The sequence below is a fragment of the Zea mays genome, chromosome 8 (assembly GCF_902167145.1).
Source record: "Zea mays cultivar B73 chromosome 8, Zm-B73-REFERENCE-NAM-5.0, whole genome shotgun sequence".
NCBI lineage: Eukaryota > Viridiplantae > Streptophyta > Magnoliopsida > Poales > Poaceae > Zea > Zea mays.
Window position 1 is genome coordinate 56,196,091 of NC_050103.1, and position 72,089 is coordinate 56,268,179.

At 50.4% G+C, this 72,089-nt stretch overlaps 1 protein-coding gene across 2 annotated transcripts; it reads right to left on the reverse strand.

The window, feature by feature from the left end:
• Window positions 1-14,426: 14,426 nt before the first annotated feature.
• On the reverse strand, window positions 14,427-45,896 carry LOC100284313 (mov34/MPN/PAD-1 family protein). 2 transcript variants are annotated; one of them, NM_001157208.2, is made up of 14 exons: window positions 45,528-45,825; window positions 45,276-45,340; window positions 45,104-45,197; window positions 44,694-44,858; window positions 44,458-44,564; window positions 43,289-43,403; window positions 43,146-43,192; window positions 42,714-43,020; window positions 29,732-29,821; window positions 29,595-29,657; window positions 25,108-25,182; window positions 22,045-22,107; window positions 15,597-15,649; window positions 14,427-14,936 (listed from the first exon to the last, which is right to left on the reverse strand). In NM_001157208.2, the coding sequence occupies exons 1-14, from the start codon at window positions 45,654-45,656 to the stop codon at window positions 14,756-14,758; spliced, it is 1,554 nt and encodes a 517-aa protein (NP_001150680.2). In that variant the 5' UTR covers window positions 45,657-45,825; the 3' UTR covers window positions 14,427-14,755. The 2 variants fall into 2 exon arrangements, with proteins under 2 accessions (NP_001150680.2, XP_020397753.1); XM_020542164.3 differs by lacking the exons at window positions 29,595-29,657; window positions 29,732-29,821 and having other exon boundaries at window positions 14,525-14,936; window positions 45,528-45,896.
• Window positions 45,897-72,089: the final 26,193 nt, after the last annotated feature.

Genomic DNA, 72,089 nt, shown 5'->3' on the forward strand with positions numbered 1-72,089 from the left:
TGCCGTCCATATCCTTCAATATGTAAGAACCGGGTCTTGACGAATATACTACCAGAAAGGGACCTTCCCACTTCAGCTGTAACTTGCCCACTGTATCTGGGTTGGCTACTCTCCGAAGCACCAAATGACCTGGCTTGATGTTTTTCAATCAAACCTTCCTATCACGCCATTTTATTGTTTTGGCCTGATACTTATTGATGTGTTCTATGGCCTGAAGTCTAGTCCCTTCTATAGTGTCTTTTGTTATTTGAGAATCAGCTTCGTCCTTCGCTGAAGTTGTTGTTCTTATTGATCATGTCTTTGCTTCTTCTGATGTTATTGCTTCATCACCGAACATGAGCTTGAAAGGTGTAAAACCTGTTGACCTTGATACAGTTGTGTTGTGGCTCCACACCACTTTAATCAACTCATCTGGCCACTTTCCTCTGGGTTGGTTGAAGATTAACTTCATTATTCCTGTCATTATAATTCCATTTGCTCTTTCTACCAACCCATTTGATTCTGGAGGCCTTACTGATGCAAAATGGACTTTTGTACCAATTCAGTCACAGAAATCTTTGAACGTTTCAGCATCAAATTGAGTTCCATTGTCCACGGTTATTGCCTTCGGCAAGCCGAAACGAAAAACAATGTTTTGCCAAAAGAATTTTTGCACTGCGGCCGAAGTTATTGTGGCTAAGGGTTTTGCTTCGATCCACTTAGAGGAATATTCCACTGCTAAGACGACATATTTCAAATTTCCTTGTGCTGGTGGATGTGGACCTAACAAATCCAAACCCCACCTTTGCAGTGGCCAAGTTGGTTGTATTAACTTGGTTAAAGACGAAGGTTGTTTCTGGTCTTTTGCACATCTTTGGCAATTTTCACATTTTTGAACCAGATTTGCTGCATCCGAAGCTGCCTTCGGCCACTAAAATCCTTGTCTGAAAACCTTCCCCAGCAAAGGCCTAGACCCAATATGAGACCCACATAAACCTGCATGTATTTCCTTCATGAGTTCTTGACCTTCGGTTCTGGATAAACACTTGAGTAGTGGAGAGCAGACTCCATGTTTATATAACTCCCCTTCTATGATCACATATGGTCTTGTTCTTGCTTCCATTCTTTTATTATACACTTCATCATCTGAAAGACAGTTACCTTGGAGGAAAGATATAATCTCAGTCCTCCAATCTTTACTATGTACAGGTGATATTGCAAGCACTGCTCTCTCCAGAAGTTCGACTGAATGTGTTTTTATTGTCTCAAAGAACACTTTCGAAGGCAAAGGGAGCCCCTGTGCCGCTGATTTAGCTACCAAATCTGCATGCTCAATTTCCCCCCTTGGAATATTTTTTATAGAAAATCCTTCGAAAGAAGCCTCCAATCTTCGGACTGCATCCAGATATTTTTCAAGCTTCGGATCCCTTGCCTTGCTGCTTTTGTCTACATGGCCAGAAATAACTTGGGAATCAGTTTTAAGGATTGCCCTTCTTATTCCCATTGCCTTTAGCTTCCGAAGCCCTAACAGAAGAGCTTCGTATTTGGCAATATTATTCGTACAAGTAAAGTCTAGCTTTACTGTGTAGCATGCCCTAACTTTAGAGGCCCCAAGAACCATCACAGAATATCATCCAGGCTTCGGTATCTTTTGTTGCTTCTTCTCCTTGAGCCCCTGGCGTCTAATCAGCAATGAAATCTGCTAATGCCTGAGATTGAATTGAGGATCTATGTATGTTGGAGGCCTTCTTCTTCACCGAAGGCCCTCTAAGCAAAAACACCTTCGGAAGGACGATATGCAAGAAGACATAACGCGAAGGTATATGCCGAAGCTACAATCCAGGGAGCTTCGGCATGACGACATGCCTTGAGACGAAGGGCAGCACCGACTTAAAGAGGGAAAGACCGTTTAGACCATGATAACTTATGTCATGTTTATAATTAGTTATTAAGGACATAAATGTAATTTTGATTGGGTTGCATCCCGTGCCTATAAATAGGTGAACAGTACCCTTGTACTGTTCACGCTGACTTGTAATCACTTGCACGTCGCTCTTGGATTCTTACCTTCTGTCAAGCCGAAGGTACAAATGCAATTTACTATTATTAATGTTTGACCATAATTAGATAATGAGAATATAAATAATCTGACGATTTAATGTGATTATTCATGTTATTTTCCATGTTTCATATGTTTCTACTTTCATTATTACATGCTAAGATAATGAAGGTATGTCCTTCATAACCTTCGTCTGAAGATCATTATATCCTAAGGGAGATAATGCTTCGAAGGACGAAGGTCTTTGACCATTAACATTTTGTGTTGCCTTGTTCTTAACTCATAGCATTTGAGAACAAGTCCCCAACATTGGTGCCCACCTCCGGTGAACTCAGTTCCACTGTTGAGCTGATGGCTTCGTTCAACAATCAAGCCGAAGCACCTTCAGTTACGAAGCTGGTGCTCCCAATCACGGGCGGTTCAAGTTCAGAGCCAGCCAACAAAAAGCAGAAGAAGGAAGCGCAGAGAAGAGTGTAGCATGTTGGGGTGCAAGGACCCTTCGTCAGATCCAAGTGGTCCCACATCCCAATCACCTTCTCCCAGGAGGATCTTTAGCTCAAAGATTATCCTCATAACGATGCTATGGTCATATCATGTGTCATCAAAGGATTTCTGGTCCACAATGTTCTGGTTGACATAGGCAGTGCAGTGGACATCATATTTGCAAAGGCTTTCAGGCAGATGCAAGAGCCAGAGGACAAAATTCATGATGCTACACACCCTCTTTGTGGCTTCGGAGGAAGACAGATTGTGGCACTTGGTAAAATCATAATGTCAGTTACCTTCGGTTATGTTCATAACACAAGGTCTGAGCAGGTTATCTTTGACATTGTTGACATGGATTACCCATACAATGCAATCATTGGTCGAGGGACACTTAATGCCTTCGAAGTCATACTTCATCCAGCATACTTATGCATGAAGATACCTTCAGAACAAGGGCTCATTGCTATACATGGAAGTCAAGAAGCTGCTAGAAGGGCTGAAGGGAGTTGGACAGATTCAAAGGCAATCCATAGCATAGATGGAGCCGAAGCTTGTCGACAATATAAGCATAAGAGAGATAAGGCTGCTTCGGCAGATCAGCCGAAGCCTATGCTCCTATGTAAAGATATAGCAGATCAAAGGGTACTGCTGGGATCTCAGCTTTCTGATGAGCAAGAAAAGACTATGCTGAGATTTTTGTTCAACAACAAAGATGTCTTTGCTTGGACAGCCAATGATCTTTATGGTGTCAACAGAGATGTCATCGAGCATTCACTTAATGTGGATCCATCTTTCAGGCCAAGGAAGCAAAGACTTCGGAAAATGTCTGATGATAAAGCTGACGGTGGTCGGAATGAAGTAAAGAGACTTCTCAGTGCTGGTGTTATCAGAGAAGTAACATATCCAGAATGGCTAGCCAACACTGTTATGGTGAAGAAGGCTAATGGCAAATGGAGAATGTGTATTGATTTCACAGATCTCAACAAAGCATGTCGAAAGGACGAGTTCCCATTACCAAGAATAGACACCCTTGTAGATGCAGCAGCTTCTTTGGAGCTCATGAGTTTACTGGACTGCTACTCAGGCTATCATCAAATTTGGATGAAGAAGGAAGATGAGCCAAAGACTAGCTTCATAACTCCTAGTGGTACTTATTGCTACCTTCGGATGCCTGAGGGGCTCAAGAATGCTAGAGGAAGCTTCAACAGAATGACAGCCAAGGTCCTTCATTCTCAAATAGGCAGGAATGTGCTGACTTATGTTGATGACATCATAGTAAAAAGCACGAAGCAAGAGAATCATATTGCTGACTTGCAAGAGACATTTGCCAATTTCAGGCAAGCTGCTCTTAAACTAAATCCAGAAAAGTGTGTTTTTGGAGTAAAGAAGGGCAAGTTCCTTGGCTGTCTGGTGTCAACGAAGGGAATCGAAGCTAACCCAAATAAGATCGAAGCTATCCTTCGGATGGAGCCGCCAAATTCAAAGAAGGGGGCTCAACGGTTGGTAGGAAGGCTGACATCGTTAAATAGATTTATATCAAAATCAGCAGAAAGGAATCTACCATTCTTTGAAATACTAAAGTCACCCGAAGTTTTCCAATGGGGCCTGGCTCAACAAAGGGTTTTCGAAGAGTTAAAGCAATACTTGATAGACTTGACAACTCTAACTCCACCTTCACCAGGGGCTCCGTTACTCCTATATGTGGCAGCCTCTCACTCTGCAGTTAGTGCGGCGCTTGTACAGGAGAAGCAAGATGGTCAAGTTAAAAGACAAGCTCTAGTATATTTCGTCTCCAAAGTTCTAAGCTTATCAAAGAAAAATTATACAGAATTGGAGGTGTTATATGTTGTGTTGATGGCCTCAAGGAAGCTTCGGCATTATTTTGAAGCATATCATATAATTGTTCCTTCATCTCAACCTCTGAAGGACATAATGAGGAATAGAGAAGCGACTAGGAGAATCAGAAAATGGGTTGCCGAGCTCAATGAATTCTCTATTGATTATGTACACAGATCCTCAATTCAGTCCCAGGCGTTAGCGGATTTCATTGCTGATTGGACGCCAGGGGCTCAGGGAGAAGAAGTAACAAAAATGTCGAAGCCTGGAAAGTCTTCTGTGATGGTTCTTGGGGAACCTTCGGCGCAGGAGTGGTTGCTGTTCTAGTAGCGCCCTCCAAAGTCAGAACATGCTATGCAGCAAGACTGGACTTTAGTTGTACAAATAACATTGCTGAGTACGAAGCCCTTCTGTTGGGGCTTCAGAAGCTAAAAGCAATGGGAATAAGAAGAGCAGTCATTAAAACTGATTCTCAGGTCATTGCTGGCCATGTAGATAAAAGCAGCAAGGCAAGGGATCCGAAGCTTGAAAAATATTTGGACACAGTCCGAAGGTTGGAGGCTTCCTTCGAAGGTTTTTCTGCAAAAAATATTCCAAGAGGGGAAAATGAACATGCAGATCTACTAGCTAAGTCAGCAGCACAGGGGCTCCCTTAACCTTCGGAAGTATTCTTTGAAACAATAAAAGCACCTTCAATCGAACTTCTGGAGAGAGCAGTGCTTGCAATATCACATGTACATAGTGAAGATTGGAGGACTGAAATCATATCTTTTCTCCAAGGTAACTGCCTTTCAGACGACGAAGTTTATAACAAAAGAATGGAAGCAAGGACAAGACCATATGTCATAATAGAAGGGGAGTTATACAAACATGGAGTTTGCTCTCCACTTCTCAAGTGTTTATCCAGAACCGAAGGTATAGAGCTAATGAAGGAAATACATGCAGGTTTGTGTGGTTCTCACATTGGGTCTAGGCCTTTGTTGGGAAAGGTTTTTAGACAAGAATTTTATTGGCCGAAGGCAACCTCAGATGCAGCAGATCTGGTTCAAAAGTGTGAAAATTGTCAAAAATGTGCAAGAGGCCAGAAACAACCTTCGCCGCTAACTCAGTTAATACAGCCAACCTGGCCATTGCAAAGATGGGGCCTAGATTTGTTGGGTCCACTCCCACCAGCACAAGGCAACTTGAAGTATGTTGTAGTGGCAGTAGAATATTTTTCCAAGTGGATTGAGGCGAAGCCCTTAGCTACAATAACTTCGGTCACGGTCCAAAAATTCTTCTAGCAAAATATTGTTTGTCGCTTCGGTGTGCCGAAGGCAATAACTATGGACAATGGTACACAATTTGATGCCGAAGCATTCAAAGATTTTTGTGACCGAATTGGTACGAAGATTCATTTTGCATCAGTTAGGCATCTAGAATCAAATGGACTGGTAGAAAGAGCAAATGGCATTATAATGACAGGAATAATGAAGCTAATCTTCAACTAGCCCAGAGGAAAGTGGCCAGACGAGTTGATTAAAGTGGTGTGGAGCCACAACACAACTGCGTCAAGGTCAACAGGATTACACCCTTCAAGCCCTTATTTAGTGACAAAGCAATAACTCCAGAAGAAGCAAAGACAGGGTCAATAAGAACAATAGCTTCGATAGAAGAAGCTGATTATCAAGTAACAAAAGATACTATAGAAGGGACCAGACTTCAGGCTATATAGCACATCAATAAATATCAGGCCAAAACAATAAAGTGTCGTGATAGAAAAGTTCGATTGAAAAACATCAAGCTAGGGCATCGGTGCTTCGGAGAGTGGCCAACCCAGATACAGTAGGCAAGTTGCAACTGAAGTGGGAAGGTCCTTTTGTGGTAGTATCTTCGTCAAGACCCGGTTCTTATAGATTGAAGGATATGGACGGCAACGACATACCCAGATCTTGGAATGCGGATGAGCTTCGACGATACTATGTGTAATCTGATGTAATCTTTTTTTATTTTTTCTATGGCACCCTTTTCCTTTCAAGAGGGGAGAAAGGTTTTTAATGGGGCCATAGCTTGTAATTTTTCATTCTTATTTAGCCCTACGAGGGCCAAATCCCCCAAAGATGTAATATGTAAAATCTGAGCCTGCACCATCGTGTGCAAAGAATAAAAACAGGGAGAAGCTCAAAAGATGTCCCCAAGGGGATGCAGAGCATGACGAAGCTGCAAAAAAGTCGTTCCTAAAGGAGCGCAGCGTAAGTTTTCTGCTCAAAAGTCGTTCCTAAGGGAATGCAGAGCCAAAAATTTGACGAAGATGCAAAAGTCATTCCTAAGGGAGCGTAGAGTAAGTTTTCTGCTCAAAAGTCGTTCCAAAGGGAATGCAGAGCCAAATACCAACGAAATATAAGATGTAGAAGTTCAAAAGTCGTTCCTAAGGGGATGCAGAACTTAAATGCCACTGAAATAGAAGGTGAAGAAGCTCAAAAGTCGTTCCTAAGGGGATGTAGAGCTTAAAAGACTCAAAAGTCGTTCCTAAGGGGATGCAGAGTCTGGGTGTGGTTTCGTGTGTATGTTCGGGACATTCATTTGCACATTACATTACATCATTCATTGCATTCATATACATTCATGTAGACATTCGTAGGATCATCATCATCATAACATGAAGCACAAACAGAAATACTTCAGCTTTGATAACAATGCTTCGATGAGCACGAAGAAGCAAGGATATGCTTCGTTGTGTACGAAAAGAAGGGAAGGTGGTTTTCGCCTTCGGCTCAAAAGATACAAGTTTCGTCCACAGCAAAGCAATTTATACATGGATGGAAAGGTAAAAATATATTACAAGGTATGGACAAATATACAAAGTAATGTTCAATTCTTGTTTACAATATTTTTTTACAAAGATAATACAAATGCCTCTGAGCTCTATGCAGGTAGGCCTAAAAATAGCTTCAGCAGCCTTTAGAATGTGCTTCGGACTATCAATCTTCGGCACCATCATCCTGCACACAACAGAGCATTATAAGATAAAAAGTAATTATAAGAGAAGGTAAGCAACAAGTATAAGTTTCATACCGGCTTAAGCAAGCTTCGGGCCTCGTCACCAGCCAAATCCCGACCACCCTTCACCCAAATCTGTGTTATAAATCTGCTCCCTATGCTCTGGGCTTCGCTGGGGATGTCAATCAAATCTGTTGGAGATAGGTTGAAGGTCGATCTATTCACAATCTTTGTGTGCGTACAGCCAGCCTTCAGAAATGTTGCAGCTGTGCCGCGAGAAGCTAGTAGGGCACAGAAGTCGTCATGCCCGGCTATCACTTCATCAAGCGCCTCGACCTCGCCTTCAATGTGTTCAAAGGTGCTTGATATGTTTTCAGCTGAAGGGGTAAATTTTTCAGCACTGGCCCCAACTAAGTTAAAAACTTTTTTCAATCGCTGTACGCAGCGGCTGCCAAAACCCAAACACATGTCTCGAAGCTCTTTCAAAGATTGCTGCAGTTTTGTATTTTTGTCAGCTTCAGCTTCGTATTTTGTCTGCAAATCTTTTCTCTCTTGTTCGAAGCTCTCTGATTTTCGGAGAAGTTCCTCGTTTAATCTAGCGTTTTCGGCTTGGGCTTCTGCAAGTGAACCCTCCATTGCCTGAAGCAGGAAATACTTCTTCTCAAGAGAAGCTTCGTAGTCTTTAATTTTGTTTTATAAAACCTCGATTATAATTTCGTTCTTTTTGTCTTCGAGGTCTTGCTGCATTTGCAGTGCTTTGCTTAGCAACATACTCTGTAGAAATAAACCTTCATCAGCAAATTTTCTTCGTCGCAAAAATAAAAAAGAAAATTTTTTCTTCATCACAAGAACTTTACCTTGAAGTTGGAATAAAACAAATTGCCGACGATATGTTGTCACCGGTAGCTGCTAATATCAGCTTCGAGCTTCGGAAAACCGACACTCTTCAATAGAGTGCCGATTATCTTTGCCCCGGTGCGGTCACGAACACATCCTAAGGCCTCTTCATCGATCCCACCAAAGAGCATGGCTCTTGGCTGGTAGCCATAGGAAATGCCATATTCCTGTAGCTCCTCCTTTTCGGCCTCAGATAGCTCTTGCCCGATCAGGTTCCGAAGGTCGAAGTCTTTTTCCTCCGAAGCAACATCGGCAATTTTCTTTCCTTTGTCAGGCACTGGGGCCATGACCTTTTCTGCAGTCGTAATGGCATACCCAATAGCAATTTATCAAATCCAGATAGTGTGCTCTCCAAGTTGGCAGCTTCGGTGGCAGCTGCAGCTTCGGTAGAAATGTTTGCTTCGGCAGTGGCCGAGGCCGATGGTGGCGTCCGTTCAATGGCTTCCATTACAGTACTGATCCTTCGCTTCTTCTGCCCATCCACCTTTTTGTAGCCGAAGGCTCTTCCTTCTTCTGTAAAAGCTTTGTCAGTTCCGGTCCCAAAGGACTTAGCAACTTGATAGGTAGAGATTCAGTCATTACCTTTAAAATTTCTGCCACTTCGGCATCAGGAGGTGTCGAAGGAGTCTCCTCTTCTACCCCGGTCACCTTCGGCTCTGGAGTTGCAGCTTTTCTTTTCTTCAAAGCTGCCACCTTTAGCTCAGGAGTGGATTTTCTCTTCTTTAAAATCTTGTCATCCTCCTTCACCATTCTGGCAGCTTGTCTATTCAGAACGCTAACAATCCTTTTCCTTTTTGCCCCTTCGGCACCTTTGCTAAGTTGCTCATAATCAGGGTATTCAAATTTTAGAGCATCCATTACCCGGTTCAACCTTCGTTTTGGCCGGGTGCCGAAGGCTGCTGTCATCAATTGGTCTTCTTTTTTGGTATAGTTTCCTAGTATTTCATTACACATAGTTTCAATCATTTCTAGCCATTATTGGCAAGGTTGCTTGAACTGTTTTTCAAAATTGAAGCGATAAGGTAATTGAACAAGTTCATATTTCTTCTTTGTTCCCTTCATCTTCGACATCCCCCAGTCACTTGACGTTGGATACGTCCGGTTGGCTAGGTATTCCTGCACCAAGTCCCTGGTGCCGATTTGTTCAGCCACTATCCTGAATTATACCTCGGCCAGCTGGCATGCTGACCCTAGCTGCATGTTGCACAGGGGCCTGGTCATTCCGAAGTTTAAGGACAGCGGGCACATGACCATCGTCATCAGTTTCCCCCTCTTCTTCTCATCAGCCTTGATGTAAAACCATTCGCCTTTCCACCCGGTTGGCCATTTGGTGCGATAACTAAGAACTGGAGCCTTTGTATCCTTGCGATACGCAAAATTGTAGCAACCAAAAATTTCATGAAGACCGTCTGCCCTGGCCTTCGTCTGGTAGTGCAACTCGTGCACTTGGCAGAATGCTTCGGCATCTGGACTCATCCCTTGGCTTCGGAGGGCCCAGATGAAGACACTAAGCCTAACAATGGCGTTAGGGGTCAGCTGATGAAGATATATTTCAAAAATTTTCAAGACTTCCCCTATCATCTCATTCAGAGGAAGTCGCAGACCTGCTCTAAAAAAGCTCTTGAAAACCACTACTTCATTATTCTTCGGTGCTGGGGTGGTCTCTTCTCCGGCAAATTGGACGAGTTCCTTTTCAGCTTCCCCAAAGTAGCCCAGCTTCATCATCATGGGCATGTCAGCTTCAGACACAGTAGATTTCTCAAAATCTAGATGGCTGGGTTTTGATGGGATCAAAATACTATAATCTTCTTCATCCTCTTCAATATCTTCCTCTTCAGCAACGGTCTGTTCAGCTTTGGTAATAGGGGTACCTTCGTCGGTCACAACTAGACCTGATTGTTTCATGACTTCGGAAATTGGTGTTGTCTCGCTGACCTCGGTCTCTTCTCCTTCACGAGTCACCCTTGCAGTCGAACGCACTCTGCCCATCTGATGGATTTTTTGCGGTTTTTATGAAGTTGATGTTTCTTTTTTGCAGTTTTGACGAAGCTCACTCTTTTAATGACGTTAACTGTAAATGATGAAGTGTTTGCTTGAGAGCGCAGTGAAAAAGCTTCGGCTATGGTTAAATTTTTTTAACAGCACAACAGTGCAATGACAATGAATGTTGTGGTAACTCTGCACCAACCCGTCTGTTTATATACTACTGCAGGTGGTAAGGTGAACCGCCAAATCGCCCACACCCACTGAACGGTGGACCACCCGACGCTTGGAGTATTTTAATCGTTTCTCGGCAACGAGCTCAGGGAAGGTGTTTTTCGGACCTTCGGCATTCCGAAGTCTTTGAGATTTTTCGCGAATCGAGCTCGTTACGAAAAACGATCTAGCACCACGAAGGGGCTAGTGTTGGGGGTCTTCTTCTTCGCTGAAGGTCCTCTAAGCAAAAGCACCTTCGACAGGATGATATGCAAGAAGACATAACGCGAAGGTATATGCCAAAGCTATAATCCAGGGAGCTTCGGCATGACGACACGCCTTGAGACGAAGGGCAGCACCGACTTAAAGAGAGAAAGGTCGTTTAGTCCATGATAACTTATGTCATGTTTATAATTAGTTATTAAGAACATAAATGTAATTTTGACCGAGTTGCATCCCGTGCCTATAAATAGGTGAATAGTACCCATGTACTGTTCACGCTGACTTGTAATCACTTACACGTCGCTCTTGGATTCTTACCTTCTGTCAAGCCAAAGGTACAAATGTAATTTACTGTTATTAATGTTTGACCATAATTAGATAATGAGAATATAAATAATCTGATGATTTAATGTGATTGTTCATGTTATTTTCCATGTTTCATATATTTCTACTTTCATTATTACATACTAAGATAATGAAGGTATGTCCTTCATAACCTTCGTCTGAAGACCATTATATCCTAAGGGAGATAATGCTTCGAAGGACGAAGGTCTTTGACCATTAACATTTTGTGTTGCCTTGTTCTTAACTCATAACATTTGAGAACAAGTCCCCAACAATGTACATAATCAATGGTGAATTCATTGAGTTCCGCAGCCCATTTTCCAATTCTTCCTGTAGATTCTCTGTTTCTCATTATATCCTTCAGAGGTTGTGATGAAGGGACTATTATATGATATGCTTGAAAGTAATGTCGAAGCTTTCTGGAGGCCATTAACACAGCATACAATACCTTCTCCAATTCTGTGTAATTTTTCTTTGATAAACTGAGTATTTTGGAGACGAAGTATACTGGTGCTTGTCTTTTTAGTTGGTCATCTTGCTTCTCCTGTACAAGTGCCGCACTGACTGCAGAATGGGAGGCAGCCACATACAGGAGTAACGGAGTTCCTGATGAAGGTGGAGTTAGAGTTTTCAAGTCTATCAGATATTGCTTTAACTCTTCGAAAGCCTTCTGTTGAGCCGGACCCCATTGAAAAACTTCGGCTGACTTTAGTATTTCAAAGAATGGTAGATTCCTCTCTGCTGATCCTGATATAAATCTATTCAGCGATGCCAGCCTTCCTGTCAATCGTTGAGCCCCCTTCTTTGAATTTGGTGGCTCCATCCGAAGGATAGCTTCGATCTTATTTGGGTTAGCTTCGATACCCTTTGTTGATACCAAACAGCCAAGAAATTTGCCCTTTATTTACTCCAAAAACATAATTTTCTGGATTTAACTTGAGACCAGCTTGCCTGAAATTGGCAAACGTTTCTTGCAAATCGGCAATATGATTTTCTTATTTCGTGCTTTTTACTATGATGTTATCAACATAAGTTAGCACATTCCTGCCTATTTGAGAGTAAAGAACATTGACTGTCATTCTGCTGAAGCTTCCTCCAGCATTTTTGAGTCCCTCAGGCATCCGAAGGTAACAATAAGTACCACTGGGAGTTATGAAGCTTGTCTTTGGCTCATCCTCTTTCTTCATCCAAATTTGGTGATAACCAGAGTAGCAGTCCAGTAATCTCATGAGTTCCGAAGAAGTTGTTGCATCTACAAGGGAGTCTATTCTTGGTAAAGGGAACTCATCCTTCGGACATGTCTTGTTGAGATCTGTGAAATCAATACACATTCTCCATTTCCTATTAGCCTTTTTCACCATAACAGTGTTAACTAGCCACTCTGAATACGTTACTTCTCTGATGACACCAGCACTGAGAAGTCTTTTTACTTCATTCCGAGCACCTTCGGCTTTATCCTCAGACATTTTCCGAAGTCTTTGCTTTCTTGGCCTGAAAGATGGATCCACATTGAGTGAATGCTCAATGACATCTCTGTTAACACCATAGAGATCGTTAGCTGTCCAAGCGAAGGCATCTTTGTTGTTGAACAAAAATCTTAGCAGTCTTCTTGTTCACCAGATAACTGAGATCCCAGCAGTACCTTTTGGTCTGTTATATCTTCACACAGGAGCATAGGCTTCGGCTGATCTGCCGAAGCAGCCTTCTCTCTTTTGTGCTTATATTGCTGACAAGTTTCGGCTCCATCTATGTTATGGATCGCCTTTGAATCTGTCCAACTCCCTTCAGCCCTCCTGGTAGCTTCTTGACTCTCATGAACAGCAATGAGCCCTTGCTCTGAAGGTATCTTCATGCATAAGTATGTTGGATGGAGTATTGCTTCGAAGGCATTAAGCGTCCCTCGGCAAATGATTGTGTTGTATGGGTATTCCATGTCAACAATGTCAAAGACAACTTGTTCAGTTCTTGTGTTGTGAATGTAACCGAAGGTAACTGACGTTATTATTTTGCCAAGTGCCACAATCTGTCTTCCTCCGAAGCCACAAAGAGGGTGTGTTGCATCATGTATCTTGTCTTCTGGTTCTTGCATCTATCTGAAAGCCTTTGCAAAAATGATGTCCGTTGCACTGTTTGTGTCAACCAGAACATTATGGACCAGGAATCCCTTGATGACACAAGATATAACCATGGCATCATTGTGAGGATAGTCTTTAAGGTGAAGATCTTCCTGGGAGAAGGTGATTGGGATGTGAGACCACTTGGATCTGTTGAAGGGTCCTTGCACCCCAACATACTGCAGTCTTCTTTGTGCTTCCTTCTTTTACTTCTTGTTAGCTGGTTCTGAGCTTGAACCGCCTGTGATTGGGAGCACCAGCTTCGTAACCGAAGGTGCTACAGCTTGGTTGTTGTACGAAGCCATCGTCATAACAGTGGAAGTGAGTTCATCGAAGGTGGGCGCCAATGTTGGTCACTTGTTCTCAGATACTTCAACAATGCTCTTTCAATTGTAGCTTCGGTATATATCTTCATATCATATCTGCTTCCACATCGTCTTGCCGAAGGTATTTTTGCTTAGAGGACCTTCGGCGAAAAAGAAGACCCCCAACAATACCATAACTAGATGTACAATATCACTACTACATATGATCGAATACTTAGATTACCTTTGGATATCATAGCATTCGAAGGTTATGTGTAAAATTTCCTTTGTGCGTACTGTCGCGTCTTCGAAGGTATTAATGTTTTGTAAGCTCTATTCTGCATTCTGTCGGCTTTACTAGATAAGGGATCCGATTAAAAAGAAGGCAAATGGATCACGCACAATTGTGTAGCATATGAAAATTAAACCGTTTGTTGTTACTTTAGTTTCCCATCGTCCTTTCGTCCCTATCTCGTTTATCTTCGGATTTTTGAAGATACAGAGAGAACCTATCCACTATCCTTTAGCTGTGTTGCCCTGTAATTATTTCTTGTAGGAACTTTAGTCCAACAAATAAGGATTTGGAGTGTGACGTGATGCCATACTAGATTGAAACACATAGACGAGCATGGAAATGAAGGTATACAAGACTGGGGGAGCATATAGATAGTGTTGAGAGACCATGTGAGGTGATTTTAAATCATGTTTGGATCTAGATGACACACTATGGTAAGTTCAAGGACCTAAAATTAAAATCTTAAGTTTTAAACTAGATGACATCCCAAGTTGGTTTATGTACCTAAAATCATAAACCGAACACAAATGACATCGTAAGACAAGTTTAATACTATATGAAAACTAAAAAGAAATATTTGTTGTACAAGTGAAAACATATTAAGATTGTATCTTAATTCAATATAATATGACATTGAAACATTATTACTAACATTAACTTATATTATTAATGTCAAGCAAATCATAAAATAAATTATAGTTTTAAAATATTATAAAATTTGTATGACTTAAATAGAGAAATAACACCCACATCCTCTGTTTTTCATGGATGATTAGTAGATTTTTTTCTTCAACTGCAACACACAAACATGTATTATAATAAAGAAAACAAAAGATAAGCAACCATTAAAGGGTCCGAGAACAAATAAGCACCATGTTGCATGTTTTGATAAATTGATTACTACAAATTAATGATCGCTTCCCTCAAGATTAAAACAAACTGCCGTTTCAAAACAAAACTTGTGTACACAGGAGTGGAACAGATGAGATATGTGCAAGTCATTGTGGGTTTTGGAATCTGCAACAGTCGTCAATATCGCTTTTCATGCTTCACGTAGGTCTGTCATCTCAAACCTGACATTTGGGTTCATGTACACATGGGAGCAATGCTCATAGATTGGTGTTCCATCTAGGGGCTCCTCATGAGGGTGGAATCCAGTTGCATCACAATCATGGATCACGCCCATGCCACATGGCTCCGTTAGATGAAATATGCCATGTTTTCTGTTCAAAGTAAAAATAAGAACATAATTATATCACAAGATTACCCAAATAGGAAAGGACATATTTGTTGCAAATGGTTTCATGTTTGGCTACAATTATGCCAAAAAAACAGGAGACTACAGAATAGATGCAGCCGAGCTTCACCTAATTTATATGGCCAAAGAGTTGAAAATTATCAGCAACGAGAGCTAATAAAAGGTGATAGATAACGACATTGGTGATTTTATAGGGCTTTTATTCAGTCAAAATCTTACAAAATTTACAGCATAAAAATACTAGGGGTGCACACAGATACGGATGGATATCACTAATATTACATTTATTTTCATATTTCTATTAGGATTCAGATTCAAATACGGATAGTATCAACTATATCGGATAGAATCCGAATGGATATTAACATCATAAATATGGCATTTGAATATGGTATTCAAGGTTGAATATCTGGACTCAGGATACTGATGGATCTTAAACTCTTCTAAACGAATTCGGACTCAGATACGGTTAGAAATATCCATACCATTGGCACCCTTAATAAATACGACAAAAAGTCCATAATGATCAGTGCTGATTAGCATTATTGACTTCTCTTCTTGGCTAGCATGCCGCCATATTACAATGACCAAAAAACTGAGGGTGCAACATCAGTGAAAATAATACCTTGTTGTATCCGTAGGAGCCATAACTATTGCAATCGCTTCCGGAAGCATAATCTGTCACCAAGACGACAAACACATGATCAAAACAAACAAAACAATAATTTCCTAAAATAATTTTGAAACATTAAAATGTAGTGCAGAAAACATTTGCAATTTACAGAAAAACAGTATAGGAGTTGAGTCCTTAGCCACGATGGATCCTAGAACATTTTACAAGTCCAAAATACACAACCTCATCCATTCGTAAGTATATACTCCCTCCGTCCCAAAATAATAGTCGTTTTTGCTCATAATTTTTATGACTATATTGAAACAGGTGAAGATGAACGTAGACACATATATAAAACACATACATCAAGTATTGTATGAACCTTTTAATTAACTAAAACGAATTTTAATTTGGGACGGAGGGAATAACATTCTAGAAAGTGTGCAGTCAAGTTCAACTTCTACCACAAGCTCAAGATAAGTTATTAGCTTTAGTCATATGGATTGGTGCATTCATGAATAGTAAGAGTATGTGAAGCATTTGTAAATACTCCTTCCGTCCTAAAATATAGTTCGTTTTAGACTAATCACACATTCATTAAATAACATATGAATACATTTTGCATGTATGTCTATGTTTATTATCATTTGAATGAATGTGGACGGAAAAAGTGGACTAGAAAGAATATGGACGCAGAGAGTATAATTTAGTAATTTTACCAAAAAGATACTATTGTTTTTCATATAAAACTAGATGTGTTGGTGAAAAATGGCACATAAAAAGGACCAATTAACAAGGAATCTCATATTGAATAAATTAAGCTCCATGGTACAAAACAAACATGACAGATGAGGCATGACTACTAGAGAAAGTCATCCTCCTGACACTAGTTTTTTTCTCGAATCCAGAGGAGAGCTGCACATCATTATATTAAGAAGATAAAGGTCCTAAAAAGGACTAAGAACATCCGCCGACGGCGGCTTAAACCTATAACACACTACCGGCTAAAATAATAACTGCATAAAGACTTGTGATCACTACTTTAAAGAGGAACCAAAGTACAAGCAGAATGAGATGGGCAATTTACTAGATATAATCTAGATATTAAGGCTATCTCCAGCAGATCCCCTATCTCATCCCCTGTCATGTGGGGCCGCACCTATGCGCGTCAACAGCAGGCCCGCGACGCCAGGAGAGTTGAGGCGCGGGCGTCCACGGTGGGCGAGAACAGCAGTGCACATAAGGAAGGAACCACTAAGGAAAGTGGCTAGATTGGTGGCTAAATTGATAGGCCTAAATGGTAGGGGGACTGGTTACCAAATAAGTAATTGCCTAATTAGTTGTTGCCTAGTTGGTCGGATTAGTTTCCAAATAAGTTAGTTACCTAATTAGTTGTTGCCTAGTTGGTCAGGCAGGTGGCCTATTCAATAAGACAGACAACGGCTACGAATTACGTAGTCGCGTTCCAGCCGCTCGAGGGCTCAACACCCTTGACAACCTGGTATCACAGTCCAAGCGATCCTCTGCCGGTCCGCTTCCACAACAGTCGCCGCCACCTCATCACCAACCCCAGCCGCCGCGCCAACCTCCCCTTCACCCTCTGTTGCATCGTGCGCTCCAGCCATGAGTAGTGCCAACGATTTCAAGGCCCTCGCTGCAGGATTCCGTCGCAGCCAATGCCCAGACCATCGCCAACCTCACAATCGATGGCACGTCCTCCCCCGGCATCAAGATCGACTCCGGCGAGCACCATAATGACCGGCCACCAAGGTTCCAGAAGCTAGACCTTCCCTGGTACGATGGTAAGACCGATCCCCTCGGTTTCATCAACCGCTGCGAATCATACTTTCATCAGCAGCGCATCATAGAGAAGGTCTGGATGGCCTCCTACAACTTGGGAGGGCGGGGCGCAGATGTGGTACATCCAGGTCCAAATGGACGAGGGTACTCCATCGTGGCGCCGGTTCAAGGAGTTGTTCAACCTGCGCTACGATCCCCCTCTCCGCGCCACACCCCTCTTCGAGCTGGCTGATTGCCGTCGCACGGGCTCCGTCGCAGACTATCAGGACCTCTTCCAGGCGCTCCTCCCCCGTGCAGGACCCCTCGAGGAGGTGCAACGGTTCCAGCTCTTCACAGGGGGTCTCCTTCCTCCGCTCAGCCTCGACGTCCAGGTCCACAACCCGCAGTCCCTCGCGGCTGCCATGAGCCTGGCGCGCCAGCTGGAGCTCCGGGAGCGTATACACAGACACCTCCCAAGGTCGTGTCCCATGGCCTACTACCAGCCCCGTCACCGCGAGTCGCCCTACCTGCTCTGTCGGTCGACAGGGCAGTCGAGCCTGCGGTCATGGCGGATGGGCGCAAGCGCCTGTCCCTGCAGGAGCAAGAGCCCCGCCGAGAGGGCCTCTTCTTCAACTGCAACGAGTGTTACACGCGGTGGCACAACCGTGTCTGTGATCTTCTACATCCAAGGCGTCGAGTTGAACCTTGCCACCGTTGGGGATGATCAGAACATGGAGACGCCGGTGTTCTCCCTGCATGTCGTCGTCGGGATGGTCGTCTGCAACACTGTACAACTGCAAGTGGTCGTCGGCGCCTCTACTTTCGTCACGCTCATCGACACGGGCTCAACTCATCTTCATTGGGGAGGCGGCTGCGTAGCGCTAGGGCCTCACCATCGAGCCGCGACCACAACTCACGACAACGATGGCCAATGGTGAGCGTGTGGCCTGCCCAGGAGTCCTATGTAAGTGGCTCGGTGTTCTGCGTCGACCAGTTCGTAATGCCCCTAGCCGAGTATGACGTCGTCCTCGGCACGCAATGGCCAATTGTCTGGGACTTCAACGCTCGGACCATGGCGGTCCAATGGGAGGGACGCGGCGTTCGATGGAGTGGCGTAGGCCCTCCATCCGCGTCGATTCTCCTTGCCGCCACAGAGGATGACGCCCTCGTCGACGGGGTGTTGAACGCCTTCACCGACATTTTCGCCGAGCCGATCGGCCTACCTCCGCGCAGGGATGCGACCACCACATCGTCCTCAAGGATGAACATGAGCGGCAGTGCGCCGCCATGATCGCGCAGCGACTCGGCGTTCTCGTCTTCAGTCATCCTCGTCAAGAAGCCGGATGGGTCATGACGCTTCTGTGTCGACTACCGCGCTTTCAACGCGCTCACGGTCAAGAACGCATTTCCAATCTCGGACGTCAACGAGCTCCATGGGGCACGCCTCTTCACCAAGCTGAACCTATGGTCAGGGTATCACCAAGTACGGATGCGGCCGGAGGACGTCCATAAAACGGCGTTCCGTACCCACGACGACCTCTACAAGTTCCTGGTGTTTCCGTTCGGGCTGTGCAACACCCTAGCAACATTATAGGCTCTGATGAACGACGTATTGCGCCCCTACCTTCGCCGGTTTGTGCTTGTCTTCTTTGACGACATTTTGATATACAACACCTCTTGGGCGGACCACCTAAGGCATCTCCGCGCCGTCCTCGACACCATGCGCCAGCACCGCCTCTTTGTGAAGAGGTCCAAGTGCTCATTTGGCGTCGACTCTGTCACCTACCTGGGCCACGTCATCTCGGCGGAGGGCGTCGCTACGGACCCTGCAAAGGTCCGGGCCATCCACGACTAGCCTAACCACAGTCAACGTGGGCCGTGCACAGATTCCTCAGCCTACTACCGCAAGTTCGTCCACAACTATGGCACCATTGCAGCACCCCTCACGGCCCTCCTGAAGGAGGGGTTTGCATGGTCCGACGAGGCGACCACCGGTTTCAGCGCCCTCAAAGGGGTTGTGACATACGCACCAGTGCTAACATTGCGGGACTTCACCAAGCCTTTCGTCGTCGGGTGCGATGCATCGACCCATGGCTTCGGGGCCGTACTCATACAGGAGGCTCATCCTATCGCCTTCTTCAGCCGACCGGTGGCGCCCCGACATCGCTCTTTAGCGGCATATGAGCAGGAACTCATCGGGCTTGTGCTTGTCGTGCGGGGAGGTCGTACCTGTGGGAGTGCTGCTTCGTCGTGAAGACGGGCCACTACAGCCTCAAGTACATCCTCGACCAGCGTCTAGCGACCATCCCTCAGCATCATTGGGTGGGCAAACTTCTCGGTTTCGACTTCTCCGTTGAATACAAGTCGGGAGCAACGAACATGGTGGCCGACGCCCTCTCGCGCCGCGACACCGAAGAGGACAGCACATGGGCTCTACAGGCGATCTCGGCGCCCCGCTTCGACTTCATCAACCGGCTTCGCCATGCCCAGGCCACTACCCCGCTCTGGCCGCCATCCACGACGAAGTCAACGTAGGCACACGCGCTACTCCATGGGCAGTGGCCAACGGCATGGTACGACAGGCGTCTGTACATCCCATTGTCCTCGCCCATTCTGCAAGAGATTGTGGCAGTTCTCCATGAAGATGGACATGAGGGTGTCCAGCGCACCCTACACTAGCTACGACGTGACTTCCATTTTCCCAACATGCGTCGTGTTGTGCAGGACTTTGTGCGGGCATGGCCCACTTGCCAACAGTACAAATCAGAGCACCTTCACCCGGCAGGTCTCCTCATGCCCCTACCAATCCTCACTGTCGTCTGGGCAGACATCGACCTCGACTTCGTTGAAGCACTTCCCCGTGTCAACGGGAAGTCGGTGATCCTCTCCGTCGTCGACCGCTTCAACAAGTACTGCCACTTCATCGCCCTTGGCCACCCGTACAACGCCGAGTCAGTGGCACAGGCCTTCGTCACCGACATTGTGCGCCTCCATGTAATGCCATAGTCCATGGTGTCCGACCACGACCCAGTGTTCACCTCGGTGTTCTGGCGTTAGCTCATGCGACTCATGGGCAATAAGCTGCACATGTCATCCGCCTTCCATCCCCAGTCGGACGTCCAGACGAAGGCGGCTAACCACGTCATCATTATGTACCTTTGCTGCTTCACCGGCGATCGTCCTCGACAATGGGCCGAATATGTGTACAACACGACATATCAGTCCTCGCTCCGGGAGCCGAGGCGCCGTTCTGGGTGGTGTACGGTCGTGATCCACCCTCCATCCGCTCGCATGAGCCTAGGGAGACAAGGGTTGATGCGGTCGCACGACATGGAGGAGCGCGAGGCCTTCCTCGCCGATGTGCGCTATCGCCTCGAGTAGGCATAGGCGGTGCAGAAACGCCACCACGACAAGCAACATAGGCCAGTGACCTACGCGGTCGGTGACTGGGCGCTCCTTCGTCTACGCCAGCGCACCCCGTCCTCGCTGCCCCAACAGACAACGGGTAAGCTGAAGCCCCGCTTCCTAGGGCCATACCGCGTCATCGAGCTCATCAACGATGTCGTCGTTCACCTGGAACTGTCCCCATAGGTCCGCATTCATGACGTATTCCACGTGGGCACCTTGAAGAAGTATGTGGGGACACCGCCATCAGCCCCACCACCCCTGCCCGACATCCATCATGGGGCGGTTGTTCCGGAGTCAGCTCAGGTCAACCACGCTCGCTTGGCGCGTGGTGTTCAACAGGTGTTGATCCATTGGCGGGGCAAATCGGCGACTTCAGCAACCTAGGAGGATCTCGACAAGTTTCACGCCACGTACCCAGATTTTTAGCTCGAGGATGAGCTGGACCTCGAGGGGGAGAGAGATGTCATGTGGGGACGCACCTATGCGTGCCAACAGTGGGCTCACGACGCTAGGAGAGCTAAGGCGTGGGCGTCCACGATGGGCGAGAACAGCAGTGCGCATAAGGAAGGCACCACTAAGGAAAGTGGCTAGATTGATGGCTAAATTGATAGGCCTTAATGGTAGGGGGTTGGTTACCAAATAAGTAATTGACTAATTAGTTGTTGCCTAGTTGGTCGGATTGGTTTCCAAATAAGTTAGTTACCTAATTAGTTGTTTCCTAGTTGGTCAGGCAAGTGGCCTATTTATAATGGAATCGTGAGACATGAGGAATAAGAAAAGTATTATCTCTAATCTCCTATCTCCCTGCTTTCTCTAAGCCTGCGGCTGAGGAACCCCTTGCCGGAGAAGACGGACAACGGCTACGAACTACGTAGTCGCGGTCCAGCCGCTCGAGGGCTCAACGCCCTTGACATCCCCTATCTTATCCCTTATTTCAAATTTCTCTATGCAAACAGTGTTATCTACAATTTCGCGTCCCCTATTTTCCACGCTCCACTGGAGACAGTCTATAATAACTGTATTGAGACGTGTGATTTCTATTGGGTTTCACTCTATCCTAACCCAACTTGTTGATATTAGGATAACTGCATTGCTATTATGTATTTAAAATTCTAAAATGTTGGTGACAAAGTTGAACAATAAACTAACATATGGAATTTTAAAAAAGAACTTAACTTCAGCTACAAAAACAGTTACAGGACAACAAAGTGCTGAGTACAATACAAAACAAGAACTGCTATAGCGGAAGTAAGAAACAAGATGAAGCGCCCACCTGATATGCGTAATGATTATGAAGATCAATGGAAGATAGGAAGCAGGTCTGTGTTGGATGTGTCTGCAAAGAATGACAGAAAAGTAGCAACGAAGTTAATAACTAGCTATAGTATTATGTTCCAATCATCCAATGACATTGATAGACAACAACAATAACAGAAGCCTTTTAGTTCCAAGCAATTTAGGGCTAAGAGTTGAAACCCAACAGAAGCAAATCAAAGTTCAGACATATGAATAGTTATTTTTCATTCGCTCATATTCAAGGCTAAATCTTTGGGTATATTCAATCGTTTCAAGTCTTCTTTTTATGCATCTTCTCATGTCAAGTTAGGTCGTCTCTGTCTCTCTTTCCACTACTATCATGACTTAGAGCAAGGTTAATAATAGTAGTTAGCTTTTCGCTATTAATGCATAACCCACTTGACTCCCTTACAAAGTTTCTTTCCTATGTCTAAGCCGGCTGTAAGTTTACAATCCACTTCTCCTCTCTTCTCTTCTCTCCTACACTCAGCATTTAGCCCGCTTGCAGCCTCTTAGTATACTTGCTCTTAGAACCTCACTACGCACTCGATCCCTTCTTGTATGGACCAGCATAATATACGCACTTTCGCAAAACTTATCTATTAAACATGATGTCTTTTTGTAGGCTAAATTATACACCATACAACATACTAGTTCTAATGTCCTATAAAACTTGTCTTTTAGCTTCTATAGTACCACCTTGTCACATAATGCTAGATGTTTGGCGCCTCTTCGTCCACCCTGTTTGATTCTATGGCTAACATCTTCGTCAATATCTCTCTATGTACCACTAATCATAAACACTGAAAGGTATCCTTCCTTAGCACTACTTAACTTTCCAAACTAATATCTCCTTCCTCATGTGTAATAGTGTCGAAATCACATCTCATGTATTTGACTTTAGTTTTACCGCTTCTAAAACCTTTGGAATTTAGAATATCTTGCCATAACTCTAGTTTACTAATTACTCTTGCTCGACTTTCATCAACTAGCACTACATCGTCCGCTAAAAGCATACACCAAGGGATATCCCCTTGTATGTCCCTTGTGACCTCATGTGTCACCAAGACAAAAAGTCATCTATGTCCCCATCTTGAACACTATTGTACATGTCCTTATCGAGTCCAACATACTTCATTGGAACCTTATATTTGTCCAAAGCCTACCACATAACATTCCTTTCCTTGGTATTTTTCATAAACCTTCTTCAAGTCAATGAAACCATGTGCGGGTCCTTCTACTCTATAATCCATATACTGCTCCATGTCTTATTAAGAAAATGAATTCCATTGTTTACATTCCAGGCATAAAACTAAATTGGTCTATATAGATCCTCGTTATTCCTCTCAAACGATGCTCGATAACTCTCTAGTATAACTTTGTAGTGTGTCTCATCAACTCAATTTCACGCTGTTAGAATATTGTTAGGGTTTCTCTGTATTTCCTTGTATACCCCTACCGTAATGGCCTTTGGCCCACCTAACTTTTCTATTTGATACACTCCCATCCTAGGACTAAGTTACAGTTTCACGATCCATAATGGTATCAAGCCAATTTTTCTTTTTCCTCTCTCCCCTCCTAGCCGCCGTCCACCATGTCCTTATTCCTAGTCGTTGGTCGCCTAGTCGCCATGGACTGCAGCAGTTCCACTCCCCCCTCTCCTCTCCCTCCCTCTCTCTTCTCCATGGAGCCCGTCACCTAGATGGCGGACGTCAGCGTACTTCCCCGACGTCCCTGTCTCCCTTCGACGAGAAGAGCGACCTGCATCTATCGCCTGCGCATCCTCCCTCCAACGCCTCTCTTGCAGCACCCCACGCGAAGGCCTCCCTTGGCAAGTCTAGCTGCGCCACCTTGACGGTCGAGGCTGTTTCCCTGGAGGTGAGTGTTGCCGCCCCTACGCGACTGCCTTCCTCGTATGCACATCTGGCACCCCTGCTGCGCCGGTAGGTTGCGCTGCCTCGACACCCACAACTCCTACTCCGACGACGGGCTCCCTCTCTCCCGGCACTGGCTCCTTCCCCCCGCGGGCACACTCCTTCCCAATGCAACCTACCCGAAATCCAACGACGCAGCCACCTCCCTACTCTAAGTCAGCGTCGTACTCCCGTCCTAAGCCCCCTTACGGGATGTGGATACGGGATGCTACTACCTAGCGAGTACCCAGAGTCCACATCCTTTTTGTTTCTTCTTCCTCTTTCAACCAGCAATGAAGTCACCACAACTCCATCCATTACAGTGATTCTTGGTTCTATTTCCATCATGCCACCTCCACCTCCACCTCCATCTCAGTCACCTCACTTGTTAAGTATATGAAGGCCCAGCTAATATACGCCCATCAGGCTCCTATATATAGACCTCATCGGCTACACTTCTACAACAGTGGCTGCAGCTGTGGCTTCTCAGTTTATACAGTGGTGTGAGAAGTGCAATAGGATTGCTGAAGCTGAAGCAGCTTTGTTGCAGCCAGCACTTCTGATCAGAGCTACAGTCATCTCCACTAAAGGAGTCATCATACTCAATGTTAGTAACAAATACATCTAAATGTATTATTTTCATGTGAACTACCCTAAACAGTTATATACATATTACAGGTCAAAGTTAAGCAAGTTTGACTACAAAAAACTTATGGAATTGACAACTCAAACTATAAAGCGCATTCGGAAAATACCTAGCACATGATTAAATACTATAGGTACAAAGATTGAGGGAAGCTAAGGTCACCATTCACTAATTACTTCAGAATCCAAAATCAATAAACAACAGTAGCCCGGTGAATGTATGGATACAAAACATTTCAATTGCACTTAAGCAGAGTAGCCATTGCTCATCGTTATGGGCAGATTGTCTTTAGGCTCCTTAAGTGAAATGAAAAGGTGTAGGATTAATGTCAACATTTTCATTCAGTAGTAATCCTTGATCCTTCTGTATATACCATTAAATACAGCAGAAAAGATAGACTGGATACTTGAAGTCCAAGGAAGCACATATAACCCTTTGACTTGATGAAAAAAAAGTAATCAAACGGAAGTGCAGGAATTACATGAATCCAACCAAGAGATAAAAGGGAGCCTTTGTCCTGAACTTCAAATATTTCTTCTTCATTCGTAGCTTGACACTGCAAAATTAATAAAAAAAAATAGTTCACGTATTTCTGAAATGCAACATTTTAGAGACTGCGGCAACACGTAAACTTATGCACAGCCACATACAATCCAGTGTTCGGCCAAATAGCCATGTAGGCTGATTAGTCAATGAGTATAATGTATACTCCTGTTGAGCACAAAAAATGACGGGAGGACGGTCCGCCGTAGCAGCGCGTATACTCCTATTGAGCACAAAAAATGACAGGCGGACGGTCCAGCCCTGAGGCCGGACGCTCTGGACCGTCCGCGTAGCGGCGCGGACGGTCCACCGTAGCAGCACGGACCGGACGCGCGTGCGGAGAATCAGTTAAGGTTCTGGATTTCTTACGGGACATGTTAGCTAAACCTGCGGGATTAACTCGAGAACCGACTTATACCGGGTCCAGACCTCCCCTTTATATAGATGAAGGGCTACGACCGATTGAACCCCCCACAATCGATCCAATCAAATCTAATTATCGTTTTTACCTTATGCATTAGGAGTAGCTCTAGTTTAGCCTCCCTCTACCTCGAATCTTCACCTCTCTTCCACTATATGTCGACTAGAGGCGTCTTGGGTGGCTACCCCCCACAATCGATCCAATCAAATCTAATTATCGTTTTTACCTTATGCATTAGGAGTAGCTCTAGTTTAGCCTCCCTCTACCTCGAATCTTCACCTCTCTTCCACTATATGTCGACTAGAGGCGTCTTGGGTGGCCTGCCGTCGCCAAGACACACCCTATGATCTCTCCTTCCTGACGGGGTCCCTCCCGGGAGGCGAGATCCAGGTCTACTGCGAAGAAGACAACCCTCTTCGCCATCGCGGACCGTCCGAGCCCCATGTACGGACCGTCTGGACGTACGCAGAGGAGTCGCTTCTGCGCCCAGGTCGCGGACCATCAAGCCCTGTGCTGCGAACCGTTTGCGCCTCCGCAGAGAGCACCGTCAGGTGGTTCATTCCAGTGTTTGGCGCCCAGATCGGCGTCAAAACACTTTTTGGCAACTCCGCTAGGGAACAGGTGTCTAGATCTACTAAAAATCAGGCCCTCAAATAGCCGGTTTTAAAGATCACACCGATATCTCCCGAGACAACATCATAAAGCCAGGTGTTGAAAATCTAACGGCCTGTTAGAATACCCGTCTAGGGTTTGGGGTCTTCCCCATGTAATTACCATCTCACCCCTTTGTAATGGGCCAGACCCAGTTACTCAAGTCTATTAATACAACACCCAACCCTGATTAGGGTTAGGGGTTCTTCCCACATGGTATCACAGAGCTAGGTTTAGTTTTCCTACCCCTCACTTCGCCCTATACGGCACAGCCCCTTCCTATTCCTTGGCTACTCTCCTGACCACAAGGGGTACCGGTGTCTGGACCTCACCTCCCACTGCATCATCATCTCTCGTCACGTCGTCTTCGACGAAGATGTGTTTCCCCTTGATCCACCCCACCCACCGATCTCGACTCCCTCCTCGAGTCTGATCCGGTTCCCCCCCCACCCCCGGCGCCCCGCCTTGCGCCATTACCTGCACCTCGTGCGGCCACGACGCCACCGCTCGTGCCCATTTCCGCGCCACGCGCGGCCCCGTCGACCCCGCCTGCGCCACGCGCGGCCCCATCGATCCTGCCTGCGCCACGCGCGGCCCCGTCGACCCCGCCTGTGCCACACGCGGCCCCGTCGACCCCGCGCTCGTCTACCACCGCCACGGCCACGCCACTATCTCGGCGCCTGCCGACTCGGGCCCGTCGACGAGCGCGGGCCGCTTCGCCGACCCCGTCGTTGTCTATCACCGCCGCGAGCCGGCCATACCCGCCGCTCTCGACGTTCCGGCGGTCCGCTCCGAGCCGTCCGTATACTACCCGGTCGCCATCCACCACGACCCCAGGCACGTCCACCCGATGGTGACTCGACGCGTCGCTGGCGTTCTTCGCCCCGTCGACCGGCTGATCCTGGCAGCTGATACGTCCAGCACTCCACCCGACGCTTCCCCGGTGCCCTCCTCCGTTCGCACTGCCCTCGCCGACCCACATTGGCGTCGTGCTATGGAGGAGTACGCGGCCCTCTTGGCCAACAACACCTGGGACCTGGTGCCGTGTCCACCAGGCACCAACGTGGTCACCGGCAAGTGGCTATTTCGCCACAAGCTGACCTCGGACGGCTCCCTCGACCGCTACAAGGCCTGTTGGGTCCTTCAGGGCTTCACCCAGCGCCCCGGAGTGGACTACGACGAGACCTTCAGCCCCGTCGTCAAGTTCGCCACTGTCCGCGCCGTCCTCTCCCTCGCCCTCTCCGGCGACTGGGCGATCCATCAGCTCGATGTCAAGAATGCCTTCCTCCATAGCACTCTGACGGAGACTATCTACTGCAGCCAGCCCACCGGCTTTGTCGACGCTAATCGTCCGGATCTGGTCTGCCGGCTGAACCGGTCCTTGTACGGCCTCAAGCAGGCGCCGCGGGTATGGTACAGTCGCTTCGCCTCCTACCTGGCCTCCATCGGCTTCGTCGAGGCCAAGTCGGACACGTCCCTGTTCATCTACCGGCGCGGCGACGACACCGTCTACCTCCTGCTCTACGTCGATGACATTGTGCTCACGGCATCCACCGCCGACCTTCTACATCGCACGATCGTCGCCCTGCAGCGGGAGTTCGCGATGAAGGACCTAGGGCCCCTACACCACTTCCTCGGCATCACCGCCGAGCACCGGCCTCAGGGTCTCTTCCTCCACCAGCGCCAGTACGCCATTGACATCTTGGAGCGGGCTGGCATGTCTGACGGCAAGCCCTGCTCCACACCTGTCGACACTCAGGCGAAGCTCTCTGAGGACGACGGGCCTCCGGTCGCCGACGCGACGTCCTACCGGAGCCTGACCGGCGCGCTCCAGTACCTCACCTTCTCCAGGCCCGACATCGCATACGTCGTCTAGCAGGTGTGCCTGCATATGCACACTCTGCGGGAGCCCCATCTCACTGCGCTCAAGCGGATTCGGAGGACATTTTATGCATCATTGTTTCTCTGCCACGGCAACCGAGAGCAAAAACACCGTCTTCTACCCTGAGTTTGACCCCTCCAGTTTTTCTGTGAAGGATCTGGCCACCAGGACCCCTCTCGCCCGATGTGACAGCGTTGGGCCCCTCTACACGCTCCGGCCTTCTTCCATCGGCGCGTCTCCACCTACCGTGTTGTCTCCACCACCACCTCCACCACTTGGCATCGTCGCCTCGGCCACCCAGGACCTGACGTCATGGCCAAGCTTTCCAGCAGTCTAGATTCTTCTTGTAGTAGGGAACATTTTGAGGGTCTTTGTCATGCTTGTCAGTTAGGCCGATATGCTCGTCTCCGATTTACTACTCGGGCTGAGCAGGCTTTTGACATGGTTCATTATGATCTCTAGACCTCCCTGTACTCAAGTCTTTCTGGATATAAATACTATTTGGTGATTTTGGATGATTTTTCCCATTTTCTTTGAACTTTTCCTCTTCGGTTGAAGTCTAACACATTCACATACGCGTCTCCCTCGACTACGGTCTCCTACTCCGACCATCCCCAACATCGGAGCTCATGGTCTACACCGATGTTGACTGGGTCGGCTGCCCCGACACGCGTCGGTCCACTTCCGGCTATGCCGTGTTCCTGGGCGCCAACCTCGTCTCCTAGGCCACCAAGCGGTAGCTCGTCGTCTACCGCTCCAGCACAGCGGCCGAGTACTGCGTTGTAGCCAATAGTGTGGCGGAGGCCTCTTGGATGCGCCAGCTCCTCCACGAGCTCCACAGTCCCCTTCAACGCGCCACCCTTGTCTACTGCGACAACATCAGCGCCGTCTACCTCTCCACCAATCTCGTGCAGCATCAGCATTCGAAGCACATGGAGATCGACCTGCACTTCGTCCGCGAGCATATCGCTGCAAGTGACGTTCGGGTTCTCAGCGTTCCCACCACGCTGCAGTTCGCCGACATCTTCACCAAGGGGTTACCGTCAAGTGTATTTTTAGACATTCGGTCCAGTCTCAACATCTGTGCAGGATAGAGTTGCGACTGCAGACGGGTGTTAGAATACCTGTTAGGGTTTGGGGTTGTCCCCGTGTAATTACCCCTCTCACCCCTTTATAATGGGCCTAGCCCAGCCACCTCAAGTCTATTAATACAACTCCCCAACCCTATTCCAGGGTTAGGGTTTCCCACAATATGCAAATCTACATCAGTTGCCACAAGACAACAGAAATGTGAAGATATTAGTATAATCAAAGTGCTCCTTGCTCTGAGTCTCACCAATATAACGGCAAACCCAAACAAGGTATTTTCAAAAGCTATAGTCAATAACAAAATAAATACAAAAAAATACTCTGGTCAGAAAATATAATGGGGCAAAGGAACAAGAGCATGTAAAAGCATAAAATAACTTACTGAATCAGATGTTGATTTCTGCTTAGGAATTATCAATGTTGTCACATAAAAGGTTCTCTTTTTCTACAACAAAACATATTGTCAATAATGCAACCAAGTATAGCATTATTTTGTTTGCTTTCAAGGGAGGCACATACCAGAGTACCAGCAAGAATTCCACAGGTTTCCAAATTCTTTGCGGTATTTAACTCAGCGAGCCTCAGGAAACACTCCATTAATGCCACTGGCTGACAAATAGGTAAAAACAAATCATCAGACACAAAAGTCTAGAATGAATCAGATAAGAGTAGAATGTACATAAGAGAACCATCGTATTCATGTACTCCCTCCATCCCTTTTTAAGTGTTGTTCTCGCATATCGAGGAGTCAAATGTATTCAACTTTAACCAAACATATACAAGAGATTACTAATATTTATGGTGTGTAATAAGTATCATTAGATTAATCATTGAATATACTTTTATAATAAACTTATTTGGGGATTGCTACTCGATGCGCGGTAATGGTGTGAGAGCGCACATTGCGGTAGGCTACAAGTCAACCCTAACGGTCGCTCCCCGCGTGGGCGACTCGAGCAGACCAAACCCTTGTCGTCGCCGCCTAGCTCCCCCTGCATTCTCTCCGTCTCGCCGCTGCCAGAGGGGTTGGCTGGGACGCCCGCGCGAGCCCCCAGACGGCGGTGGCAAGGCATCCGCCCAGTTGGCGTTGCAAGCGTCCAAATCCACGCAAGAACTCATGGTCGGGTTGTGGTCATGGTGACCATGGCAGAACCGTGCGCCCACGTGGGCATCGTAGGTGGAGGCACGGTGACGATGGTGATGCCTGCTCGCGGAGCCTCGGCTGTTGGCGGTCCGGACAGATCCGCGTTGTGGCCGGCCGTTGCGGCCCTCTTGCGCGGATCTAGGACAGTTGCTCCTGGAGGCTTAGGGAGGAGCTGCAGGGACCGCACACTGGTTGTTGGGTTGCCGGCGGGGGGTGCGGCGGCCACTGGCCCTCGCTGGCTGACGGCCAGCCCCACGAGTAGTAACAGCACAGCGAAAAACTTCTGGTGGCAGGGGTGAGACCCTCGCGGTGGTTGCGCTCGTCGGCGGTCACAGTGGTGTGCGAGGTGGAGGGCGTAGCGCGCCACATGGGGGTGGTGTTGTGGCTTCGGCTTGGAGCCTTGGACTTGCACTGCTTTGTCTTGTCGTTGCTGTCGTGGTGGCACGACTGATGGCAGCCTGCTTTGCTATTGTTGGCGACGTGGTGGTTGTGCGGCTATCGGCGGCCAAGCGGTGGTTCCCTAGTGACGGCATGGTGGCGTGACCTGTTGGACCAGGCTACCTCTTCGTGGCGTGAAAGCAAGGGTCGAGGCTATGGAACATGCTGGTGGTGGGCGGTGGTAACCATTCGACGGGCTTCTCATCAAAGGGTACAATCAGTGCCCCACCGGAGTGGCTCCACAGCCGTGTGCATTGGGATGGGTGGCTGTGGCGAAAGCCTTGCCCGCTCTCTGAGCCGGTGATGACGATACCGTGGGGCGCCATTTACTTCTTTGGAAGCGTCTATCGACCTGTCTCTTTGCATAGCGTGCTATCTTCCGGGGTGTAAACCCTGACCTTCGGGTCAGGCAACAGCGACGCCATACGTCGCACCATTCCTTGGAGGCGTCGCTTTGGAGGATCGCGCCGGTCGACTTGCTTGGTTATGAGTGTTGCAGCGAAGTCGGAGCTGCTATGTTGTTGAGGTGCGATTTGGCTCGGCAACGATGACGCCCATTGAACTCTTCCGGGTGTTGTTGGTTTTGTTTGTAGGAGTTGGTTTGTGGTCTAGTGTAGGAAGTCGAAGCTACTTAGCCTCGGCGCTAAGCTCGACAACAATGACTTGAGCTGGGCTATAGGGACCGTCGACGAGTTGGTTCGAGTGTTGGCCGACGCGTCTTGATGTCCCAATCCAACCGCTCGATGTTGCTTAGGCCTTTGGCGCTCCGGGTGTCTGCTTGCTCCCGGTGCTCGGCTGTCATGTGCGGACGCACATATGCCAGGCACGGACGCGCCCGCGACGTGTGTCGTGCGGCTGAGCGCTGGGTAGGCGCCGCTGGGATTAGATTACGAAGTTGTTTTGGAAATCTCTAGAATCAAGGAGAGTTGTTTAGATTAGGAAGTTGTTTTGGAAATCCCTAGAATCAAGGAAAGTTGTTTTGGAAATCCCTAGAATCAAGGAGAGTTGTTTTGGAAATCCCTAGAATCAAGGAGAGCCTTCTCCACATCGGTTGGGTCATTGTCTATATATGCTTGTAATCACTTTATAATCAATTAAGCAAGAATTATATCCTTAATCTCTCTCTGTTAAGCCTGCGGTTGAGGGGAATAACCTCACCAGAGAGGACGGCCGATGGCTACGAGCTGCGTAGCCGCGGTCCGGCTAGTCGGGGGCTCGACGCCCTTGACAACCTGTTATCACGATCACATCCAGGGGCGGACCCAGCGGGTGGTCCATATGGGCCACGGCACACCCTAAAATCATATAACGCCCCGTTTGGATCACTGGAATTGAATTCCATTCTAATAATAGTAATTTAGACATATATCAATTAAGCTAATTCACTTTTATATGAAATATATTTGTATACTATTATTAGCAAGATGTCCTAGATATTTATGTGCTATATTTTTACTATAGAGGAGTAGAACGAAGAGTGTCATATAAGTTATAAATTAGAAACAAATTCTAATGATGCATAAAATCATTTCCTATCCTCCACCCTATGAATTTGAGATAAGCTTATATCTGAACTTTGGAAAGTGGTGGAATGCCAAATTCCAAACTAAATAAGTTACTTTATTGAGTGAATTCCCATTCCTTTAAAATGAAGGGATCCAAACGCCCCGTAAGGGTAGTTAGCATAGTGGTGTAAGTACTACCATTTGAACTTGGCAAACAAGGATCGAGTCTTGATGATCTCTATTTTGTGTTTATTTTTTTGATATTTTTTCTAGCACACCCTAAGCTTAGTAGCTGGGCCCGCTCCACCCATTCTTCCACAGACGCCGCCCACCACCCTAGCCCTCCACCATCGCCGCAGTCCTCCACCGCTTGCACGCCGCAGCCATGAGCGATCCAATCATCGTCGATGTGATGGAGATGTTGAAATCCATCACCACGGAGATGAAAACCATGAAGGCCGACATGAAGGCTATGAAGGAGAAGTCGGCCTCGTCGGCGGACAGTGGCGCCGGCGGTCGCCCAGAGGGGCCGCGCGATCTTGATCGCCCCCCAAAATTCCAAGAATTGGATTTTCCCCGCTACGACGGCAAGACCAATCCAATGCTCTTCATCAACAAGTGTGAATCCTATTTTCGCCAACAGCGCACCTTGGCGGAGGAGTGCGTGTGGATGGCCTCGTACAATTTGGAGGTCATCGCGCAACTTTAGTACATCCAAATCCAGAAGGACGAGAGTACGCCGCCGTGGGGTCGATTCAATGAGCTCCTGAACTTGCGGTTTGGGCCTCCCCTCCACTCGGCACCGTTGTTCGAGCTCGCCGAGTCCTAGCGTACAGGGACCGTGGAGTACTCCAATCGCTTACAGGCCCTCCTGCCTCGCGTGGGTCGTCTTGATGAGGCTCAGTGCGTCCTGCCGCCGCTCAGCCACACTGTCCGCATCCACAACCCGGAGACGCTCACGGCCGCCATGAACCTGGCATGCAAGTGGAGTTGATGGAGATCGACCGCCCGGTGCAGCCTCCCCCTCAAGCGCCCCAGCGCGACCACCTTCCCGTTCCCGTGCCCCGGTCAGCGCTCCAAGCGCCCCAACAGCCGCTGGCGCTCCCTGCCCCTCCGGTGGCCGGTCAGCACGGTTGCGGCGAGGGCAACCAGAGGCGCCTCACCCCGAACGAGATGGCGAAACGGTGCCGCCTGGGCCTCTGTTTTAATTGCAATGAAAAATATACCCGTGGCCATAACAGGTTTTGCCGGCGCATCTTCTTCCTTGAAGGCATGGAGATCAAGGACGTCGCGGACGCCGCTGGCAACACGGAGCACGACGCCGAGGCGCCCTGTTTTTCCCTGCAGGCCGTGGCTGGGGTTCCCATGGCGGGCACCATGCAGATCACCGTGGCACTAGGCGCAGCGTCCCTCGTCGCCCTACTCGACTCCGGCAGCACGCACAACTTCATCTCGGAGGAGGCGATGCGGCGCTCCGGTCTACCCCTCCGCCAACGCCCCTGCCTCACAGCCTTGGTCGCCAATGGCAAGCGGGTCACCTGCGTCGGCATCATCCGCGACACGCCCCTTCTCATCGACAACGATTCGTTCCCGACAGACCTCTACGTCATGCCACTGGCGGGTAGGACGTCGTCTTCGGCACCCGGTGGCTCGGCGAGTTGGGGCCCATTGTTTGGGACCTCCGCCACCGACGCATGTCCTTCCAGCGCCAGGGGCGCCCCGTCTCCTGGACCGGCGTAGCCAGCCCCTCCGTGCCGGCCCTGGGCGCAACAACAGAGGTTGGTCCCCTCTTGGAGGCACTGCTGCTTTCGTTTGGGGGGCTCTTCGCGGACCACGTCGGTCTGCCCCCCAAGCATGTGCACGACCACCGCATTATTCTCAAGCCCGACGGCCAGTCGGTCGCCGTCCACCCTTACCGGTACCCCGCGGCGCACAAGGACAAGCTGGAGCAGTAGTGTGCCGCCATGATTGATCAAGGGATCGTCCGCCTCAGCGACTCGCCGTTCTCGCCGCATGTCCTCCTCGTCAAGAAGCCCGATGGTTCATGGCGCTGAACACGCTCACCGTCAAGGATGCTTTCCCGATCCCGGTGGTCGACGAGCTCCTCGATGAGCTCCATGGCGCCAAGACCAAGCTGGACCTCCGATCCGGGTACCAACAGGTGTGCATGTACCCGAAGGACGTGCACAAGACGGCGTTCCGCACCCACGACGGCCAGTACGAGTTCCTGCTGATGGCGTTCGGGTTGTGCAACGCCCCGGCGACATCTCAGGGCTTTGATGAACGACGTGCTCCGCCCGTTCCTGCACCGCTTTGACCTGGTATTTTTTTACGATATTCTAATTTACAGCAAGACGTGGGCTGATCATCGTCGCCAGCTCTGAGCGGTCCTTGACGAACTATGCCGCCACCAACTCTTCGTCAAGCGCACCAAGTGCTCTTTTGGTGCTTCCTCCGTCACCTACCTCGACCATGTCATATCCGCGGCGGGTGTGGCCATTTCCCCAGCCAAGGTGCAGGCGATCCATGATTGGCCGGCTCCATGTTTGCCTCGGGCTGTGCGCGGTTTCCTCAGCCTCGTCGGGTACTACCGCAAGTTCGTCCACAACTACGGGGCGATCGCGGCACCACTGACCGCCCTACTCAAGGAGGGCTTCTCCTGGGACAACGTGGCGGTCGCGGCATTCACAACGCTCAAGGCCGTCGTCACGTTCGCCCACGTTCTCGCCATGCCCGACTTCGCCAAGTTGTTCACCGTCGAGTGCGACGCGTCGTCGTTCGGCTTCGGCGCGGTCCTGGTCTAGGAGGGCCATCTGGTCGCCTTCTTCAGCAGGCCTGTGGCGCCGCGCCACCGCTCGCTAGCCGCCTACGGGCGTGAGCTCATCAGCCTCGTCCAGATGGTACGGCATTGGCGCCCGTATCTCTGGGGGCGCTTCATCATCAAAACCGACCACTACAGCCTGAAGTACCTCCTCGATCAACGCCTCACCACGATCCCTCAGCACGACTGGGTCGGCAAGCTCCTGGGCTTCGATTTCTCGGTGGAGTACCGGTCGGGCGCCATGAACGTCGTCGTCGTCGCCCTCTCCCACCGCGACAATGACGTAGGGGAGGTGATGGCTATTTCGGCGCCCCGCTTTGACTTCATTAAGCGCCTCCGCCACGCCCAGGCCACTGATCCGGCCCTGGTCGCCATCCACGATGAGGTCCGGGCTGGCACCCACGCCGCTCCATGGGCGCTGGTAGACGGCATGGTCGCCCTCGACGGCCGCCTGTACGCTGCTGCAGGAGCAGTCCACAACGACGGTCATGAGGGCATCCACCGCACCCTCCATAGGCTCCGATGGATTTTCATTTTCCCAACATCCGTTGCTTGGTGCAGCATTTCGTGACGGCCTACGTCACCTATCAGCAGTACAAGTCCGACCACCTCAGGCCAGCCAGTCTGCTGCAGCCGCTGTCGGTTCCATCTGCTGTGTGGGCTGACATCGGCATTGACTTCATCAAGGCGCTGCCCAAGGTGCAAGGCAAGACTGTCATCCTCTCCGTCGTGGATCGCTTCAGCAAGTACTGCCATTTCATCCCCCTGGCGCACCCCTACACCGCTGAGTCCATCGCTCACACCTTCTTCACCGACATCATTCGCCTCCATGGCGTTCCGCAGTCCATCGTCTCAGACCGCGATCCAGTGTTCACCTCGGCGTTCTGGCAGGAACTCATGTAGCTCACTGAGACGAAGCTCTACATGTCGTCCGACTTTCACCCGCAGACGGACGGGCAGACCGAGGCCGCCAACCGGGTCATCGTCATGTATTTGCGCTGCTTCACCGGCGACCGTCCTCGGCAGTGGCTCCGTTGGCTGCCATAGCGGAGTACACCTACAACACTGCCTATCAGTCATCGCTCCGCGAAACTCCATTTCGTGTGGTCTATGGCCGGGACCCCCCAACCATCTGCTCCTATGAGCCCGGTGAGACCCGTGTCGCAGCGGTCGCTCATGAGATGGAGGAGTGCGCTGCCTTCCTCGACGACATCCGCTATCACCTTGAACAGGCACAGGCGGTCCAGAAGCACGTCTATAACCAGCACCACAGGCCGGTGTACTTCCAGGTCGGCAATTGGGCTCTTCTTCGCCTTTGGCAGCGGACAGCAGCATCCCTCCCACGCTCGGCAATAGGGAAGCTCAAGCCGCGATACGTCGGGCGTACCAGGTGGTGGAGCTCATCAACGAGGTGGCGGTGCGGCTGTGGTGCCTGCAAGCCCGGGTGACTCGAACTCGGCTGGCCCGGGGAGTGCGCCAGGTGCTCGTTGAATGGTAGGGTGAACCACCTATTTCGGCTACATGTGAGGATCTGGACGACTTCCAGGCTCGAGGACGAGTTGTGGCTCCATGCTCGTTGGTGAAGAATCGGATCTACCTCGTGTAGGGTGTGTCGAGGCTGGGCAGCGATGGCGCACTGTGGTCTTCCGTCTTGTGTGTCGGTGTTTGGTGTAGGCGTCATCGAGTTCCTTTAGCCATGTGCAGCCCGGCTTGGGAAGTCGGAGTTGTTCGTCCCTTGTGTTGAGCTCAGCAACGATGACTCTGGACGGGATTTGTGTGTGAGGCTACCGATGTCTGGGTTGTTTGAGGCGGCCTTCCGTTGGTTTCGCTGTCGTGCACTCTATGTAAGTTTTGGGCCCAGTTTTTCCTTAAAACAGGATCAATTCCATTCTTCTTATTGAGAGGCAGAGCTCCTGCCATAATGTTTCAAAAAAGTAAACTTATTTGGAGATATAAATATTACAATACTTTCTATAAATATAGTCAAACTTAAGAAAGTTTGAGTGGCACGAAAATCTAGTTTGTTAGAATAGAATGTGCTTGTATATCAGGCTACTGTCGTATCAGGTCAGGAGTCTGTTGTTTTATAATAGAGGAAGACCTTAACCAACTCTAATTAAAGGTAGGATGGAATCAGGTTTCATCTGTCCAGAGATAGCATAGTTAATATAGAAGTCAATTAAGGTAGTTGTGCTCGAATTGGACTCCATGTCATGTAGTAACCTGATGGCTTGAAGCAAGACACAACCTAGTTATGTTTGCAAGCTAGACAAAGCTATTTATGGCCTGAAGCAAGCTCTCAGGGCCTAGTATTCTTAACTAAGTGAGAAATTGCTGCACCTAGGCTTTCAGGCTTCAAAGGCAAACACTTCTATGATCTTATACGAGGAAGGTGTTACTATATTTCTCTTGATCTATGTTAATGACATCATTGTTGCTAACTCTTCATAGGATGTTATCGATGTTATGCTTGTTATGGCTCTGGTGGTACAGGGGTAGCGGTGGAATAGGCACAGGGCCCTTGCTGCGTCGGAAGGGGTGATCGTCGGCAAGGTGCCTCTGATCTATGGTGGACAGCAAGGAGAGAGACTAGAGCAGCACAGAAAGGTATTAGATTAAACTTCCTTATTGCCTTCTTTATTCCATCTGTTTACATTAAATAGTCCTCCTAGGGACTGGCGGCTTATCCGCCCAAGCTTGTCCCTATTTCCTCTCAACTACTTTCTCCTACTCTTTCTCATCTATCTCAACTAAATCTATTAACTCTATCTATTTCTGTGGTGGTCGGCGCTTATAGACTACGCCCCACATAACATCTCTCCCCCCATTGAGAAGCAGCTCGTCCTCGAGCTGGAATTGTGGGTATATCTAGAGAAAGGAGTCCAGATCTTCCCACGTGGTTGCAAAGCATGGTAGGGATTCCCACTGGAGGTTTGTCGAACGCTGCAAGCCACTCTGACCTTTAGGGCTTTAGCAGGTTGTGAATGAATAGAACCATGATAATTTGGTGGCAGTGGCGGTGGTGATGCTGGTGGAGGACCCACGTACTTCTTCAGGAGGCCGACATGGAACACGTTGTGTACCGCTACCGTGCGCCCTCTGGGAGTTCGAGGCGGTAGACTACCTTGTTCACCACGGTTGCCACCTTGTATGGCCCATAGTAGCGTGGTCGGAGTTTGTCGTGTGTTGTTGCCGGCAGGGACACTGGAGTACGATGGTGGATTCTGAGCCACGCGCACAATGAGAAGGATAGCTCCCTATGGTTGCGGTCATACGTGTGTTTCGCGACTGCATGAGCTTGCTCGAGCCGCGCGCGCACATCCGCTAGGAATTCCTCACGTTCCTTCATTGCTTGTATCACGGCCGAAACCTGGCACTCGCCGAGATCGTATTATTGGATTGCTGGTGGGTCCCGACCATAGACGACACGGTATGGAGTGTCCTTCAGGGCGGAGTGGGAGGATGTGTTGTAGACAAATTCCGCCCAAGGTAGCCACTGAAGCCACTGGCGAGGACAATCTCCTGTCAAACACCAAAGATACATACCAATCGCCTTGTTAACAGCCTTAGTCTGGTCGTCCGACTCGGGGTGAAACGCCGAGCTCATGTGATGCTTCACGCCCAGCAGCTTGAAGAACGTCGTCCAAAATGTGGACGTGAAGACCGGGTCACGATCTGAGACAATCGACGTCGACAGCCCGTGCAGTCATACGATGTCGGAGAAGAAGGCTACCACCATGGTCTCTGCCGAGTAGGGGTGTTGGAGTGCGATGTAGTGTGCTGACTTGGAGAACCGATCCACCACTGAGTATGACCGACTTGCCGCCCACCTTTGGTAGTCCTTCCACAAAGTCCATGGAGATGTCAGACCAGACGGATGTTGGTACTAGCAGGGGAAGGAGAAGTCCGACTGGATGGAGGTGTTCAATCTTGTTCCGCTGGCACGTGATGTGGTGGCGGACCATATACTGGATGATGGTGCACGTGTGCGGCATGTAGTAGTCGCGGCGAAACCGGTGGAGGGTCTTTTCTGCGCCTTCATGCTCGAAGTCGTGGGTGGCCGCCAGAACCGCCTAGAGTATGTTGGAGTTGGATGGTAGGTAGGAGCGATCGTTGAAGAAGACGATGTCATCGACAACGTCCATGGTGTGGTACGAGTGCCTGCTTGGATCTCGTCACGAAGGGCAACCAGGCTCAGGTGAGTTGTTGCGGCCTAGCAAAGGTCGCCGAACACCTGGAACGTCGGCCCAAAAAGTGTGTAGAGGCCGTTGTTGTCGATGTCGCAGCGAGACAGGGCATCAGCCAAGGTTTTAAAGTCGTCCGACTAATCGTGATAGTTGCGATTAGTCGGCCTTATCGCTAGTCCGAGCTCGATTAGGGTCTCCGACTCGACTAGATCGACTAGGTAGTGATTAGTCGTCCTAGTCGCCGACTAATCGCGATTAGTCGTCCGACTAGGGGTTATGGTCGACTAGTTATGCATGTTTTGGGTCACTAATCCGACCTCTATTATGTGGGTCAGCCCACCATCTGTACACAACACAAACATTGTTTTGTCCTACGCCCCTGCCTGTACCAATATGGTACACACTGTTGCGCGTGCGCCCTTCCCCAGCACTGCCACCCCTTCTCCATGGCAGTCGATAACTAATCGCGATTAGTCACCTTATCGGTGCTCCGGCGACTAGAGTCGACTAGCCGACTTTAAATCCTTAGCGTCAGCCACCCCGTTCGTGCACCCCGGCCAATACTCCACCCTGAAGTCGAAGCCCAACAACTTGCTTACCCAATGGTGTTGGGGGATGGTCGCTAGTCATTGGTCCAAGAGGTACTTCAAGTTGTAGTGATCCGTCCGTATGGAGAATGACCGTCCCCATTGGTACGGTCGTCAATGTCGCGCTGCTTGGACAAGGCTGATGAGCTCTTGCTCATACGCGGTGAGGCCACGGTGCTGTGGCGCCAGTGCACAGCTGAAGTAGGCCACCGATCCCGCCTCCTGGTGCAAGACGGCTCCGCACCCTGCGCCCGAGGCATCGCATTCAACTGTGAACACCTACCCAAAGTCCGGGAGAGTGAGGACCAGTGCTGTCGTGAGGGCTGTCTTAAGGCGTTGGAACGCCTCTGTTGCCTAGTCCTTCCAAGGAAGCTATTTTTCTTGAGGGCGGTCAGGGGCGCCGCAATCTTGTTGTAGCCATGGATGAACTTCCGGTAGTGCCCGGCGAGACCTAGGAAGCCGCACAGGGCACATACTGACTGAGGTGTCGATCAGTCCAATACCGCTTGCACTTTAGTCGTGTCCATGGCTACTCCGGCTGCCGAGACAATGTGGTTGAGGTAGGAGACGAACGAGGCGCCACAGGAGCATTTGGAGCGCTTTAGCACCAGTGATCGGAAACGGTTCCCATTTGTCAATAGGCTGCCAGTTCGCCGAGTGGGCATGATCGCAGGGGGGTCCAAATCAGAGATTTAGGAGTTCAGAGAAGCACCGCCATGACAGTGTGCCTTCTTCCTAGTGGAGTTGCATGTACAATTGTTGTGCCGCGTGCTCCAGTTGTAGGAGGCCATCCAAACCTACTCCCCTAGAACAATCCTTTGTTGGAAGGACTCGCATTTGTTGGTGAGGAGAAGGGGGTTTGTCTTGCCATCATATCGGGGAAAATCCAGGTGGAGTCTGGGTGGGAGATTCTCTGGGTCAGGGGCATGGCCGTTGGAACCCTGTGGTTGACGTGATTGTGTGGGATGATCTCCTACTGAAGGAGATCCAATCTAGCGATGGCGGTTTGGTTGTCCTGATGTTGTCGTTCTAGTCGTTGGATGGCAGTATGCATGGAGTCCAGGGCCTTCAGCTTCTAGTTAATGCCTTCCAGGGGGCGGGCAACAGGATTGTTGTTTTCTAAGGAGGTCATGGTGGTGGTGGTGGGTTTAGGGTTTTAGGCTGGGTAACCTGGTCTCCGAATACCAAGGTGTTACGGCTCCGGTGGTACGGGGGTAGTGGCGGTGGAATAGGCGCAAGGCCCTTGTTGCGCAGGAAGAGGCGATCGTCGGCGTCGGCGAGGTGCCTCCGATCTATGGTGGACAGTAAGGAGGGAGACTAGAGAAGCAGAGAAAGGTATTAGATTAAACTTCCTTGTTGCCTTCTTTATTCCATCTGTTTACATTAAATAATCCTCCTAGGGAACGGCGGCTAATCTGCCCAGCTTATCCCTATTTCCTCTCAACTATTTTCTCCTACTTTCTCATCTATCTCAACTAAATCAATCTATTAACTCTATCTATTTCTGTTGTGGCCGACGCTTGTAGACTGTGCCCCACATAACAATGCTTATAGGCTTGAGAGTTGATTGTGTGTTGAAAGACCTAGGGTAGCTACACTCTTTTTTAGCGTCGAGGTTCAAACAACTGATGGTATTCATTTGTCTCAGACTAAGCATGCTTAAATTTTCTCAATAGAGTTGGAATGATGAATTGCAAACTTACTCACCACAACTTTGCTTAATACTTCAGAAAAATTGAGGATTGGTGAAGGCGAGTTGCTAGATCCAGAAGATGTAACAAGGTACAGGAGCATTGTGGGTGCCTTACAGACTTGGCTCTGACACAACCTGACTTATGTTTTTCAGTCAATAAGGTGTGTCGATTTTTGCATGCACTCACCACTCATCATTGGAGTGATGTGAAGAGGATTCTAAGGTATATCAAGTTTACTCTTGAAGATGGTGTAAAAATTGTAAGTATCCTTCTATGCTTGTGAGTGCCTTTTCTTATGTAGATTGGCCCGGTGATATTGATGATAGACGCTCTACAGGAGGTTTTGAAGTATATCTTGGTAGGAATGTGGTGTTCTAGTGTAATCGCAAGCAGCCCACAGCCTCAAGGTCTAGTGCTGAAGCTGAATATAAAGCTATATCCAGCGGCACTACAAATTGATGTGGGTGCATTCACCTTTACAAGAGTTGAAGATTTCTTGTCCTCCTGCTGCAAGGATTTGGTGTGACCATGTTGGAGCAACCTATCTTACAGCAAATCTAATGTTTCATAGTCGCATGAAGCATGTTGAGATTGATTTTCGTTTTATGGGAGAGTAGCTAGAGCACTTGTGAAGGTCAGAAACATATCTAGATAAGATCAAGTTGCAGATGGCTTTACCAAACCAAGGCATTATGTAGAAGCTAGCTTTATTTAGAGACAATCTTAATTTGTGTAAGTTATGATTGGAGGAGATGTTATAATTGCTTGTATATCAGGCTACGACCATATCAGATCAAGGGTCCACACGGTTGTTCTATAATAGAGGAAGATCTTAATTGACTCTGATTAAAGATAGGATAGAATCAGGTTTGATTTGCCCCAGAGTTAGATAGGAGTCGGTTAAGGTAGTTATACCCTAGTTGGACTCCCTGTCATGTTGTAATCTTGTTGGAAATATTCTGCCCTATATATTCAACCCCTCAACTTAATTGGTCATGAGGGACAGCTTAAACCTGGTACAGTGTTTTCTTACATAGGCGACACTTGAAAAGGGATGGAGGGAGTATTCACTTAAATATAGTGAACTTTGGGCAGAAGAAAAAGGAAACTGCATTTTGAACTTACCACATGCAAATTCTGATAGCGTCCGGTTGCAGATGTAGCAAGTCCTGGTCTTGGATCAGCAACTCTTGATGGAGGAATTTGACCATGCTCAGGGTGCACTTGAGCTAGGACAGGTGGGGGAGAAGGTTGTCTAATATTCAGGTGAGAGAACTCTGCTTCCAAACCAGGAGACACTGAGGCTGGTTCTAATGGTAATGACCACCTGCCATCATCAAGCGATAGAACAGACAGCATATCGTCACTTTTGCCCTGAGATGCTGTACTGGGACCACGCAAACCATCTTGGTTCAAGGTTGTTGGCATTAAACTGCAGAAGCAAGCAAAAGATAAGGTCATTTCATCTGAAAGTAACTCATAAGTCATATAGCTACATATAGCAGTTAGTATGGAGTGACTTTCTTAGAATAAGCTAAATACTATCGAAGTTCTCACCTAGAAATGTCACTTTGGGTTAATTCAGGATTATGTGGATACTCAATCTGCGGCAGGCATTAGTGAAATACAAATGTCAATCGAATGCTATGCTCTCCAAATACGTAATGAAATGTAAATAGAATAAAACAAAATAGATATACCCTGATACCAGTAACAGGTCTTGCCCATTGACCCAGATTCCCCTGAAGCCCATTAGGTCCTAGTATCGAGTGTCTCGATAATGTTTCCTCTTTTGGATACAGCATGTTGGTAGATCTGCATATATAATTGCAAGGTAAATTAGCATATATAATTGTATGTCCTGAGCAGTCGGATAGACGTTATGGGCCAGCAGTGTGAGGCCCATTAGAATTAGGGATTTAGGGTTAGAGATAAGATGAGCCATCTTTATTAGGCATATAGTAAGCCTCCCAATATAAGCAGAGTTGATGTATATCAATCAAAGCCAAGCAAGAAATTATCTGGAGAGATCCTCAAATATAAATATCTAGAGGAAAGCTGGATACGAGGAAACAAATTGCATAGGGAGCCAAGGAAAGCAGATAGTTAATCAAGCATAAAGTACATCACACTTGCCTCACAAACAAAATGCATTGCATGATGACCCAATCCTAGACAATGCTGTAAATATCATCAAGAGACTGATGAAGATAGCAAGGCAAAATCATACAGGTTATTAATAAAATGGATGAAAAGCAAATGTGACCATAGGATCATATGGGCTATTCTCGAAAAATTATGCTAGTGCAATTAGAAGTAATAGATGTAAAACATGTCAATGTGCACAGTTGCAGATTTGTGGGAAAAAATATATGATCATAGGTGCACTGTGAAAAAAAGATTGTGTAGAATGTAGATATTTTTTAGAACATTGTGTCCTACTTCTATTCTTACAAAGCACATGTGATAATTTCTTTAGCACATGACAATTTCTCATCTATGATCTTTTTTATGCGCACAAATAAAATGATCCAATTCAATAAAATGCTTCAACACCTAGTTTCTAAAAAATATTTTAAGAATACAACTCAAACTATTGCAGTGAGGACAGGTGGTTTTAAAGCTACCATGAACAGTTATAGTAGCCAGGCAATCCCTATTGTCCTAATCGATGTACATCCCATCAAGATACTGAAATAATTAAGGTAAGCCAGTGAACAATTCTCAACTGGTCTTTTATAATTATGCAAGCACATGGCTGTCCCAAACTTTTCAATCTGAAATCCCATATATCTACTCATCTAATTACAACTTTAGGAAAATTTATGTTGATTGTATCACACATGATCAGGCCAAAGTGGGGCCTTACGGTTTCATAGCATGTCTATAAGGTTGAACATTCTGCGACATAGCTGCTTGATGCTTTGAACCAGGTAATGGTTTCTGCAGTAGTCTAGTAGGGCTTCCAGACAAGGACTGTAAAAGAAGGGAAACATTAGCAAGATTCCTTGAACAAGCAAGTAACAGTTTAGAGCACATTGTCCCTTCCTTTGATACTGGATTGGAACATTAAGGAGGGAAAATGTAGGACAATGACGTGCATACCTTCGACACATATGGGCCTGGGGTATGGTGCTCCAACTCACTACTTGCAGCATAGGTTCCATATACACCATTAGGTTCATCTGCACCCCTGCTATTACCGGTGGCAATTTGTTGCTGCACAACTGGCTTAAGGGACTCTAGCTCATTGACAATACCAAGAATTTTCTACAACAAAACAGAAAACAGTTTTAATCACTCAGCAAAAAGAACTTCTGGAAACTATGCTTGGGTTCAACAACGCACTGTGATCCTTAAGTATTTGTATTCTGCATTGTAGACACGATAGCTTGCATGTTCCAAGAAAAAACAGAAAGTATTGCATTGTTCACTTTTTCCAGCATAACAATTTCCTGTCTACAGTAAGAACACTAGAAAAAAAAAGAGATGATCTAAGCTCAGCAAGGCAATACCTCAGAGTTGTGTGGGCCTTTCTTCAGGAATTCCTTTTCTCTAGCCTTAAATGCATTATAATCGCGATGTTTGGGTATGGTCTCAAGCAACAAGCTGTCAATAAGCAGAGATAAAATTAACATCCAAACTGATAATATTAAGAAATTGACAAGATTCCAGTATACACCTCACCTCGAGTATCTCAGGAGGAGGATGTAGAGGTCCAGAACATTCTTCTCTTCTCGATACACATTAGCCTGCGGGCACCACATAAAAAGACCAGAATTAACAAATATACCAGCTAACTACCCGTACTTAGGGCATCGCAGCGAAATAAGTCCAATAGTTAACGAAACGCGCGCTCGAATCCAGAGCTACTACCACTATTAGACGCAAAGCTAATAGCTCCAGCAAAAGAAGGCCATGGGATCGATCAAAGGGCACCTGGCGGAGGAGGTTGTCAGCGATGCGGAAATAGTAGTGGATGCTTATGCGGTGGTCCACGGCGATAGGCCGCGCCATGGACTCGATGCATACGTCTCTCCTAGTGCCGTGAGATAGTTCCGAAGCCATCTCAGGTGGGGTGGGACTGACTCCGCGGCAGGCCAGGCGATGGATCTCCGCTTCAACCCGCTACGGCAGCGCAAAAGTCGACGGGCGATCACGGACACGGAAGCGGGGTAGGACGGGCGTGCTTGAAGGAAAACGTGGGAAGGAGAAGGGGAATGTCGCGTTGATGTGCTTAGAAAATTGGAATTCTATCAAACTAAGGATTCGCTCCAATGATATTATGAGAACACGCTTCGTTATTACGTCATTCTAAAACATTGACTTATAGATAAAATATCATTTAGGGGGTTATTTGACAAATGTATCAACTGATTGAACTGTTTTACCCCTAAACTAAACTGCAGTCGCTCGTTCTCTGTCTCCCGTCGCTCAAAACACTTCATTCTCTCTGTTCTCCTCTCGCTCGTTCTCTTGGTTCTGGACCGCGCCTGGGCTCCAGCACGCCGCACGCGGCGAGCTCCAGCGTAAGCTCTGAATTTTTTTCTATGTATCCTAGCGTCAGGTTCCAAGCTGATGACCACAGCTCAAACATCCTGACCACAGCTTAATAACAGAAGATATGCACACTAACAACTTCTGAATTTTTGTTTTAAATAGCAGCACACTAATAGTTCATGATCTTGAATATAACAGCACACATTTGTTTCATTCCAAAGTACCTAGCACAACAAAGAGAACCACAAAGAGAACGACAAAAATCCTTGAATGGTCCATCTCCCAGCAACACCTTATTAGGAGAACTAAAATATTGGATAACACATAAAACAACTACTTATTAGACTTTCTTCAGCTTCCTTGGTGTGAGCTTCTTCACTAGCATCTTCTTAGGAGTTGTATTCTTGACAGGTGACTGGACATCTCCCAGCAACATAGCAAGCTTGCTGAAAAAATGAAGAACAATATAATTTAATGACACAACTAGTTGCGACTTGATACAACATAATTGTAATTACCTCCTAGTGACTCTGATTGGGCTGTCTTGTAAAATAGACTCTCTTGTTGGTGTAACCGGAAGAAAAACTTCCAGTTGGACATCAGCTTCACTTTGGACAACACCATGATCTTGAACAATTTCAAGTTCGACATTAGCTTCACCTTAGACAGCACCTTGACCTTGGACACTTTGTTGAAGTCGAGTTTTGGGGATTTTGGCATTATCCCCATACTTTGTTCTATTCATGCGAGGCTTTCTCTTCCTACAAGTTGGACAGCACAGTTAGATACAAATATAACAGTGCACATGTTCAAATTAGACATTTCATCACTTACCTTTTCTTTGTTCCGTTCAATGGGCACTTGTAGCTAGTTTCACTGTGACCTAATTCTCCACATCTTTTGCACTTTATTTTGCCTCTAATCATCTTTCTTTTCCCCTTCTCAGATTGGTTTGAACCCTCCATGTCAGCTTCTAGTACTGCATTCTTGTCAGCTTCCTTGCCTTTCTCTGTAGCTACTTTTTTCCCTTTGCTATTCCCACCTTCCAAACAACTCTTAATTCTTAGTTTCTTATACATTCCTTTACCTCTCTTGTCAAGTGGTGCAGCAACCGCATAGGGTAGATCCACTGTTGGTCATTGACACTTATCAGGTAGTGGTTCAATTATTCTCTTATATGCATTTTTGAACCTTTGTACAGAGTAGAATTCATGCACAAAATCTTCCAATTCGACATCCACACTCTCATGCGCTGTAATCAAAGCCAATGCATGTGGACAAGGTTTGCCGGTGTGCTGCCACTCTAGGCATGTACACTCATGCAAATATGACTTCACTACATGTCTGTTGTGAATGTTTGTGCTGTCCTCAACCTGTGCAGAGAAAAAACCAGCCTTTGTCACTCATAGATGCCCTAGGCCTCTGGTCCTTGCCTTCAATTGTTGTAAAACAGTAGGTAAGATCTTCCCATTAAGTTTATCTCCAATTCTTCTCCTTTTCTCCCACAACACCATTATCATCTCCCTACACTTGTCTGCAAGCTCAACAACTGGAAGGTCCTTCCAATCTTTAATCCAGTTGTTGAAGACTTCAGCTAGATTGTTGGTGACATAATCACACTTGATGGCAGGATTAAACTGACTCCTCCATTTCAGCTTGTGGTAAGTATCTAGCCATTTCTTTACATCTGGGGAAGCTTCCACAACTTGATTGTAAAAGAATTGTGAAACTTCTGGCCTATATGCCCTAGATGTAGGGTACATCTTAGAGAATATGTCACCTTCAAACTCTTAACAAAATTCTGCATTAGATGCCTAAAGCATTCTCTTTGGTCAGCCTGAGGGAAAACAAGTTTTACTGCATTTTCTAACCCTTTGCATGCATCTGTACATACAACAAGCAATGGAAGCTCTCCTATTGCCTTTTTCAGTTGGCTCATGAACCATACCCAATTATCATCAGTTTCACCATCTATGAATCCAAATGCAAGTGGATACATCCAATTATGACCATCAATAGTTGTGACTGCAGCCATATGCCCATTCCATCTACCATTGAGGGCAGTTGAGTCTATGCTGAGGTATGGTCTGCAACCTTCTAAAAATCCTTGAATGCAAGGGGCTAATGCACAAAAAAATCTGTGGAAATAAATCTTGCCATCTACCTCCTTAATGTCAATCTCAATGACACTCCCCGGGGAACGACTCAACACCTCTGCCCTCCAATTGAAAAGCATTTGAAAACTCTCTTCCCAACTGCCATGTAACTCTTTTATCGCCAATTGCCTCCCCTTCCAAACCATGTCATAATGAATTTCACACTTATATTTTTCTTCCAACCTTTTCCGCAGCTCCTTCGGACCCATGTTAGACTCCTTGAGGAGATGGATAACCTTTGATGCTACCCAAGCGCTAGTAGGGGTCGTGGTTTTCCTTCTAGCACTGGAAGTACAAGTGTGTTCCTCAATTAAGACAGTGACCTGCAATAATAAACCTTAGTTAGTAACAACAAAGATGGCAAGGGCATAACATAGATTAGTAACAACAAGTCTATACCATAACACTATTCCCAGATTGTTGCCTACGTCCCACAATATGCCAAGGGCAACCTTCTCCTTTGCAATTACCAATAAATCGACTCGGATCAGTTTTATATATTTCTAGCTCAAACTCTTCATTGATCGCAAACTGTCTCACAGCTAGCCTGAAGTCACGCATGCTGGGGTACACTGTTCCAATATCCATACAAGGCTTGTCTGGGTCATGCAACATCACTCTCTCATCTGGAATTTCATCATCAACAGGTATTACTGCATCAATAGTTTCATTCTCACTATAACTTCTATTGACATCACCCTCTTGCATCTTTAAAGCTTCACCAGCCTTCTCAGCAGCTTCATCCTCAGCTCTCAAACCGATCAACTCATACATTCTGTCATCATCAACAATTTCTATCCTACCTTCCTCATCTTGCCTCTCAACAATTTGAAGTGCGTCCCAGTCAATACCAACCTTTGGGTGACCACTAGGATGTACTACCAATGCTAAGCTAGGCGGAAGCTCATCGTCAAAACTGAAAATAAAAAATAAAAATGTACAATCATACTACTTCATTCGATTTCTATAAAAGTTATTAAATGTAGAATCATACCCGTACATAGAATCATTCCAGCTGTAATCCATCTAGCCAACTGTTGGTGACCAATAATATGAGATCTCTGCTGTTGCTAACTCAAATCAGAAGAAACCCTAAAGTGTAAAGCCTAAATCCTAAAGCCTAAAACCCTAAAACTCGTATGCATACCTGGAGCTCGCCGAGGGGAACAGGCCGTCGAGGGTCGTCGTGGGGAGCCCGGGTGGCGTGCTGGAGCTCGCCGTGGGGAGCCCGGGCGGCGTGCTAGAGCTCGCCGTGGGCGGCGTGCTGGAGCCAAGATCTCGCTGGAGCCCGGACGGCGTGCTGCGCGATCCAGAGAGCAGAGAGGAGGTCCAGGCGCCGTGCGGCGTGCTGCGCGATCCAGGCGCGCGTGCTGGAGCCCAGGCGCGGTCCAGAACAGAGAGAACGAGCGAGAGGAGGAGAACAGAGAGAATGAAGTGTTTTGAGCGACTGGAGACAGAGAACGAGCGACTGCAGTTTAGTTTAGGGGTAAAACAGTCCAATTAGTTGATACTTTATCAAATAACCCCCTAAATGGCATTTTATCTGTAAGCCAGTGTTTGAGAATGGCGTAATAACGAAGTGTGTTCTCATAATGGCATTCGAGCGAATCCTTAGTTTGATAATGGCAGAATTCCAATTTTCTCGATGTGCTTGATCTACGGGAGACTTTTGGCATTACAGAACACCGCAAAGTTAGCTTCGTAGAAATGCAGAGAACGCGCAGCTGCTGAAATAGACACAAAACCGTTATTAGCCGTTGATGGTAACCATTAAGGATCCTCTGTCGACGTCCGCCCGCGCGCCGTTCTCTTCAGCCGTCAGAGCTGGTCTCGCTCCCGCTACTGAGGTATCTCCTCTCTTCTTCCAGATCTCATGTTTCTTCATTCTCCATTTCCCTCACGTCGCTCTCTGTCTGTGAGATTTCTCTATCATCTGCTATCACGGGAGAAGCTAGGCCCTGTCGGCCTCAAGCTGTAGACCCTGAGTGCCACCCTCAAGTTGAAGACCGAGTTCCAGAAGGACCGGCCGTGGGCCCTTGGCCGGGGCACCGCCACAGTCTCCTCCATGGATGCAGCAGCTCCGGACACCAACGCCGAGGTCGACGAGACGTCCCCCCAAGGTATCCCTATTTGTTCTTGCTTGTACCATGGAGTCTTTGCAATGTCATGATTTGGCCTAGCTAGTATAATGGAATCTGAACATTCATGCATGTACCAGTGGAAGGCATAGGCTTGTCTTCCAATCCGAATGTAGAAGATGAATCTTTGTTTGATTGGGATTCTATGGTTCTCGCTGGTTTGTGGGAGGAGTAAGGGAGACGTGATGTTCTTAGTGAGATGCAGATGTATTCTCAACTTGGACTTATTGAAGAGGACGAGGCAGAGGAAAATAGAAGAGATGAAGCCTTATGAGGTGGTGCAACTAATTTGGATGAATCAGACCATATTGATTCAGGAGACGACAATATAGACCAACAATGTGAAGACGACCTACCAGACGAGAAGAGAGTTAAGTATGATAAAATAAATCCCTCAATGCAGTCAGACAGTTTGTTTCCGAACATGAAGGAATTTAGAATTGCTATGAGATAGTATGCCATAAAGCATGAGTTTGAGCTTGGAATCGATGTTACTTCGACTACTCGATATGTTGGCTATTGCAAAGGGGGTGAATGCCCTTGGAGGATCTATGCACGGGAGGAAAAGAAAGGATTACCAACCATTGTGGTATGTAATATTCCTTTTTTGCTAGCAATCATTTTTCAATTTTTTGTTGTTTAAAAAATCATGAACCGACAATTTGCAGGTTGTTGTCTTGCATGACGTGCATACTTGCACATCTAGTGGCAGGAGGAAGACAACGACACCAAGTAGTGGATGGGTAGCATTTCACACTATTCCACTACTTATGAAGAAACCACAAATGGGTGCTAAGGAGTTGCAAGAAACACTACAATGATTTCATAATGTCACCATTGGTTACGACACTGTTTGGAAGGGGAAGGAGAAGCCATTGAAAGAGTTGTTTGGTAGTTGGGAGGAGAGTTTCAAGCTACTATTTTCTTGGAAGGAGGCAGTACTTGCTAAGGCGTCTGACAATATTATCGAGATTGATGTTGTTTTAGAGGATGGTAAGTACGTTTTCAACCGTTTTTTTTTGTGCACTTGGGCCATGCATCTCAGGTTTTCGGGACGGTTGTAGACCTTACCTAAGTGTCGACTCAACTGCACTTAACGGTAGATGGAATGGGCAGCTAGCTTCAGCAACAGGTGTTGGTGGGCATAATTGGATGTTTCCTTTAGCTTTTGGCTTTTTCAAGTCTGAGACTGTTGAAAGCTGGACCTGGTTCATGACACAGTTGAAGAAGGATGTTGGAGATCTTTCAGTACTCGCTATATGTTCGGACGCTCAGAAAGGTTTAATGCATGTAGTTGCAGAGTGTTTCCCAAATGCTGAGAAGCGAGAGTGCTTCAGACATCTAATGGCCAACTATGTCAAAATCCACGCAGGTTCTGAGCACATGTATCCAGCTGCAAGGGCATATAGGAAACAAGTTTTTAGCACCATGTCAACCAAGTTAGAAGTGTAACTAAGATTGCTGGGTATTTAGATCAACATCACAAATTTATTTGGTATAGGAGTGGTTTCGACCCATCAATTAAGTGTGACTACATAACAAACAACATGGCAGATGTCTTCAACAACTGGATAAAGGACCACAAGGACCTGCCTGTATGTGACTTAGCTGACAAGATTAGAGAGATGACCATGGAGCTGTTTCATAGAAGGAGAAGGATAGGTGAAAGGCTTCAGGGCGTGATTTTGCCATCTGTTTTGTCTACATTTGTCGGGGACCATAATTAGGGGTACCCTCAAGGCTCCTAATTCTCAGCTGGTAACCCCCATCAGCACAAAGCTGCAGAGGCCTGATGGGTGCGATTAAGTCAGGGATCAGTCCATACGAGGGACTCGATCACGCCTCGCCCGAGCCTAGCCTCGGACAAGGGCAGCCGACCCCGGAGGATTTCTGTCTCGCCCGAGGCCCCCCTCCAGCGACGAACATATTTCCGGCTCGCCCGAGGCCCTATCTTCGCCAAGAAGCAACCCTGACCAAATCGCCGCACCGACCGACCAAATCGTAGGAGCATTTAATGCAAAGGTGGCCTGACACCTTTATCCTGACGCGCCCCCCCAGCCGGCAGAGCCGAAGTGACCGCCGTCACTTCGCCGCCCCACTGACCGGCCTGACAGAAGGACAGCGCCGCCTGCGCCACTCCGACTGCGGTGCCACTTGACAGAGTGAGACTGACAGACAGTTAGGCCCGGCCGAAGGCACCATAGGAAGCTCCGCTCCGCCCGACCCAGGGCTCAGACTCGGGCTAAGTCCCGGAAGACGGCGAACTCCGCTCCGCCCGACCCAGGGCTCGGACTCGGGCTAAGTCCCGGAAGACGACGAACTCCGCTCCGCCCGACCCAGGGCTCGGACTCGGGCTAAGTCCCGGAAGACGGCGAACTCCACTCCGCCCGACCCAGGGCTCGGACTCGGGCTAAGTCCCGGAAGACGGCGAACTCCGCTCCGCCTGACCCAGGGCTCGGACTTGGGCTCAGCCCCAGAAGACAGCGAACTCCGCTCCGCCCGACCCCAGGGCTCGGACTCCGCCCTGGCCTCAGCCGGCGGCCTCCGCCTCACCCGACCCAGGGGCTCGGACTCGACCTCGACCATGGAAGACAGACTCGACCTTGGCTTCGGAGGAGCTTCCACATCGCCCAACCTAGGGCGCAGACCAGCCACGTCAACAGGAGGTGCCATCATCACCCTACCCCGAGCTGACTCAGGCCGCAGGGGACAAGACCGGCGTCCCATCTGGCTCGCTCCGCCAGATAGGCAATGATGGCGCCCCGCATACTCTGTGACGACGGCGGCTCTCAGCCCCCTTACGGAAGCAAGAGGACGTCAGCAAGGACTCAGCCGCTCCAACAGCTGTCCCTCCGCCAGGCTCCATCGCTCCTCCGACGGCCACGACATCGCACTAGCTGGGCGCCAAGATCTCTCCGGCTGCCACAATGGCATGTACTTAGGGCGCTAGCTCTCCTCCGCTAGACACGTAGCACTCTGCTACACCCCCCATTGTACACCTGGATCCTCTCCTTACGCCTATAAAAGGAAGGACCAGGGCCCTCTTAGAGAGGGTTGGCCGCGCGGGGACGAGGACGAGGCAGGCGCTCGCTTGAAGCCGCTCGCTCCCTCTCCCGCGTGGACGCTTGTAACCCCCTACTGCAAGCGCACCCGACCTGGGTGCGGGACGAACACGAAGGCCGCGGGATTCCCACCTCTCTCACGCCGGTCTCCGGCCGCCTCGCTTTCCCCCCTTCGCGCTCGCCCTCGCGCTCGACCCATCTGGGCTGGGGCACGCGGCGACATTCACTCGTCGGCTCAGGGACCCCCGGTCTCGGAACACCGACAGTTGGCGCGCCAAGTAGGGGCCTGCTGCGTGTTGACGAACAGCTTCCCGTCAAGCTCCAGATGGGCAGTCTCCAGCAACCTCTCCAACCCGGGACGGTGCTCCATTTTGGGAGTCTTGAGTTCATGTCCCTCGACGGCAGCCACGACATGATACTCCTTCCACCGCCGCGCGACAACGACAATGGCGGCCGATAGCCCGCCCGCCGACGGCGGAATCGACGACGTCTCCCCCGCGTGGTGGAAGAACAACCTTCGAGCTCATCCCGCCCTCTTCCCCGCCGACGGAGGGGAAGGCAGGGCGACCAAGGCCAAGCAGGAGGCAGCGCCTCGTCGACTGTCGAGCGAGTCGACAGCATCGGCACCCCAACGGGGGGCACACCGGGTATCGACCTCGCTCTTGAGACGAAGACGAGCGCCGTCTCCCCGCGACACGCCAATCCCGAGCAAGCGGACGACGCCAGCACGCTTGCGAAAAGCTTGCTGGACGTCACCCTCGTACCTGAGACGACGGTGCAGTCAGTCCCCGACGTGACTTTATCGCCGCTCGTCGACCAAGAGGTACCGACCGATTCCCATCCCACGTCATTTGGATTCAGCCTCAACTCGCCTAGGGACTTCGCTTTGGCGGGCGCTCTCATAGAGGCAAGTCCAAACCCTCTGGGGTTTCGTATGCGGTCACCTTGGGACCGGCTGACGGACGTCTCGACCTACGGGCCCTCCGGGTCCGAGGAAGACGACGAGCCCAGCTTCTGTTGGGATTTCTCTGGACTTGGCAACCCCAGTGCCATGCGGGACTTCATGACCGCATGTGACTACTGCCTCTCCGACTGTTCCGACGGTAGTCGTAGCCTCGGCGACGAGGACTGCGGCCCAAGTCGCGAATGCTTCCACGTCGATCTAGGGGGTCCCTCCGAAGGCAACCATCTCGGCATGCCGGAGGACGGTGATCTCCCTAGGCCGGTGCCTCGCGTTGACATCCCACGGGAGCTAGCTGTGGTCCCCGTTCAGGCGGGGGGCCATGACCCACAGCTCGAGCAAATCCGCGGGGTGCAGGCCAGGCTCGACGAGGGAGCAGGAGCGCTTGAGCCGATCCGCCGGGACGTCGGGCAGGCATGGGCGGGCCAACCCCCGGCCGGAGAAATACGTCATCTACCCCAGGGTTTCCAGCACCGCGTCGCCGATGACATCAGGGTCAGGCCACCACCCGCATCTAGTGGGGTCAGCCAGAACCTGGCTGCAGCAGCGATGCTTCTCCGCGCGATGCCGGAGCCATCAACCACCGAGGGGCGGCGAATTCAGGGGGAGCTCAAGAATCTCCTGGAAGGCGCCGCGGTCCGACGGGCCAAGAGCTCTGCCTCCCGAAGGCAGGGGTACCCATCGGAACCTCATGCCGCAACTTCCCGATTTATGCGGGAAGCCTCGGTCTACACCGGGCGCACGCGCAACACTGCGCCTGCGGCCCCGGGTCGCCTCGGCAACGAGCACCATCACCGCGACCGTCGGGCCCACCTCGACGAGAGGGTGCGCCGAGGCTACCACCCCAGGCGTGGGGGACGCTACGACAGCGGGGAGGATCGGAGTCCCTCGCCCGAACCACCCGGTCCGCAGGCCTTCAGCCGGGCCATCCGACGGGCGCCATTCCCGACCCGGTTCCGACCCCCGACTACTATCACAAAGTACTCAGGGGAAACGAGACCAGAACTGTGGCTCGCGGACTACCGTCTGGCCTGCCAACTGGGTGGAACGGACGATGACAACCTCATCATCCGCAACCTCCCCCTGTTCCTCTCCGACACCGCTCGCGCCTGGTTGGAGCACCTGCCTTCGGGGCAGATCTCCAACTGGGACGACCTAGTCCAAGCTTTCGTCGGCAATTTCCAGGGCACGTACGTGCGCCCCAGGAATTCCTGGGACCTCCGAAGCTGCCGGCAGCAGCCGGGAGAGTCTCTTCGGGACTACATCCGGCGATTCTCGAAGCAGCGCACCGAGCTGCCCAACATCACCGACTCGGATGTCATCGACGCGTTCCTCGCCGGCACCACCTGCCGCGACCTGGTGAGCAAGCTGGGTCGCAAGACCCCCACCAGGGCGAGCGAGCTGATGGACATCGCCACCAAGTTCGCCTCCGGCCAGGAGGCGGTCGAGGCTATCTTCCGAAAGGACAAGCAGCCCTAGGGCCGCCCATCGGAAGATGCTCCCGAGGCATCAACTCAGCGCGGCGCCAAGAAGAAGGGCAAGAAGAAGTCGCAAGCGAAACGCGACGCCGCCGACGCGGACCTTGTCGCCGCCGCCGAGTACAAGAACCCTCGGAAACCCCCTGGAGGTGCCAACCTCTTCGACAAGATGCTCAAGGAGCCGTGCCCCTATCACCAGGGGCCCGTCAAGCACACCCTTGAGGAGTGCGTCATGCTTCGGCGCCACTTCCACAGGGCCGGGCCACCCGCGGAGGGTGGCAGGGCCCGCGACGACGATAAGAAGGAAGATCACCAAGCAAGAGAGTTCCCCGAGGTCCACGACTGCTTCATGATCTACGGTGGGCAAGCGGCGAATGCCTCGGCTCGACACAGCAAGCAAGAGCGCTGGGAGGTCTGCTCGGTGAAGGTGGCGGCGCCAGTCTATCTAGACTGGTCCGACAAGCCCATCACCTTCGACCGAGCCGATCACCCCGACCATGTGCCGAGCCCGGGGAAATACCCGCTCGTCGTCGACCCCGTCATCGGCGACGTCAGGCTCACCAAGGTCCTCATGGACGGAGGCAGCAACCTCAACATCATCTACGCCGAGACCCTCGGGCTCCTGCGTGTCGATCTGTCCTCCGTCCGAGCAGGCGCTGCGCCCTTCCATGGAATCATTCCCGGGAAGCGCGTCCAGCCCCTCGGACAACTCGACCTTCCCGTCTGCTTCGGAACACCCTCCAACTTCCGAAGGGAGACCCTGACGTTCGAGGTGGTCGGGTTCTGAGGAACCTACCACGCGGTACTGGGAAGACCATGCTACGCGAAGTTCATGGCCGTCCCCAACTACACCTACCTGAAGCTCAAGATGCCGGGCCGCAACGGGGTCATCACCGTCGGCCCCACGTACAAACACGTGTTCGAATGCGACGTGGAGTGCGTGGAGTACGCCGAGGCCCTCACCGAGTCCAAGGCCCTCATCGCCGACCTGGAGAGCCTCTCGAAGGAGGTGCTAGACGTGAAGCGTCATGCCGACAACTTTGAGCCAGCGGAGATGGTTAAGTCCGTCCCCCTCGACCCCAGCGGCGACGCCTCCAAGCAGATCCGGATCGGCTCCGGGCTCAACCCCAAATAGGAAGCAGTGCTTGTTGACTTTCTCCGTGCGAACGCCGACATCTTCGCGTGGAGTCCCTCGGACATGCCCGGCATACCGAGGAATGTCGCCGAGCACTCGCTGGACATTCGAGCCGGAGCCCGACCCGTCAAGCAGCCTCTGCGCCGATTCGACGAGGAGAAGCGCAGAGCCATAGGCGAGGAGATCCACAAGCTAATGGCGACAGGGTTCATCAAAGAGGTATTCCATCCCGAATGGCTTGCCAACCCTGTGCTTGTGAGAAAGAAAGGGGGGAACTGGCGGATGTGTGTAGACTACACCGGTCTCAACAAAGCATGTCCGAAGGTTCCCTACCCTCTGCCTCGCATCGATCAAATCGTGGATTCCACTGCTGGGTGCGAAACCCTATCTTTCCTCGATGCCTACTCAGGGTATCATCAAATCAGGATGAAAGAGTCCGACCAGCTCGCGACTTCTTTCATCACACCCTTCGGCATGTACTGCTATGTCACCATGCCGTTCGGCTTGAGGAATGCGGGCGCGACGTACCAGCGGTGCATGAACCATGTGTTCGGCGAACACATTGGCCGCACGGTCGAGGCCTACGTCGATGGCATCATAGTCAAGACGAGGAAAGCCTTCGACCTCCTTTCCGACCTTGAAGTGACATTCCGATGTCTCAAGGCGAAAGGCGTCAAGCTCAATCCCGAGAAGTGTGTCTTCGGGGTGCCCCGAGGCATGCTCTTGGGGTTCATCGTCTCCGAGCGGGGCATCGAAGCCAACCCAGAGAAGATCGCAGCCATCACCAGCATGGGGCCCATCAAGGACTTGAAAGGCGTACAAAGGGTCATGGGATGTCTCGCGGCTCTGAGCCGCTTCATCTCACGCCTCGGCGAAAGAGGTCTACCTCTGTACCGCCTCTTGAGGAAGGCCGAGTGCTTCACTTGGACCCTTGAGGCCGAGGAAGCCCTCAGGAACCTGAAGGCGCTCCTCACAAAGGCGCCTATCTTGGTGCCCCCAGCTGCCGGAGAAGCCCTCTTGGTCTACGTCGCCGCGACCACTCAGGTGGTTAGCGCCGCGATTGTGGTCGAGAGGCAAGAAGAGGGGCATGCATTGCCCGTTCAGAGGCCAGTTTACTTCGTCAGCGAGGTACTGTCTGAAACCAAGATCCGCTACCCACAAGTTCAGAAGCTGCTATATGCGGTGATCCTGACACGGTGGAAGTTGCGACACTACTTCGAGTCTCATCCGGTAACTGTGGTGTCATCCTTCCCCCTGGGGGAGATCATCCAATGCCGAGAGGCCTTGGGTAGGATTGCAAAGTGGGCGGTGGAAATCATGGGCGAGACAATCTCATTCGCCCCTCGGAAGGCCATCAAGTCCCAGGTCTTGGCGGACTTCGTGGCCGAATGGGTTGACACCCAGCTACCGACGGCTCCGATCCAACCGGAGCTCTGGACCATGTTTTTCGACGGGTCGTTGATGAAGACGGGAGCCGGCGCAGGCCTACTCTTCATCTCGCCCCTCGGGAAGCACATACGCTATGTGCTACGCCTCCATTTCCCGGCATCCAACAATGTGGCTGAGTACGAAGCTCTGGTCAACGGATTGCGGATCGCCATCGAGCTAGGGGTCCGACGCCTCGATGCTCGCGGTGACTCGCAGCTCGTCATCGACCAAGTCATGAAGAACTCCCACTGCCGCGACCCGAAGATGGAGGCCTACTGCGATGAGGTTCGGCGCCTGGAAGACAAGTTCTACGGGCTCGAGCTCAACCACATCGCTCGGCGCTACAACGAGACTACGGACGAGCTGGCTAAAGTAGCCTCAGGGCGAACAACGGTTCCCCCGGACGTCTTCTCCCGGGATCTGCATCAACCCTCCGTCAAGATCGACGACACGCCCGAGCCTGAGGCACCCTCGGCACAGCCCGAGGCACCCTCGGCTCGGCCCGAGGCGCCCTCGGTTCAGCCCGAGGTACCCTCGGCCCCCGAGGGCGAGACGCTGCACGTCGAGGGGGAGCAAAGCGGGGTCACGCCTGATCAAAACTGGCAGACCCCATACCTGCAATATCTCCACCGAGGAGAGCTACCCCTTGACCGAGCCGAGGCTCGGCGGGTGGCACGGCGCGCCAAGTCGTTCGTCTTGCTGGGCGATGAGAAGGAGCTCTACCACCGCAGCCCCTCTGGCATCCTCCAGCGATGCATCTCCATCACCGAAGGTCAGGAACTCCTGCGAGAGATACACTCGGGGGCTTGCGGCCATCACGCAGCGCCTCGAGCCCTTGTCGGGAATGCTTTCCGACAAGGCTTCTACTGGCCTACGGCGGTGGCCGACGCTACCAGAATTGTCCGCACCTGCGAAGGGTGTCAATTCTACGCGAGGCAGACCCACCTGCCCGCTCAAGCTCTGCAGACGATACCCATCACCTGGCCTTTTGCTGTGTGGGGTCTGGATCTCGTCGGCCCCTTGCAGAAGGCACCCGGGGGTTGCACGCACCTGCTAGTCGCCATCGACAAATTCTCCAAGTGGATCGAGGTCCGACCCCTGAACAGCATCAGGTCCGAGCAGGCGGTGGCGTTCTTCACCAACATCATCCATCGCTTCGGGGTCCCGAACTCCATCATCACCAACAACGGCACCCAGTTCACCGGCAGAAAGTTCCTGGACTTCTGCGAGGATCACCACATCCAGGTGGACTGGGCCGCCGTGGCTCATCCCATGACGAATGGGCAGGTAGAGCGTGCCAACGGCATGATTCTACAAGGGCTCAAGCCTCAGATCTACAACGACCTCAACAAGTTCGGCAAGCGGTGGATGAAGGAACTCCCCTCGGTGGTCTGGAGTCTGAGGACAACGCCGAGCCGAGCCACGGGCTTCACGCCGTTCTTTCTAGTCTATGGGGCCGAAGCCATCTTGCCCACAGACTTAGAATACGGTTCCCCGAGGACGAGGGCCTACACCGACCAAAGCAACCAAGCTAGCCGAGAAGACTCGCTGGACCAGCTGGAGGAGGCTCGGGACAAGGCCTTACTACACTCGGTACGGTACCAGCAGTCCCTGCGACGCTACCACGCCCGAGGGGCCCGGTCCCGAGACCTCCAGGTGAGCGACCTGGTGCTTCGGCTGCGACAAGACGCCCGAGGGCGGCACAAGCTCACGCCCCCCTGGGAGGGGCCATTCGTCATCGCCAAAGTTCTGAAGCCCGGAACGTACAAGCTGGCCAACAGTCAAGGCAAGGTCTACGGCAACGCTTGGAACATCCAACAGCTACGTCGCTTCTACCCTTAAGATGTTTTAAGTTGATCATATACCTCGCGCCCACGCAAAGTTTAGTCATCAAGGAAGGGTCGGCCTCGCCTCGGCAAAGCCCGACCCTCCCTCGGGAGCTAAAAGGGGGGGAACCCCCTCTGCGTCGAAATTTTCCTCGAAAAAAAGATCTTTTCTTCCAGAATGTCTTTCGTGCTTTTTGACTACTTCGAAAGCGGATCCTGAAAACGATGGAGTACACGTAAGCAGCCAAGGCTGACCGAGCCGAGGGACTCCTACGCCTCCGGGATACGGATACCTCACTCATCACCTTCTGCGATAAGTAACTCACGTTCGGATAAGTGATTCCGCGGACCGAACAAGTCTTCACGTTCGGAAGCTCTTCTGCCGAAGCGATCCTTCGAGCCTTCTCGACTGCGTCGATGACAGAGCCCCATGGACGGGCAAGAGTGCGCGTAAGCGGCAAGGCCGACCGAGCTGAGGGACTCCTACGCCTCCGGGATACGGATACCTCACTCATCACCTTCCGCGAGAAGCAACTCTCGCTTGCAAAAACATTTCTGTTACCGACAAAAAAGTCCAGATACTCGAAACAAGAGAAAAAGAGACGCAGCTTTACAGCACGGCGAGGGTGTGTTTTGGCCTCGGCGGCCGCAGGAAACACACGCTACAAGACAATCCGATCCTGCAGGCTCGGGTCTTGACGCTGGAAGGGAGCAGCAGCACCCTCGGCATCGACAACACTTTCGGCGAGGTCCGACCTAGCCTCGGACAGTGACGCGGTCCGAAGATCTCCACTCCAAAGTACGACGTCATCGCCACGCCCGGGCCATCGCTGCTAGGGTCTTCTCCAGGAATCCGGCCCGAGCAGGCGGCTCGGCCGATCGCCCCGGGGCCTCGGCCAGTTGTCCTCCAAGGACGTCAGCCTGACCCGAGACCTCGGCTGGTCAATCCCGGCGTCGGTCCCGCTAACGGACGACCCGGCCAGGCTCCGGCCAACCAGGTTTTCTTTTCGAGCCAACTCTGCCGCTGTTCATGCTGACACCGCTACCCCTGGCCTCGGCTCATCGAAGAGCGGCCGAGGGGTTCCTTTAACTAAGCTAGAGAAGCCTCGGACAACAAGGCCGACCGAGCCGAGGGACTCCTACGCCTCCGGGATACGGATACCTCACTCGTCACCTTTACACGGGGCGACTCACGCTTGGTGAAGCGGTTCAGACAACCAACAGGCGAGTCTTAGTGCTCGAAAATGAGGAAAAAACACGGCTCCGTGCCAAAATTACATACATGTTCAGGCCTCGACAGCCACAATGAACAAAAACACTGGCATTCAAGGTGCCATTACAAGCGGAACTCCGGTTCCACCTCCGCAGGCACGAACAACCCCACTCGATGGGGGGGGGGCCTGCGGAGCAACAGAAGACTGACGGGTGGCTCGCCGCCGCCCGCTCTGACAGCAACAACAACGACCCCGCTCCGGGTGGCCAAACTGCAGCAGCGTAGGCCTCAGGGCGGGTGCTGCTGCAATCTTGCCCTCGCCCACGCCGACGCTCGAGGGGCGAGGACAAGTACAAAGAGCCAGAGGCCCGAAGCGCGGATGGTGGCGGTGATCCCATCAGCGACGGGGACTTCTCGAGCCGCCTCCACCTCGGCACCGACGACAGGGGCCATCAGCCCTCCGGCAGATCCCCACTCAGATCCTCCCGGACGAGTGGGGCACCGACCTCCGCGCGGAGGCGCCTTACTGGTGCAAAGGCAGGACCGCCCCAGAACACGAACGCCGCCCTAGCAGCGCGCGACATCTTGGGCGGTCCTCCCGTGCACACGGCGCGGCAGCCGCCTTCCGGCAAGAGGGGGCACCGGGAGCCAAGCCGACGAGCTCGACACGCTGAGGCTGGCGACGCCCGCCGTCGACTAGCCCCGCGTTGTCGAAGTCCGACCCGCCCGCAGGGCCAGTGAGCGCCCTCTCCCTCGAACGCCGCAGGAGAGGGTGACCCACGAACCCGCGCGGGAGGTAGAGCTCCGGCTCAGCCCGGCCTCCACCCCAGCGAGGATGATGAACATCCTTGAAGCTGAGGGTGGGACCAAGATCGCAGCCCGACTTTCTTCTCCCCACCCAGGGGCTGGTGGTCACCGTCTTGGGTGACCGCCGGCGGGGGGGGGGGGGGGGGGGTACAGCCGGGCTGGCTGATGAAAATCCTTGAAGCCGAACGATGGCTGAAAGGTCCCAACTCCCACGGAGTTGCGTTCCTCCAACGATGAGGCGAAAAGACGGCGGGTATTCCCCATCCGGGGGATTGGAAGGTGGAAAGACACGATGCATAAGGGAGCGCGAAGACATGGTCGCCTTCCAAAGGGGGTCACCCTCCTTTTAAAGGCGACTCTCCCTACTTGCGCCCCCAACCGTCGCGGGCTGAGTCTTCTCCAACACACTCCAAGGTCCTCCCCTGCGGCGCGGGGGCTGGGTCCCACACGTCATGCAAACCGGCTCAGAGCAGAAGAAGCCAAACCGTCGTGCGCGGTGCACACAACCGCCCAGCGGTTACAAGCGACCCTCCACTTTTGCCCAGACAAGCGGGCGGAAGGGTGGGCAGCCATGCAGGCGGCATGCAACCGCGCCAAGTGGGCGCATTTCTCCGACTCCCAACACGCCCGGCATGGGGGCCCAGGCCCACGCGTCATGCAACCGGCGCGCCAAATGCTTCGTGCATGCAACTGCACCGCCACTTGCGCCACTACCGCGCCTCCTCGACTGCGGAACCGATACCGCGACTCGAGGCGACCCAGCGCGCGACCCAGCAGCGCCAGCCTGGCGCGACGGTCAATGCGGCCAAAAATGGGCCGGCAGTAATGGCGGTGGCAGGCGGGCAGGAGCAGCGGCCCCGTCGTCAGCCAAGCTCACGTCCCATCCGGGGGCAGCGAGAGAACCCTCTCTCATGGCGTGAAGACAACGCGCCCGTGCTCCGTTCCTCGAACGGCTCGCGCACGCGCAACGGCCGCCCCGCCAACCACTCGCCCCGTCGCATTAACTCTGCGGCGGGACAGGCGGCGCCTCTGGCAGGAGAAGCGGGCGACGCTTCGCCTTCGCCATAATGACCGCGTCAAAAAAAGGTACGCCGCGTCGTTCGATTTCGTATCCTTTTCCTTTTTTCCTCTTTCTCTCTCTTACAACAGGGACCGGGAAAGGGGGATACCCCGAAAAGGATCCTTCCCCGTGAAGGAACCAGGCTCCGAGCCTCCCTATTGATCAGAGGTTCGAAGGCTGGCCCCCCGGAAGGGTTCGACAGTCGCCTCAGATCGCGTGGGCCCTACACCCACTACTGGTTAGAGGTTCGAAGGCCGGCCCCTCGGAAGGGTTCCACGGCCGCCTCAGGCTACTCGGGCTCCGCGCCCATTACTGATCAGGGGTTCGAAGGCTGGCCCCCGAAGGGTTCACAGCCGCCTCAGACACCGAGCGAGGGATGACCATGGGTACGTTCGATACATAACCAAGGCTCGGGCTGCGCTCCCGAGGTACCCTAGGACATTTCCGAGACCAGCCGGAACGATCTTGTAACGGAATCCCATCGGAGGGAGGCATCGAGCCCTCGAACCCCGTCGCCAGGGGACCGGGTCCGGCAGATCACCCGCAGGTACTTTTGGGCGTGCCTCTGGGCCCCTAGCCGACCCCTAACGAACGGGGCACGGACGTCCACTCGGATTACCCGCTTGCAGCTCACCGGAGACACCATGTTCGGCGCCCATCGAGGGCAACATGGCGCTTTCTCCCCTCCTCCTTGCGGAAAGGCGACGCAGGGGCGTATGTAAAAAAGCTGAGTCTGTCCCTGATCGCCCTCTCGCCCTGTGCAGAGGCTCGGGGGCTGCTCTCGCAAACCCGGCTCCGGCCGAACCGTTGACAGCGTCAACATACCAGCCCGAGAACATGGGACCCGACCGTACACCCGGGCTACGGCCAGCTCGCATGAGGGAACGACCAGACCAGCCGAAGCATTACGCGAGGCATTAAGACCTCGAAGGAGTGAAACCACTCCTCCGAGGCCTCAAGGGCTACACCCGGCGGGTGCGCTCGCGCGCACCCACCGGAACAAAACGCAACCGAGAAAGGCTGGTCCCCTTGCAAAAAAGTGCGACGAAAGCCTCCAAGCGAGTGCTAACACTCCCTTCGAGGCTCGGGGGCTACTGTCGGGGACCATAATTAGGGGTACCCTCAAGGCTCCTAATTCTCAGCTGGTAACCCCCATCAGCACAAAACTGCAGAGGCCTGATGGGTGCGATTAAGTCAGGGATCAGTCCATACGAGGGACTCGATCACGCCTCGCCCGAGCCTAGCCTCGGACAAGGGCAGCCGACCCCGGAGGATTTTCGTCTCGCCCGAGGCCCCCCTCCAGCGGCGAACATATTTCTGGCTCGCCCGAGGCCCTGTCTTCGCCAAGAAGCAACCCTGACCAAATCGCCGCACCGACCGACCAAATCGCAGGAGCATTTAATGCAAAGGTGGCGTGACACCTTTATCCTGACGCGCGCCCCCCAGCCGGCAGAGCCGAAGTGACCGCCATCACTTCGCCGCCCCACTAACCGGCCTGACAGAAGGACAGCGCCGCCTGCGCCACTCCGACTACGGTGCCACTTGACAGAGTGAGACTGACAGGTAGTCAGGCCCGGCCGAAGGCACCATAGGAACCTCCGCTCCGCCCGACCTAGGGCTCGGACTCGGGCTAAGTCCCGGAAGACGACGAACTCCGCTCCGCCCGACCCAGGGCTCGGACTCGGGCTAAGTCCCGGAAGACGGCGAACTCCGCTCCGCCTGACCCAGGGCTCGAACTCGGGCTAAGTCCCGGAAGACGGTGAACTCCGCTCCGCCTGACCCAGGGCTCGGACTCGGGCTAAGTCCCGGAAGATGGCGAACTCCGCTCCGCCCGACCCAGGGCTCGGACTTGGGCTCAGCCCCAGAAGACGGCGAACTCCGCTCCGCCCGACCCCAGGGCTCGGACTCCGCCCTGGCCTCAGCCGGCGGCCTCCGCCTTGCCCGACCCAGGGGCTCGGACTCGACCTCGACCACGGAAGACAGACTCGACCTCGGCTTCGGAGGAGCTTCCACATCGCCCAACCTAGGGCGCAGACCAGCCACGTCAACAGGAGGTGCCATCATCACCCTACCCCGAGCTGACTCGGGCCGCAGGGGACAAGACCGGCGTCCCATCTGGCTCGCTCCGCCAGATAGGCAATGATGGCGCCCCGCATACTCTGTGACGACGGCGGCTCTCAGCCCCCTTACGGAAGCAAGAGGACGTCAGCAAGGACTTAGCCGCTCCGACAGCTGTCCCTCCGCCAGGCTCCATCGCTCCTCCGACGGCCACGACATCGCACCAGCTGGGCGCCAAGATCTCTCCGGCTGCCACAATGGCATGTACTTAGGGCGCTAGCTCTCCTCCGCTAGACACGTAGCACTCTGCTACACCCCCCATTGTACACCTGGATCCTCTCCTTACGCCTATAAAAGGAAGGACCAGGGCCCTCTTAGAGAGGGTTGGCCGCGCGGGGACAAGGACGAGGCAGGCGCTCGCTTGAAGCCGCTCGCTCCCTCTCCCGCGTGGACGCTTGTAACCCCCTACTGCAAGCGCACCCGACCTGGGCGCGGGACGAACACGAAGGCCGCGGGATTCCCACCTCTCTCACGCCGGTCTCCGGCCGCCTCGCTTTCCCCCCTTCGCGCTCGCCCTCGCGCTCGACCCATCTGGGCTGGGGCACGCGGCGACATTCACTCGTCGGCTCAGGGACCCCCCGGTCTCGGAACGCCGACAACATTGAATGCTCAGACAAGAGGATTGGGACACCTGACAATTGTTAAAAGTGAAAACTACATGGCTGAAGTTAGGGACAACACAAATTGTATGTACAAACATGTAGTTAAGGCACAGTTGAGACAATGTTCATGTGAGGAGTGGCAGCACACAGGGAAACCTTGCCAACAAGGTTTAGCACTCATTATTGCCCAGGAGCTAAGGAATGTTGGTATCAAAAGCTGTGTGCCAACTCTGCCTTAACTACACAGAATCAAAAACTGTCTAGAAGGAGGAAGTGGGAAAAAATGTAAGGTCATATCTAATGAACAAGGCACAACAAAGCTAAAAAGACAGTATACTTGCCCGAATTGCGGGCAACTGGGGCATCGGAAAACAAGTTACAAGTGCCCTTTAAATGGAACCAAAAAAGGTGTGTGCCATTGCTGCATCAGTTGTAAAATTAAAATGTTGTTTGTATTATATTATATTTATGTACCATTGTATCGCTCTTTGTAGGAAGAGGAAGCCGCAGAAGAATACGACAAAAAATTGGATACCAAAAGAGTTGCAGACTGCCACATCACCAGATATTCAAGCTGCAAATGAAGAGGAATGTCACACCCGGTTTTAGAAGGCAAACCGAATGCGAACCATGTACGTGCCAGGATCAGCAATTCACGTACACAACATTTACATAACATGGACATCATCACACAATGCTCAAATAGTATTAAAAAGGGAAATAGTAGTCGATTACATCATATGTCTGAGACATCCACATAGTCTTTACAATAAATCAAAGTGCGAAAACGAAACGTAGATAAACGCGGCCTTCACAGGCAGCCGACTGGGGGGTTACCGCTAACCCACACCTAGAACTCGTCGTAGTCTTGAAACTCCTGGAAGTCTCCTTCCACGGCTTCATCTTCCCCTGAGTAATGGTTGCAATGCTGACAACCTAGGGAAGGGGGGGGGGTTGGTGTGTAGAGCAAGGGTGAGTACACATCAACATACTCAGCAAGTGTCCTGTTTGGCTGTAGTGGACTAGCTTTATGTGGAGGGTAAATCAAGCAGTTGCTTTTAGTTGGTCAGATTATTATTACTAGTAGAGAAAGCCAAGTTTTAGAGTTAACCCATGTTATTAACCCAAACGTACTCCTTTCCAAACGGAAAGAGTACCACTTACCATTACCAGAGTCAAAACCAAGAGCCATCAGTCTCATTGTCACCTGCAATCCGAACATCTCTGATCAAGTACCACTAATCACTGGAGCTCCCTTGGCCGCTCATAACCGCGAGCACGGCTGATATATCAGTTTCATAACACTCTGCAGAGGTTGCGCACTTTACCCATGAGCCGTGATTCCCTTTTTGCCTCGGGTTGTACGGACCCTTGAACACTCCCAAGGTGAGTAGGTAGGGTCTCACTACATAGCCTTTACAAAGATTCCCCGGGGCTGTAACCGCCCGTTAGGTTTCCTAAATGTACCGCACTCCTCCCCAAGGGACAAATCAACCTTGGCAGAGCGAGCCGCATACACCGAGCCCCATTGATGGCATGACGACTAAGCGAACTACACCCCGGATCCTCTAATTATTCAGCTAAGGGCACCCCATTCCACCCTCATGGTTGCACTGTTTTCCCGGGCGGTCATCCAACAAATAGGTCCTTACGGAGAGGCACTTGAGAAACCGCTCGAGCCCCCTTAAAGGCCACAAGTATAACATCATAATAAGAAGAGGGAAAACAGCGTATCATTGATCATTCTCATCATGTTCATTGATTAGAGTTGAGCAATAGCATAAGACTAAGCAATAATAATCCAACCCAAATAGGTAAACAAGTACATGGATAACAAAAGCTAGTCAATCCTTAGGTATAAATGTGTAATGCGGGAGGTGAATTAAAGTATGTATAGGACAGAGATAGGTCAAGGGACACTTGCCTCCACCAACCGATTGCTGCTCAGGGGCTTCTCCTGCGAGTTCTTCGGGCTCCTCAGCCGAATCATTCTCTATGTGAGCACAAGCATACATCCATCCATCCATTCGAATTAGGAAACAAACATTACATCATTACAAGAGAACAAATAGATTAAATATGCATAGAGTATAACATACGATATTGCATATGCCATGGCTAGAAAGAGAAGAAAGGTCTCGCAGTGGTTAAAGCTATACTCAGGGCGTATTACGGGTAGACGCATAACTAGCCATTACGTGCTCTAGTTCCACTTAGTTCCAACAATAAGGATTAGCCACATGCACTAATCGAATTATGACCATTTTCAGTTGATCAACATTAGATAAGGTAGATAATTAACTACATGAAATAACTAACGTAACCAATTTCTAAATTAAGTTTCCATTTATTGATATGATCAACGTGATTAGCGTGCATAAAATACAGGGGGTAGATGGGCGTGACTAGGGGTAGACGAGTGCGCCGAGGGCACGGCGAGCCACGCCAAAGCATCGCGCATACCACGCGAGCACGTACGCGCAAGGCCGCGCTGACGTGTCGCGAACGAGTCGCGCACACGCCGGTGCCGAGCAGCGCACGCGCCGCGCTACGCAGGGGCACCACGGCCGCGCGAGCTGAAGCCGCGCCGGGCCGGGGCCGCGTTGCGCAGGGGCGGGGCACGCCAAGGCGGGCGGGGCCGAGCCGCCATGGCCGGCGAACCGGACCGCGCCACGGCCGGGCGAGTTGCGCGGGGAGGGCGCCGCGCCGAGCGGGGCGAGGCTGGGCCGCCACATCGAGGTCGCGGACCGCCGCGTCGGCGAGCCACTGGGGCCGGACCGCGCGGGACCACGCACCGAGGGCGGGCAGGGGGGCTGCGCGGGGTCGCCGGGGGAGGGGGTGCCACGGCGAGGACGGGGACGGGGTCGGGGACACCGGGGGAGGGCGGGGCCGTGCCGGGACGCCGGGGCGGGCGGGATCACGCCGGGACGCCGCACCATGGCCGCGAGCTCCGAGGGTGGGGGCCGCGCCGGGAACGGACGGGCCGGCGAGCGCAGGAGAGAGGGAGGGTGTAACACCTCAGGTGTTACCATGGCTAGAGCACACCTTGGTGCTTAGGAGTATGATCACATGTGGAAGAACTTAAGGAGCAAAAGTATAAGGGCTTTGGAAACTAGGTTTTAACCAAGAGATGTGAATGACCAAAGGCATTACCCTATTTGAGTGCAACTATCACTTTGGACAAGGGGGGAGAAAACCCTAGACCTCTCTTGAACCATATCTCCCAAAACCATGGATAAGGGGGGGGGGAGAGGGTGAGCAATTGTGCAAAACATGAGTAACCTTTAACCAAACCTTAAGTAACCTTATAACCAGCAATTAGGGGATGGAAATATTGCAAAAAGGCCCCTGGAGAAACCCCAAATCCATTCCCTAAGTAGAGAGAGAGAGCTAGAGCTCTCTATTTCTCTCTAAGTTAAAAACTACACCTACACTAAACATGAGTCGTGTTCACCTCGAAGTTGGCACCAAATCCACCTATGTTCTATACCAAAAATGTGGCATACCACCTAGGGCACCCACTGGAAAAAGCTGAGCCCGAGACCCTGACGTTTGACATGCCTTGGCATGGTTTTTGTCGCGAGGTGGGCAGTGTGACACACCCGATTTGGCGACCGAAGATCTCCCTACCTAGGCCATATCTGCCATGGCAGCTCACGAATGAGAGACAGCCCTAGGTGCCAGGAAAAGACTCGCGCCGGATTTTTGCCAAGATTCGCACGTTTGCGACTTGGGTGAGTTATGAAACACGGGCAGAATGAAAGCTCCACGTGTTCGACGCGCTCTGTGTGCGCCAGAGCACGCCCACGCGCGCCCCACGTCGCGCCAACGGCCAGCCGACGCCCTGGCCCGCGCCCGCGCCTATAAAGCCCGCTCAGGCGTCGACTACACTCTTCCGCGCACGCTCAAACCTCACCGGAGCTAAACTCGCCGTCGTTTGCCCATGCGCGACGTGTCCGCGGCCACCCGAGCCACTGCCGCCGTAGAACGGCTAGCCCAGCCCTTCCCAACCCTGTCCAACCCTCTGAGGCGAGTGTGCACGCCCCAGTGAAGCTCCCCGAGCGAGGAATCGAAGCCTGCGTCGCCGGAGAGGCCAGTCCACGGTTGCCGGAGTTCACAACCCCGCCGGAGTGCGTGGACCGGGTAAATCACTGAGCCATTTTTCGATTCAATGCACAGATAGCCTCTACGTCACCCCGGGAAGCTCACCGTGCCCTTGGATTGAACCAGATCGCCGTAGTTTGGCCGGCACACCCGCCGCCGACGAGAACACCCGCCTGCGCACGAGGACCGAGCGATTCCGGCCATCCCCGCCGGCGAGCCATACGTCATTGTGACCGTCAGAACCTCCCCGAGCTAACCCTACCCCTCGCCGGACCTCTCTCGCCACCGGTAAGCCGCGCCGCCCTTTTCTTTCCCGCGGGTACTGTTTACATTGGGGGAAGGACCGCGGGTGAGAGGGAGAGAAAGTCAGGGGGCTTTTTGAACTGTCAGCGACTCAGGGGAATAGTGGCTCAGGGGTAGATTTGAGTGGGTTGATTTAGTTTTAACCCAGGGACCTCGGTGTAAACTGCTTTTTCAGAAAACCTTATTAAACCTGATTTTAAATTTGAACAAAAACTTTGAAAATCCATAACTTCTGTTTGGTTCATCCAAATTTGGTCAAACCAATTTTGTTAGACTCTAAATAATGTAACCTACTTAAGAAAAATATAAAACCCCCTATGTACTATAGAAAACTTTAAAGTTCTAATTTAATTATAGTTTTGGCCAAAAGCTCAATAATAGAAAGAAAAATAGTTGTACTATTTGGCTAGGGTTAGAAAAATTTGGAGAAGCTTATGTCCACCTACTGACCTGTTTAAAAATGTTAAACCTCTTTGTCCAACCCATTAAGTTAGTTTTTACCCCTTATTTTACAAAATGCTTAAGGTTAAGAAAAATAGAAAATGTGATTTAAATAATGAACCAGAGGGCACCCCTATTTTTGTTAGGGTACTTATTCAATATAGTTCACTGGAAAAATCTATCATACCCTGGTTTAGTATAAAATAAGTAGGATACTTTTTATTTTAATAAACCAAGGAAAACTTAGAAAAACCCTACAAAATAAGCCCAAGGTGAAAACACCCCAACCCTTGGGATAACTAATGTTTTGTTAATAAGAACTTAGGAAAAATTTGAAATCTGCTGTTTGACATTTTTCAAATAATAATGTAGTAGAAAGTGCCTTTTTGACATTTAACTTTAGAAAATCATAACTAAATGACCATCCCTTAGCTTTCTGTGATTTTTAGCACAGAAGCCTATTATTGCTATTAGATGCCAGCAAAAATAACCTTTAGGACAGAACCCACCCCTAATTTGGAGATGTAGTGTAGAGTGGCCCATTTTACACCACTCTTGTTATTTTTGTCTAAAGCATAGCCTTTATATTTTAAGCCTCAAATTCTTAAAACAGGCTAGAATAGCAAATGGCAACCCACTGTAATTTTTATGGAATTTTTGGAAAATAATAAACCACTGTCGTAGTTCAAACCTACACTAGAAACCATAAGTAGAGAATAAAGAAAGGGGAAAAATGAATAATAGGAAATTAGTGTCATCCTAAAAACTCTTTATAACTTGTCCACTGAAATATGTAAAGGCAATACCAATTCCCTATGTTTATCCTCAATAAAAACTTAAACCTAAAAGTGATAAGCATAACCCACTAAAAGCCCCGCATGGCCAAGGAACCCTAAGTTACTCCTTAACTCAGTTTTCTTCTTTAGCATAATGTTATTAAATCCTGCATAATCATGACATACATGTTCGTTGCATTCGATAGACTGTAACCTTGCTGACGAAGAGTACGTCCTCGTGCCGGAGCAAGGAGCTGCTCAGGAGGTAGCCCAGATCCAGTACCAGAGCCTGCACCAGAGGACCTGCCTGCCACTGCTTTGGAAGGCAAGCCCCGGTTTATGCATAACCTGTTATTTATGCTATTTTACTTCACGTAATGATTGTAGGATTGA

Excerpts from the sequence above, each read along its gene's own strand:
- LOC100284313 (NM_001157208.2), bottom strand. The coding sequence starts at position 45,656 with ATGGCTTCGGAACTATCTCACGGCACTAGGAGAGACGTATGCATCGAG. Across the intron at positions 29,658-29,731 it reads GAATTCTTGCTGGTACTCTG|AAAAAGAGAACCTTTTATGT; the intron begins GTATGTGCCTCC and ends GTTTTGTTGTAG. Across the intron at positions 22,108-25,107 it reads TATCTCTTGGTTGGATTCAT|ACACATCCAACACAGACCTG; the intron begins GTAATTCCTGCA and ends CATTCTTTGCAG.